Source organism: Thalia democratica, chromosome 6 (genome assembly GCF_965202585.1).
Source record: "Thalia democratica chromosome 6, ktThaDemo2.hap1.1, whole genome shotgun sequence".
In the NCBI taxonomy this organism is placed as follows: Eukaryota; Metazoa; Chordata; class Thaliacea; order Salpida; family Salpidae; genus Thalia; species Thalia democratica.
In genome coordinates this window covers 37,567,850-37,639,938 of record NC_139170.1, presented here as the reverse complement: position 1 = coordinate 37,639,938, position 72,089 = coordinate 37,567,850, and the positions used below count along the sequence as shown (strand labels likewise).

The 72,089-nt window shown below is 26.1% G+C and overlaps 4 protein-coding genes across 4 annotated transcripts; 1 reads left to right on the top strand and 3 right to left on the bottom strand.

Moving 5' to 3' along the window:
- Positions 1-19,512: 19,512 nt before the first annotated feature.
- On the bottom strand, positions 19,513-23,321 carry LOC145838597 (protein C19orf12 homolog). The gene is made up of 2 exons (XM_082946216.1): positions 23,083-23,321; positions 19,513-20,315 (listed from the first exon to the last, which is right to left on the bottom strand). Exons 1-2 carry the CDS (start codon positions 23,240-23,242, stop codon positions 20,062-20,064), a joined length of 414 nt encoding a protein of 137 aa, XP_082802342.1. The 5' UTR covers positions 23,243-23,321; the 3' UTR covers positions 19,513-20,061.
- A 593-nt stretch (positions 23,322-23,914) lies between these two features.
- LOC145838380 (transmembrane protein 41A-like) lies at positions 23,915-26,842 on the bottom strand. The gene is made up of 4 exons (XM_082945960.1): positions 26,552-26,842; positions 25,312-25,545; positions 24,972-25,075; positions 23,915-24,505 (listed from the first exon to the last, which is right to left on the bottom strand). The coding sequence occupies exons 1-4, from the start codon at positions 26,812-26,814 to the stop codon at positions 24,366-24,368; spliced, it is 741 nt and encodes a 246-aa protein (XP_082802086.1). The 5' UTR covers positions 26,815-26,842; the 3' UTR covers positions 23,915-24,365.
- A 1,235-nt stretch (positions 26,843-28,077) lies between these two features.
- On the bottom strand, positions 28,078-29,794 carry LOC145838565 (NADH dehydrogenase [ubiquinone] 1 alpha subcomplex assembly factor 2-like). Its single transcript, XM_082946183.1, has 2 exons — positions 29,586-29,794; positions 28,078-28,501 (listed from the first exon to the last, which is right to left on the bottom strand). The coding sequence occupies exons 1-2, from the start codon at positions 29,780-29,782 to the stop codon at positions 28,249-28,251; spliced, it is 450 nt and encodes a 149-aa protein (XP_082802309.1). The 5' UTR covers positions 29,783-29,794; the 3' UTR covers positions 28,078-28,248.
- A 6,335-nt stretch (positions 29,795-36,129) lies between these two features.
- On the top strand, positions 36,130-51,502 carry LOC145838646 (uncharacterized). The gene is made up of 11 exons (XM_082946270.1): positions 36,130-36,262; positions 37,397-37,527; positions 38,876-38,955; positions 40,553-40,660; positions 40,899-41,023; positions 47,761-47,834; positions 48,229-48,339; positions 48,992-49,053; positions 50,554-50,629; positions 50,695-50,788; positions 51,280-51,502. The coding sequence occupies exons 1-11, from the start codon at positions 36,140-36,142 to the stop codon at positions 51,325-51,327; spliced, it is 1,032 nt and encodes a 343-aa protein (XP_082802396.1). The 5' UTR covers positions 36,130-36,139; the 3' UTR covers positions 51,328-51,502.
- The last annotated feature ends 20,587 nt before the right edge of the window (positions 51,503-72,089 follow it).

Sequence of the window (72,089 nt, the reverse complement as noted above, 5' to 3'; positions counted from 1 at the left end):
GTGCACTAGTGCACTCTAGTGTACACGAAATTGATTTTGGGTGAACGAAATTTTTTTGGAGCACAATTATATTTTGGGGTGCATGCATCGTAACTTGCACTATATAATGGTTTATCAAAGTATGTCAAGTAGCAGTGAGGTTATAATTTGAAACTTACACTAGATATTCTTGAGTTGATAATGAACAGCAAAAAAAAAAACAAAAAAAGGTCTTAAATGCTTCTAACAGTAGTTTTGAAACTTACACTAGATATTCTTGAGTTGGTAATGAAGAGAAAAAAAAAAGGTTTAATGGGTTTTTATGGTAATCTTGTTGAAAGGGGCCATGGATTTTTTAATTTTCTTAAAGGGGGCCATTTGTAAAAAAAAATAGGGAGCCCTGCACTAGATATATTCTTTAAGCCAGTTAGTAAATAAAAAATAATATTGAGAATAGACTAACTAATCTCATTCAAAATTTTTAAAAAAATTGTTCTGAGATTATTAAAAACGCTAAAACTATGGTAAATTTGTCAAAGAAAAAACAAAGTGATCTTTGTTATAAAACTTCAACCAGTATTTATTTGGGCCATCATCACAAAGTTGAGATAATTTATGCCATCGATAATAAACAATGAACTTCACCGCACGATCAACAACAACAACATATTGTCTCATCAACAGGTTGTCTCGGATGCTGTTGTTTTTTATCGTGCGGTGAAGGTCATTGTTTATTATTGCATATATAATAAAACTTCAGGAATGATAGTATCTTTGTTTAGAACTTTTAATTTATTTGTCTACTTGTCAATCACAGAAATTTTATTGTGCAACATTGAACTCAAAAAGTCTTTTTTATTTAAATTGTAAGCTGGTGCTTTTTGTTAGTTTACTTTTAACCTCATACACTTTATAAATCAAGTTGTTCAACATTTACCTTTGCTTTTTTTTCCTCTTTTGAAAAACAAAAAATGTAATATTCCTAAAAACTGCTAATTTCTGATTGAGTCAACGCAAACACTTAAATAGAACAAAAAACAACAGACAGAAGAAAAGCTATAAATTTCCCTAAAAACTTGAAATTAATGAAGAATTGATTTAGTTGAGATTGTAACTTATTCAAACCTATATTTTCTTAAATTGGAAAACAAGCTTATTTATTATTAATAGGCTCTCAAAATTCTTTTATATACAATCCTAGAAATTATTATAAAAGTTTTGTCTGGTTTGAGATTAAAAAAAAAGACATATCAGATATCATTAAAAGTCTAAATTCAAATAAAGCAAACGGTGCTGACTGCTGAAAATATCACGGTATTTTGTTGTGTTTGAGTTTCACAAACTTAAAACTTTATACTCTTAAGTTTTTGCATTCATTTGTTTTGAAGTAAAAGGACCCTTTTATTTCTGCTTAAATATCTTCACCAATAGAATCATGTTGCTCCTCCTCCTGTGTAGCTGTGTTTGGTTCTATTTTAACCAAAGAATAGTAAGATGAAAACTTCTTTGCATCAAAATTTACAGAGTGTTGTGGTGCAATATAGAAGAATAGTCACCACCTTGATTAGCCTCGAAACAAATATGCTTTTCAGCATTTAATTTTAGCTGCTCTATTACATTATTTTTGAGGTAAGAAGGTAAAATTAATACCGTAGATCAACAGCTGGTGTGACTGACAGTATTTTGTTTTCATTCAGGCTTAAGTTGTTGTTATTGGTAAGCCTCTCCTATATTTTTGGCTAAAGTTTTACAAACATTTGATACTTCTTTTGAATTTTCACAAAAGGTAACAAACGTTTTCAGTGACTTGCATGCGGGATCGTTTTTTTATAGATTTTTTAACAAAGTTCCAGGTTTTTTTTCAAAATAACTCAAATTTCAGATTTTTCCAGGTTTTTTGGCAACCCTGTAAAAAGAATGATATAACTTCAATTATTTCAAGGCTTTGTTTTCACAACAATCCTTAGCTCCTAAATATAAAATAAAATAAAAAATATTATAATTTGTAAGCTATAGATGTTGGTAGGCCAACATCCAAAGTCCCAGTTGGATCTTGTTGACTGTCTGTGGGTAAATTGTAAACCTGAACTTTTTGCCCATAATTTTCCAGCAGACGAAGTGACTTTCTAGCACTTTTGTGCTTAGGACCCTCTGTGGGCATCTTGGTATTTGTTATATTTAAATTGGATATAATTATTATAAAGTGCTTTTATACTAACTCATTATAATGTATCAGTGAATTTTATCTATCAATACTAAAGACAATTCTAGATTACTCAATATAAACTAGGCAATATAGTTTGGGTGATGTATCTATTACACAAAAGAACCAAAAAACAATATTAAAAATTTCTTACTTATAAAATATAAGCTGGACTTATAACTTTTATAAATCACTAGGCAAAATTTGTTTGGTGAAATGCTGAATCGTTGATTTTAAGCCTTGTTTCTCATAACTGCAATTTCTCTAGACGTTCTCTTAATATTTAGAGTTCAAGAATTAATAATGCAAGTAGTTGCAGCAGTTCATTACAAACTAATTAAGATTTTATTGTAAAAAGATTTTTTTTCTTAAGAACATTGTTAAGAAATTAAAAAATAATTTTTTTTTAAGTTATATTATATATGTCATAAATTAAAGTTATCAAATAATTTAATTATAAAAATTTAACAAAAAGTGTATAGCTAAAAGTATGCAAGCATCTGCTTTAATGTTACATACTTAAGTTGCATGTTTTTTCTTTCTTAAGTTGGATTAGTTTATTACAATGAGCAAACATAAAGAACTAAACATATGATTAATAAATAAGAGCAATTATCCAAAAAGCTGAGATTAAGCGCCTTAACTATGTACTTAATTTTACTGGAGAGTCTAATAAAATAATTTATTATAGTTTTTATACTGTGTGCAAAACTCTAAATCAAAATTGATAAGGCTTTTGTAGGTGTGAAATTTTTTTTTCCACTCAAGCCTTAAGTTGTTAACTAGTTTTACGTTTAATTTAACTTTTGACAAATAATTAAGTAGAATTTAAAAAAGTTAAAATGGTCTACTGAATCCAGAATTTTGGATTTGTCCGAATCCAAGTCCAAATCTTGGATTCGGTTGATCACTATTTTTTATAGTCATACTTGTTATTTTTACATCCATACTGATCTAATACAAAAAAAAAGTTAGTAACTTCATGTATTAAACTTTAAATTGATGCGTAAATTATTTTTGAAAGTACAAAAATACGGATGCAAATGAGTGTGAAATCCAAAGAACTTTAATTAAAAATTTAAAATTTGTTTTTTATTAGTTTGTTTTTTTATAATTTATTATCAAATGTAAAGTACTGTAACATTAAAGCTTGAAGAATAATTTAGAAATTAAGTATTTTTTTATATATTTATTACTTGCAAAATATTACTTGTAAAAAGTATACGTTTTGTTTTCTTATATTTAAGCTGTTATGTTAATAAAAAATAGTATCTAGTTTTGTATTAAACTTGTTTTGTGATGTTTAGCGCCACCTATAACATTTTCTTTAAAACAAACTATTTGCATTTGTTTAGTACTTCAAAGACTAAGTAGCTCACTATTAAAAAAAAAAAGGAAAAACTCAATGCCTAATATTTCAAAAAGTATTTAGTTTAAAAAAAATGTGCATAGGCATAATGCAGATTAATTAGTTTTCTGTAGGTTATTTATAATACTTTTTTTTAGTTCAGTATCTATTGAGATATACCATTGTATCCTGAAAACAGTAAATCGCCAATTTCTCAAAAAATAATTTGTTTTAAAAAAATTGTACATATGGAGTTAGCAGAATATTATTTCATATTTATGAAAACATAAAGTAGAACGATATTTTTATATCCTAAAATTTTTCAAAAAAAACTCAAAAAAAAGACATAATGTACCACTTTCTCTATGGGCTACAGCACCATTCATACTAACCAAATATAAAAAATATATAGTTCGGAAACTAGATACTCTAAGCTAAAAGTTAAAATATAAAATATTGTTGTAGAAGTTAAAATAAGGATGAGAATTTAAACACAGATATTTTAAATTTTATCATAAATATCCTGGAATTATGTTATAGCAACAAATTTATCATATGTAGATAGTTTTTTTAGAAAAATTCAGGCTACTAATTTACAACTCTCTGTTGTTTCTATTTTTTTAATAATTTATAAATATGTTAAAACATTTAAGTTTGTTGTACTTAGAAGAACTTATGTATTTAACTTATTAAAAATGTTGATATAAAAAAAAGTTAGTAAATAAATAATGATTTTGAAATGAAGGTAAAGTTACAAAAATAATTTTTTTATACATTAATTGTTGATCTATTCTTTTCTTTATAGTTGAAAGCTAAAAAATCTATTTAGAAAAAAATTTATTCATATTATTAGCAAAAAAAAACTTTTAAGTAATAGTATCATTATAAAATGGTTTAATTTTACAAACTAAGTGTTAAAATAATAAAGTACATGGTAAACTAAAACTTATAAGTTTAATACTGAAGTAAATTTATTATAACAAAAGTAATAAAGATGACTTATGAAATTTGATAATTTGTAAAATATTAGAAAAAACAAGATTTGTAAATTGTTGCTTTAGCTTTCTAGTAATTATAGCAATAAAACAGCTATTATTAGCAGGGCTGCTACAAGGTCAGGAAAATAAGAAAAATTAAGGAAATTTGAAATATTTGAAAAAAATGTCAAATATTGTCAGTTCAAATTTAGAAAATTCCTTATTTTCCAATGCCTTCAGATAATATAAATTAATGAAAAATCCTATAAATTCAGACAAAAATTTCTAAATTTTCCTTGAAATTTTTAAAATTACTTATTTTCTAATGCTTTCATCTGTTTAATTTAATAAAATATCCTTTATAACACTGCAAAATGTTTCTATTTACATATTAAACAACTACCCTACTTGAACAAGCAGTTTTTGTATGCTTTTAGTGTTGATGATCTGTGGCAAGGACACTGATATAGTGAACTTTGACATACAAACAAACGTCTTATGTTGCAACATGTTTGAGTCATACTGTTTGTTGTATAAATAAATATTTAGTTCTTTATAATTAAGCTCTGAATTTAATAGTTTACGAAACATGTTTATGCGTATACCTTACCTCTTTATAACTCTTTCAAAGTTGTTTAATTTCGAAATATAAGTTATAAGAGGTATGCCATGCTTTAATTTAGATATTTGTTTTTTTCTGTGGATTAATTTAGTTTTTAGAGAAAGTAAGAATAAACTTATTTGTCATAAATTTTGTACTAAAAGAGTAAATATTTTATATAACAGATATATAATTTACTTTTTTTAAATATTTTTTACATTTGAGTTACGGTTGCCACTTTACTGAAAAACCTGGTATTTGACAATTAAGGCAAAAAAAGAAAACTAAAAAAATATAGAACTAGAGAAATATTGAAAAAAAAACCTGAAAAAACCTGGAAATTTAAACAATTTTAACATGTTAAGTAGCAAATTTTGATTTGACACAAAAATCTACCATTTATCTACCATTATCAAAAACTTTTTATTAATAAACACATTTGAAGTAGCTTTACAGTATCTTTTTCACTATTTATGATATCTTTTTTTATCAATGTTTTTACACTATTTAAAACAGTATTTTACTCTAAACTTAAGTTTAAAATAAAAGTAGACCCAAAAACAAGTACTTTAAAAAGTATGGATGAAATTTTGAAAACTTGGCAAAAATGTTTCAAAAGTTAGTGGTAACCCTGTTAAAAAAATATTCTTTTCTTATTGATTTTTTAATAATAATAAGTAATTCATTTTCAATGGTTTAGCATTTAGGTAGTATTTTATTAAACTAAGTGAACAATTATATACATATTTTATCTTTTAGCAATTTTATTTTTTGTTATTAGATATTATATGCTTCTAGGTTTTTCACAACTTATTTGTGTTAAGTCTGAACATATTTTGCTGATAGTTTATTGCAAATAAATCAATCATACACAGATTGTTCAAGTGATATGCTGAAAGTAAGATGATTTAATTCAGCTAAAAACTGTTATTTTAATCTGTATAAAAATTAGATTCAAAACTCTAAACGGTTTCAAACGTTTAATTGTGTATTTTAAAATAAGTTTAAATTTAGATTTTGATTTAGAGAAGTCTGAAAAATTTTAGTGAAAAGTCAGTAAATTTTCCTCAGCTTGATCTGTGGCAACCAGAATTAGTGATTTTCAAATTTTACCATGTTTTGGAAGAATATTCTACTACCCTAGTTTTATAAGAGTTTAAGTATTGTTCTTCTTTTGATAAAGGTAATGCTGTTTGTGCAGTTTTGTTAAATTTAAGCAAGGCATTTGACTGTGTAGACAAAATAATTTATTTGACAAGTTAAAACTTAATGGAGTAAGGGGAAAAACTTAAAGTGTTTGAGTCGTATCTCATTAAACGGAAAACAGTTGGTAGATTTTACATGATGTACATAAACTTGTTAAATTATAAAAGTAGGAGTGCCATAAGGCTCGGTTTTGGGATTCATTTTGTTTATGGTGTAAATCAATAACTTACAAAATGATACAAATTAAAAGACATAAATTTTGCTGATCATACACTATTATAAACAACATATAAAAAAACACCTATAAAAAAGATTATGCATACCTAAACTTTCAATTGAAAATGTGTCTAGATCTTTAATAGACAACAGGCTTGAATTAAATTTAAACAAACAAGAAACATGTTCTTCCACTCTAGCAAAATTAATTTTCAGAAAAACACAAGTTTAGATTAAAAATTGGTTATTTAACTATATCGAAGGTATATAATTTTATATACTTTGGTGTCACAACTGACATTATTTTTAATTTATCTAACCATATTGAAGTATTAAAAACAAAATTATTAAAGACATTAGGTATTTTTTACAAAACATGGTACTATTTTAATCAAAATTTATTGAAACACATTTTTATTCACTTCTGATGAGTAGAGGCAAAATGATAGACTTTATTTATTTTTAAACAAGATCTTATTACAACCTCTTTAGTCAGTATCAATTTTGTTTTAATACTTTTATTTAGCTATTTTGAAAAGCTAAAATATTTATAGTCAAAATCAAACTAAAAGATTTCGGTATAGTTAAATATATATTTTTGAATATAAAACTGCTTCAAAATCTTAAGACAATATCTGAAGATAATCAAAAGTTTGCTTAGCTCTGTATTGAAATTGTTTAATGATTTATAAAATCTATACAAAAATGAATAACATTTATTATTATTGTATTTTAGAAGTTTATAAACTTTAAAAACCTATGAAGCATGTATTTTAATAAATAATCTTCATGGATTAGGATAAATTTAACAATATCTAATTTCTACAAGATTGACTAAACTTCCTTAACCTTTAAATATTATTCACTACCAAGAGTTTGAAAACAAAATCTTTTTACTTATCTAAACTTTAAGAAGCTATCTTCAGAGTTTCCACTCCCCTAGAATTCTCTAAAAGTTTGTAATATTGAGTAAATCTCAGAAAATCCCAAAAAATAATAAATAAAGTTGTGAAAATCACTGGCTTTCCTATGAACTTACTTTTTTGGATGGTGACTGTAACTTTTATGATAATATAATTTGATAAGTGTTTTTTTTTTTTTTTAATAATTATTATTTATTCTTTCAAGTTATAGCTTTAAAAAAGTATAACTTTAGACTACAATTACTTGACTTGGACATTACTCAGTTTTTTAATAAATTTGTTTTAGTTTTTATTTATGTAAAACAAATGAAGAATAAAAGGTTAAGTTTTTAAGATGTAAAAAATAGGTAAATTTTTAATCAGTGAGTAGTTATTTATTATGATTTTTTTTTTTCATAAATGTGTTGCTTATAGGTTAAAACATGCTAGGTCTAAAGTAAGTTGTAATATAGGTTCACTTCATTTGATATAATATTTACAAAAACATCTAAATTTTACTAGACTACTTATCTAGCACGTAATTTAATAATATCCATAACAAAAAGTTTCATGATATGTCATAAACTATATAAAGTAGACTTAGAAAATGTGGAACATCAAAATTTTTTTTTTTTAGGGTAAATCATCAGTCTCAAACTCTACCCCTTGCAACGATAAACTCTATTAAATAAGAGAAAACTCTATAACTTTGATGATAAAAGTACAATAAAATTAACACAAAAATGTATATCTAGATTAATTTGAAGAAGAGTATGAACAGAAGTTAAAATAATTGCTCTTTAACAGTTATCAAACCTTTTATTCTAAAAGTTTCCCTAGGATTTTACTAAACTTCCATAAATCACCCTAGAGTTTTTTCTTATATTTTAGTGGGAATTCTGTATACCTATTTTAAAACAGATTTTTTTAACATTCTTGATCATTCAAATACTTCCAACTTATAGCATAAAACATTACACTCAACTTACAATTAATCCTAAATTATTTTTAATTTGGATTTCAAAAATTTGTATTAAAAAAATTTTTTTTTGTAACATCTATGTTTAGTTAGTTATTAATACTCTCAATATCTAATCAATGAATCGTTTTACTTTTACATGAGTAGCTTTTAAAATATAGGTAGGTTTTTTTATTGGTAGACTTTTATGGGTGTCCTAGTTGCAGCAGTTTATTTTTGATTAATGTTGCAAAATTTTTCAGTTTATATCTGTTAATGATGTCATCAAAATACTGGGAAAATGTTTAATTTTTTAACTAAAGCAAACTATGTACAATCAATCAAAATTTTCTAAATGTTTACACAATGTATCAAAAAAAATCTTTGTTAAAAGCTTATTTATGGTATATTATATTGTTAAAACTGCTGTAAAAATGTTTTAACAGATTTCGACTAGCTTAATTTAAAATTTTACATGTAGAAAAGCTTTTTTTTTTACTTAATACATGCTACTATAATTTTTAAGAGTTTTTGCCAGGTCTTTAAAATTTTAACAGAAATTGGATTTGAAAAACTTTTTTTAGATTCGCATGACAAAAATTGTTTATATATGTGTTTTTTTAGTGTTATTTTATTGGTATTTTTTATTGATATGTGTTAGCCAAGTTTTAAAGTTGATTGTTTAAGTAATAAATGTAAATACAATGTTCAAAAAATTGTGGTTCGGCCGCTTAAAATATATTATGTTCTGTATTATAAATACACATTTGTTAGTAAAACTTGTTAGTAAAAAAATATTTAAGTTAAACAGAAAAAATACATATTTCAGAATTTTGAGTGTATTTTTAATGCAGTTTTGATGTAATTTTAGTTGTATCACTTTTGAACCAAGCATTTATTTTTATTTTAAAACAATTAATAACCAAACAAAGTAAAAGTAAAATTATTGCTTTTTTTACTAAATTTATGAATAGATATTTTTGTAAAATTTATCTTCTAAAATGCCAGAGTTAAGTAAGTTATTTTTGATCAGTATATTTAATAAACTTATTACCACTAGTTTTTTTTTTTTAATTTCATTGTTTATTTAAACAAGTACAAAAAATAAATTAAATCTTGAGACAAGCACAGAATTCTTAGCTTTTGTTATAAATTAATCAGAACAGTTTATAAATAAACGACAATGAATTGCATAATAAAGTTATTTTTATTAAACTCTAGTTGTAGAGGTTTTTTTAAACTCAGCATAAAATTATATATAAAATAATTGTTACCAGCCAAGTAAGATACTAAAATTACACCTTAACAAAAGTTCTATATCATAAAATACTTAAACCTCTAAATTTAAACATTTAGAACAGTTTAATAAATATTTTAAAATTATACAACTGTAACAAAATATTTTGATCAATCTTAAAAGATACCCATAAAAAATTCGAAAGCTGTGTTTAGTCTGTTTATGGGTATCCTTTTGAATTTTAACATTTGAAACAGTTCAAACAAATTTTGAAATTATAAAAATATAATATTAATTAAAAACAATATATTAAAAAAAAAACTCAAAAGGATGGTCATAAAAAGTTTTTAAGCTGTCATTAGTCTTTTTATGGGTTTCCTTTTCAATTTTATCATTTAAAATAGTTTAAAAAAGATTTTAAAGCTATTCAAATAAAATATTAGTTTAAAACAAGATATTTTGAACAAACTTAAAAGAATTATGATTTAAAACTGTGTTTAGTCTTTATATGGGTATCATTTTGAATTTCAGCATTTAGAACAGTTAAAACAAGATTTTAAATTTATGCAAGTAAAATATAATTCTAAAACAAGATATCTGAACAAACTCTAAAGCAGGGTTTCCCAAACTTTTTTGATAATGGCCCCCTTTAAAGAGTTTGAAAAAGTAATGGCCCCCTTCAAGATATAGATTACTCATAAACTACGATAAAATACACATAAGACTTTTTTTTTTTTTTGCTCTTCATCTGAAACTCAAGAATATCTAGTGTAAGTTTCTAAACTGCCATAAAATACACAACAGACCTTTTTTTTTTTTTTGCTCTTCATCTGCAACTCAAGAATATCTAGTGTAAGTTTCAAGTTAGTTTCTCATGGCCCCCCTGTGGCTCCTTTACTGCTCATGGCCCCCCCTCTTCCCCCTTTGCTGCTCATGGCCCCCTGAGTATCTGTCATGGCCCCCTAGGGGGCCACTTGGCCCACTTTGGGAAACCCTGCTCTAAAGGATACCCATAAAATGTTTTAATACTGTGTTTAGTCTTTTTATAGGTATCCATTTAAATTTTAACATATAAAACAGTTTAAACGAGTTTTTTAAATTCTACAAGTAAATAATTACTTTAAAACATTATATTGTGAACAAATTCAAAAGAATACCCATTAAAAGTTTTAAAGTTGTGTTTAGTCTTTTTATGGGTATCATTTAAAGTTTTAACATTAGAACAGTTTCAACAAAATTTTTAAGTTATACAACTGAAATTAAAGTTTACAACAAGATAGTTTGAACAAACTCAAAAGGATACCCATAACAAGTTTTAAAGCTGTGCTCAGTCTTTTTACGGGTATCCTTTTAAAATTTCGAATTCTAAACAAATTAAACAAGATTTTAAAGTCATTTTAATAAAATTTAAGTTTTAAGAAATTAACAAATTTTATAAAAAAATCCATATTAAAAAAATTTTAAAAAAAAAAGTAATTGTACAAAAAAGTTGAAAAACTTGTCATATCGATAAAAAATTATATAATTTTTTAAAAGGACACCTATAAAAGACCGACCCATGCGACCTTTAAACAAAAAAAACTTTTGTACGGGTTGAAAAACTTTTTTTAATTAGTTTTATTACTTTTTACTATTTTATTATTATTTATTTACTGTTGTTAATCCTAACCATAACTCTCGGTCCTTACCTCTTTTCTTCTTATTATTAATTCTATTATTTTTAACTATCATTTTTACCCCCATATTTTTCTTAACCGATAGCGTTTTGTACATCATATTATTGTTTTTTTTTATCATTTTTAATTAATATTATTACTATTTATAATTTTGTCTTACTTTCGTGTAAAAGTGACTCTTTTTGCAAAATTGACCAAAAATTGAAAAAAAAATTGCAAGTGTTATCGTGGATATTTGACCTGTCCCGTAAAATATATATTCAGTTAAAAACACTAAGTAATTTCGACCATTGAAAAATTTAACAACAATAATATTTTTCGGTTACAAGTAAACCATAATTAAAAAGAAAACATTTGTAGTATTTATTTTAAACAAACCACTAAAACGTAAATTAAACAGGTATTATTAAAAGATGGAGCCACATCCAAAATTAAAAATGAATCACAAATTCAAAAGATTCATTAATAGACAAAAAAGAAAAGCTTATTCTAAACACTTAAGGAATGGATCACAAAAGAGTATGAAAAAATTTGAATACTTTTTATCAGAACCCAGTAAGTTATTTTTTTGATTTCATATAATATCAACAAAAATAAATTATTAGAAGTCAGCTTTTAATTATGCGTGTTTAAATTTATATCGTTTTTTAAACTTACTGAAAAAAAATAAATAAAAGGAATTTGATTTTACAAAATTTTTTTAAACAAATTTAAATATATACATATAATTACGAAACTAAATTAAGTACACATTATAAAACTGTAATACTGTGATAAATAAAGCATACATTAGTCAGTGTAAATTCTAAAAATTAAACAAGTTGACCAAAAAAAATCTAATAGTGTGCACAGAAAATCAGAGTATTTCACTAAAACGTTTGAAAGCACCAATTTTTTTCTGTTGCATTTTTTACAGTTAAATTCTAAATGAACTTATTCTATTCAGTTTCAACAAAAACAAATCTCTTTATTTGTCATCTGTGAAAAAAACAAATGTATATCGTAACTATATTTCGTTTGTAATTTATTGAGCAGAAATATAAAATGAGATGGTGTTTATGAAAACTAACTTAAATAATGACAACAGTTTAAAATTGGCTTCAAAAAGTTTCAAGGAGGATTTTTTTTTTACTTTTTAATTTAATGTTAATTACAAGTTTTGTTGAAAAAAAATTAAAAGAGCCTCTGTGAGTTTTTTCAATCAGATGAAAATCCACACAAAATGTGTTTGTAATTATTGCTACATGTAAAACAATTATCGGCTAAAATTTCTAAAATCGCATTAAATGGTTCCCTCACAGACTTTTTTTTCACAAAATCAAAAATTGCCACTTTGTTGGGTTTTCAATAAGGTCTGATTTTAAAGCAAAGGTATTTTCCCTAATATTTGCTGAATCATCAACTGTTATTATTATTTTTTAATATTTATACACTAAACCCTAACCAACCTTACCCAAACATATCAAAAACTAATAAAAAGATAAAATTTTCATAATTTTATGCTGACTCGGCAAATATTGGGGGATTTCCGTCACATCAACAAAAGGACTCTTTTCAAAATCACATAAACTTTTGTACAAGATGTTTTTGTGATAGATATCTCGTAAATGTAAAATATTTTATAGCTGAAAACTAAAAAATCATATTTTTAAAATGCTCCAAAATGATGTACTGTAAACTGAATTACCAATGTAAAAATGTGAGCTACATAAATTAGTATCAGCTTAATCTATACCGTTGATTTATCAACAACATTAGTTTACTTTAAGAGATTTAAAAAAAAAGTAATTTATATAAAATAATTAAAGGTAAAGTACAAAGTAACTCGACATTTTAGTTTTATTACTTAACCTAAAAACACAATAATCTTTATTGGTTTAGAATATTAGTTTTAAACTATTATTTTAAGTTGAATACTTTTTAAACAGGTGAACTAATAGCTGAAAAAGAAGGTCTAATCCCCTTTATAAAGAAAGCAAAACTTTTACACTTAGATGAAAAGAAATGCTATAAGGAAATAAATGAATTCATTAACAAGGAAAACATTTTCTGTCTTTTGGAGTTTTCTCAACTTTTTACTTTGAAACTATTAAAGAGGTATTTGATGTCTGTTGTTGAAAACAACTTTGTGGGCTTTTCAAAAGCTTTAGGGTTTAAAGATATAAATTACAAAACTTTAAAAGCTATTGTTTGTAGATCAACGATACATATTAGTTCGGAAATTGAAGTTTTTCAAGCTATTGTTAACTGGATTAAACACGATCGAAAATATCGAAAACATTTTATGTGTGACCTTTTACAGTTGGTCAGATTACCCTTGCTATCTTGTGAAGTTATAGAATATCTTATTAAAAACAACAAGTTTTGCAAGTCTTGTCAAAACTGCTGCAAATGTATAGAAAATGTCATAGCAATTAAGCAAAATTCAGATAAATATTTTGCCCATAATTTACAACATCGTTGTTGCCTTAACAACTTCACTCATTTAGACTTTACTTATTTAGACTCGACTAATCAAGACTTTACTTCATACATAGCTTGCATAAGTTCAGACAATTGGTTTGAAAACTTAGATCAGGAAACTAGTGATGTTGAAATGAAAAGTTATGAGTTTCGTTATCATGCATCTAATCAACTTATACTGTACTCAAGCGAGACATTTAGCTGTGACGAAATTAAGCCTGTAATTAACAATAAGTATGTATATAGGTTTGCTGCCTGCATTTTCATGGAACAGTTGTACGCGACAGGAGGCTTGGGTCATGATGGTAATAAAACACCTTTTTGTTTTGTGTATGACCCCGAAGTTAGTAATTGGACACGATCACGAGGAATGCAAAGGGCAAGAAGTGATCACTCTTGCGTTGTTTTCGCAGGTAATGTTGTCGTCACTGGGGGTTTGCCTTGGAAGGTAACAAGAGGTTCAGTTGAGGCTTATGACCATTTTGAAAATAAATGGTCATATATGCCTGATTTAATAGAAGGAAGAATCGGTCATGGGTCAGTGGCTATGGGCAACAAACTTTATGTTATGGGTGGATTGGATACTCTAAGCTGTGAAGTATTTGATTACGTATCTAGGAACTTCACTCTAATCAAACCTATGCAACTGACATGTTCCTTTGACAACAAAAGTGTTTCATTTTTTAGAGTAAAACAAAAAATTGTCATGATGTTGAATTATCATGATAGGTTTAATTATGATGTTGAAGACGATAAGGAAAACAATGTTTACATTTACGATACAATTGAAGATAAATGGAGTTCAATGCTTGTTAAACACTTGAAACACTATGTAGGTAAATTAATGTATTATTAGCAGCCTACAAATGTACTTATAAATTAAGTAAATAAAAACTGTATAAGTTTAGTTTTACGCTTTTTGCTCATGGAAAGTTATCTAGGCTTCAAAAACTTTTGACCGTGATTTTTTACAAATATTTTATAATAAAGTTTTATTATTTAAACAAGCTTAGTTTTGTTAATGTTTTTGTATAGTGATTTTTTTTATTTTGGAAACTTTTTATCAATTTTTTGTTTTTAAAACCCAAACTAAAAGATGTTGTTTTTTTTTTGTTTAGCTAGACTAGTTTTCAATAACTTAGCTATAATATATATAAAAATTCTACTAAGTAATGTATTTATTAATTAGAGCTTTTTTCTAGTTGACGTAATCTACACAAAAGTAAGTTAAACAGAACCATACAAAGAAAACTAATAAATAAATTAAGAAACACTAAAGTTTTTTATACATATTACAAATATTTACAATCTAACTTATACAGAGTTGGTTTTAAAAGTGGTATATCAAAGACTTCACTTATTATGGTAAAAAAAATTATAATAACTTTAGAACAAATAAACGTATAAAGAAGTAAGTTCAAAGTTTTTTGTTTAATATTAAACATTGTTAAACATTAAAACAACCAAGTTGTATAAATTAATTTTGAGATAGACTTGTTGCAAAAAAGTATTAACGATGACAAGTGTAAGTTAGCGTTTGTTTTATCCAACATAAAAAATATTTTAGGTATAAATCTTCATTGTATAAGTCACAATTTTTAAAAGATGACAATAAAACTTATAAAAATTTTAATATTTTGAGTTATCATTTTATTAATTTGTTTAAGTTGATTATGTCATTTTAATTATACATAGGTTTAAAACTTCAATGCAAAAGGTCAGTTTTAGTGCCAATGAACTAGCCTGATTTACACCAAAGTTTTATGAGTCAACCTGAAGCACTTGAAATGAAATGACAATTAATAACAAGTAAAAAAAACTTTTATTTAGTCTTGACTACATATCAAAATGCCAATAATCACATCAGAAGCTAATAAATAAAAACACATTTTCAAATTAAAATAATTGTTTTTACAATAACAAAAGCTAGCCTTAGATTTCGAAAAAAAATGCCGGAATAATTTGAGGTTTGCTAAAAACTGCAGTTAAGTATTCTGTTTTGATTAAAAGTTTTTAAGTAATCAATAAGATTTACACATTTCATTTTTACACATATAATAAAAAAAACAGTTATTTTTTGAAGTATTTGAAATCGTTGGACATCAAAGTTATTTTTTTTTTGTTGTTACTTGAATGGTCTAAATCTCGAGTTTTTAAATAGTGTCATATCAACATCAGTTTATCATCTTAATAATTTTTTAAAAAAAAAAAAAAAAATTATTTTAAAGACATTGTTTCGAACATATAATAACAAACTTTAGTTGACGCATTTCACTTAGTTCCATGTAGAAGTCATCTATAAATCATCTAGAAAAGGGTATTAATCACGCCATTTGTAAGACGGATTATGCGATGATCGAAAGTAATAAATGTTATGCAATTTAGATGCAAACAACCAGCCGGCGCACGAGAGAGTAAATCATTTTTCGTGCAAACTAAAAAGCAGCTCCACAGTCCACGTTACTTTGCGCTTTGAGCGTAAGCAGCCATCTAGCAAGGCTAGCTGAATCTCCGACATAAACTTTTTGTTCAAGTATTCGTTTGTTTTACCTAAAACACTTAATTTTCACTATTTTCTTTCCTTTATAAACTCTTAGTTTTTATTTATATAGTTTCATATACGTTTTACACGTCTACTTTAGCAACGTCGACGGGGCGTACAACACGATATGAGTTTCTAACGCGCAGTAAAGTATACAGGTTATGAAAGTCTAAATTTCTCGTACAACTCGATACTCATTCAAACTTTTATCTTCTATTTCTCTACTTCAACATCGTAACTTTTCATCTTGCGTGCTCTACAACCGGTATCAACGATGAAGCATAATTTCAAACATCCTGAAACAGTAAACTGTACGAGCTGCCGTCTGTTACAGCTAGAATCGTGAACTGAAAAAACTCTTCTAAAGCTACTAAACGATTTTTGTTTGTGTCTCCATTTTTTTCTGTATAATCAAGCATACAGATATTCATATAAACTATCATAATTGTTTGAATAAAATGAAAAGGGTATTCGCTCTCAAACAACCTCGAACTCGGCAATTTTTATTCTTTGCATTTTTTAAATATGGACCAATCATTACTTCGAATACTTTTATTCTCGAGTTCTGAAATATTTTCTTACAATGTAGTACAATTGTTAAAAGTTTACAAGCTTAGAGGAGTTATATTTTTAATGAACTAGTAGACTTGTGCGTTCATTAAGTACCCTGTTTAACTTTAAACTTTGATCTGATATAGTTATAAAGTTATAGTGCTTTATTGAAGAAAAACGAAAACGAATTACTCAAAATTTTTTGGTTAAAAGACCTGGATACGCAAAAAGACCTCTCGGTCATCGAGTTGCATACCCAATTTTAATCCATATATTTAGAATCTGTGCCAGCTAAATTAACCGTGTATAATTAAGTGTAGCTGTTATAAAACTTTCTTACAGCTCTTGTAGTGACCAATAATTTTTTATAACCGAAAATCAGATCAGTTTTGCAATAATAAGTTTATGCAATTTATTACAAGCTTTTTGCAGGGTTCGTGTGCGAAATTTTTTTTTTATTTAGCCTGACTGAGACCAATTTAGTCTGACATTTTTTCAAAGTAAGGAAAATCCTCTTTAGAAGTCATTTTAGGTATTGGGGGGTCTTGATTAGTACTATTGTAGTCTTTGACTTCAACCAGCTTTATATTAAAAATATTTTGAACTTTTTAAATCTGCAAAAAGCAACTCATAGCTTAGTTACAACTTAATAAAATAAGACTAAATTGTGAAAACGATGATTGAGCCTCCTATGCCCTTAACATGACAAATTCAGTGATATGTTTCAAAATAAGTGTTATATCTAATCTATTACTAGTGTAAAAATTATATATATATATATTATTAAACACAGTTGTTCAATTTAATTAAGCACGAAGTAAAAGCATTATGACCAGAAGATTCAAAATAAAACAACGTGTAAAATATATAAAATTTAAAATGAAACGCTTGCACGAGTATTGAAACAATTAAAAAATGTTTACTATAGTATTTTGACTAACAATTAAATTGATACATAACTATAAATCTTAAACTATAAATAAATATATTGATTGTTGATGTCGTATCAGATTTAAAAAGCTTACACTTAGATTAAAAAAAAACCTTTAATATTTTGTTCTTGTAAAGAAAAATGAATTGTACCTAAAATTTGTACTCCAACAAAATTTAGTACTTATATCTTAGGCTAAGTTTTAGTGCTGTGGATATCTCTTATAACTTTAAATAAACAGTAAAATATATGAATATACTGCTAATAGTTTTAATCTAAAATGTATTTGGTATAAAGCCTTTAATTTAGAAATTGAAACAGTACAACTAACTAAGCTCTGAAAAACATAGCTGATGTAAACAAACAGCTAAGTTGTTGAACTAATCTGTTATGTTTAAACTGTTTTTTTTTTGTTTTGGTCTTAAAATGGTTTTTCAAATATTTTTAATCAGTAATTTTTAAGCATTTGAACTGAAAAAAATTTATATTCTCAAATTTAAAAAAAAAAAACTGATTTAGCCTCACGCGCACGAACCTGAGTCTTTGACAGAAAGAGCTCATTTTGAATGTAATCTTTTATTTTCACTTGTTTTAGTAACATATAGGAAATTAAAGATATAGAAACCGATTACACCTTTTAACTTATTTACTTCGTAATGAATATAATAATTGACCTATAACAATAAAACTACTGAGCTATAACATAAGAGCCAAATAATTTGTTGTTATACAAAAAAGGTCGTTCACTTAAGATTTTTTTTTTTTAATTTGTTAAACTTGTACTAAGGATTGTATAATTAAAGCAATCTTGTTGAAAAAGATTAGTGTCCTTTGTTTGCGTCCTATAAGAAATTTTCAAAATATAAAATAAATTTTTTACTAGAAACTTTTCTACATTATTAAATAGCCTATATTGTATATAGTTAAGTAAACAAATTTTAAGTTAAAATTAAATACTTATGTAAAAATAAACAATATTCGCTTAATACTGAATTCAGGAATTTTCTTGCAACAATTTAATTTTATGTTTTAAACCATAAAAGTGGAAATAAAAGACACTAATCTATTTTTAAGATAAGAAATTATTGCTGCAAAAATTAAAAACTTTGTAAAATAGCTGAAATTACTGCTATAAAAGTAAAATTTTACTACAGATAACATAATTTTCATTATTTACTTTTTGCAACTAATTATGCTAGCACTATTCTGTACATTTAACTAGCAATAGATCACATAAACTTCAACAAGCTTATATTCATCTAGCAAACTTAAAAACCATTTGCTGTAAACAGTTTATAATTATTTCTGAAAAAATAATCTTGGTGTAAGTATTTTTGCTTGGCTAAAAATTTAAAAAGGTAGGCTAAAGACATATAAATGGTTGTTTTATAGCTTAGATTATTACATTCGGTTTTATTTTACGAACACGACTTCCAACAACACATAATGTTTAATATATCGATTTTGTAAGGGATATAATAACAAAAGTGCATAAATTACATAAATTGTTTACTAAAATATTAAACAAGACCAGTATTTCAAAACTTATTATTTTAAAAGTATTATTTTAAAACAAACAACTTAAGTAGTCTTGAATGATTTTTAAAAACTTACTTTTAAACATATAAACATTATACAACGGTTATTAATAAAGTGAATAAAGTTCAATTAAAATGAATATATGACAGATGAAGGCTAATAAAAGGTATATCGTGGTATAAATGTGGTGGTCAAAAAAGAAATTGTTAATTAAATTTTAGAACTTATACTCATAATTTTTGAAGCAATACACTATCAAAAGAAAAAAATGCATATTTAATGCACTTTACAAAAAAAAAGCAATTGGCAATTTTAAAGCACCTTTTAAAATAATTAAAAAAGATAAGTTCTAGAGATACCAAAAACATATTGAACAAAATTTTAATCGTAAAAAAACACAATCTAATAATAAGAGTAAACAATAATTTAATTTGTTGAGTCTTGATCTTTAAAATTGTTTTAGTACAAACTTGACTCGTAATTATCAAATCTACAGCTTTGCGGCTTCAAAAATACGTTAAAAAAAAATGCTTATTAAACCTTACTACGCCTTGCTTCTCTACGGTTTGGAAAAAGAACCTTGAAAACAAAACCTGTGTCTAAACGAAACAGGATCACGCAAAATATACATTTCAAAAAATAATAAACAGAAAATTTTGCTTAGTTAATCTTACTACGCCTTGCTACTCTACAGCTTTGAAAAAGGACCTTTGCGTCTAAACAGAACATGATCAGGCGATTTTCAGATTGAGGTCGTTGGTGGCGAAGTGTTGTAGCGCGGTCAGCATCTTTCCCCGCAACAACTCGTTTTGGCTGAACAAAACCACCAGCTTCACCCCGTCCTCCAGCTGGAACGAGTTGATGATGGTCAGCATCTTGTAGTACAGCTGCTCCCTGGTGTCATGTGGCAGCTGCTTTATGACGTCATAAAGAGGCTTCGCCTCGCCCATCTGTTTCGCCCCCAATGCTGAACCCACAGCTCCCCCTGGTGATGAAATTAATTATTTTTTAATATTTTTTCATTTAATTTATTATTTAGTTTTAGACATTAATGTTATAAGGTTGTTAAAAGTTTTTTGAAAATTAAATTTTTTATAGGTTTTCTAAAGACAAGTTTTTTGGTACATTTTTAGTAAAAATTTAAATTTTAAGTTAAGGGCGTAGGGAGGATAAAACACTTCTTATGTTTTACACAATTAGAAAAGCTATATGTTACTTTTTAAAGCTTGTTAAAATTCAAAGTAACTTTTGATATATAAGCGATCAAAGTTAGAGCCTTCAATAGGTTCTTAATGAGAGGCGCAAACTAAAAGGGCAAAAATAGACTATTTCACTAAAAATCTATCTCCCCCTTTAGTATTTGGGCAATTCTTAATTAACTTTTTCGAGTAAATTTTAATAAAATTTAAACAACTTGTAAAAGCAGACTTTTTCATTTAAAAAAAAATTAAAATAAGCAAAAAAAAAAAGATTTTATTTACATTTTGGTCATAAAATTCTTTAATGACTTTTTTTTTGGTCCGCTCCCTATAAGTTGTTTGTAATATTGAAAACTACACTTACTGAAAATTTGAATTAAATTGCTAAAAAAGAAGGAAATAAATTTTTAGTAAACTTTTCAAAATTCCAAAAAAGTTGGCCTTGAAAATTTTTGATTCCATACTGTTGTATCGGAATTCTTTTACAAAACTTGTTATGTCTCAAAAGTTAATTGAAATTTTTCCGTTATATGAAAAGTATCTTATGATTACATACTCTTAAGCTTTGCGCTAATGATGATTGTTGTAAAAAAAATGTTAGACCCCAATATGCCCTTAAAAAACTGTCCTAAATAATTTAACAACATTGAAATGATACTGTACAGCTACTTTAAGTTTGTATCTTAATATAAGAATTTCTTTTCTATATGATAGAATATTCGTATATAATCTAAATTTAATTATTTAAAATTCAAAATTTCTTTAAAAATCTAAGTTTTTTCCTCAAATTTTTCATATTACATGTTTTTCCAGGTTCTTTTACCTATATTAGCAAATTCCAGGTTTTTCTAGGATTCCAGGTTTTTTAATCACCCAGTTGTAAGTAAACATTTTCAAGTTAATAAAAGGGTTTCACATTTTTTTCAGTAAGTATCTAAAAAAGAAGTGTAGTAAAATTTTACTTTGTAAAAAACTAATACAGCTAAAACATTATACTAAACTTCGAGACACATGGACATTGTAATTTAAACCACTTCAAACACTATTGTATCTCAGTATTTATTTTGAAATATTTGAGCAGTTTAATAAGTTTTTGAACTTGCATATGAAAGAAAACAAAACAATTACACATAAGATATTTGATATCGTATAGTTATGTTCTACTGCACGTGTTAGATAGATATTATTACATAGTAAGCTTAAAATACTGAAAACAGTTTTAATTTTTTTTATGGTTTATAGTAAAAACATAGAAAAATTAAAGCTTTTATATTTATACCTAAAAATATTTAAAGTTTTTACAAGTAAGTTTTTATAAATATATTTAGAAATCTGTAGCTATACCTATTTTTTATCTAATTTACCAATTAGTGCTATATTTTTTATACAATATTTGTTTACTATTTCTTAAACATTATTGAATTTTTGTACATTTACAATAGACAAAATATAAACACATAATTTTATATACGTCTTAACCACAAAAAAAAAATTAAGTTGATTTTACAAACTAGGATTTTTTTATTGGTTGATTTGTTTGAGAAGTTCAAAATTTTTAACTTATTAAAATGTTTTTCTTGTAAAAGCATGTGGTGTACGACTCGATAACCGAAAGGTTCCTTCGTACACCAGGTCCTTAGACCAAACTTTTTGAGCACTTTTTGGTCATTCAATAAACAATAGCATAAAAAATCAACTAACTGCAAATTAAAAACTTAACTAGCTGTTTTTATAATTTAATACCTACACTAAAGAATAAAAATGTTTTAGAAATTGCTTTACAGCTTTCACAGCTTTTTTTAACAAACTGAATCTTTTACATTAGAGTGAATTTCGACTAAATTTAATTTAAGGAACAAAAAGAGACCAAAGCTTGTTTAATTATGATAATTGCAACCAGATGTTCGAATGTATACAAGAAACAACATATCAAAAATGACATATTTATCCTTTTTACACCTTATAAAAAACCATTCTCTCCACACCTTTATTACCACAATCACAAACCCCTAGTTTTCATATGCATAATATGGCTATTTCAACAACCAATGCATTTTTTAGCGTTAATATTTAGTATACTTGAAGTTAATCAGTACATCAACACAAATCAAACAATTAAGTAACTTTTAAACACTCAACCAACCAACAAACATGCCTAGAAACAAATAAGAGCAAGCTTCAATGAATAAATTTAACATTTTTATTTTGTACATTTAAGTCAAGCGATGTTTCATATTGGGCGAACTTTTTAGAATTTGAAAACTATTTGGTCAAACAGACTTACATATAATCAATCAGAACATTCAATTAACCAACAAAACACTTTAAACTAATTTAGTAAACCAATTCAAACAAACAATTAAGCTACCAATAAATTTATACCTAACGACAAACAGACCGTTATTTTATAAATTTGGTAGGCCTTTAAATTTTAAACTGAACAAATAGACTTTTTCGAAAAAAATACATCAGCACATATAACTTAAGCAACATTCTAAGCCCACACCTTTTGTTAAGCTTAAATAAACAATACATAATAAACATGCAACCAACCAACAAACAGTCCGGGTCCGCCGCCCAACAACCCGCCGACAAACGCCCCGCCTGCAGCGTACAACGAACCAATCAGCGACTTGTTGACGGTGACCTTTATCTCCTCCTGCTGCGAAATCGTCATCACCAGGTCCATGACGTCGTTCATGCTTGGCGCCATTTTTACGTTAAAAATTTGTAGTGACACTTTTAAATGTTATAAGTTATTTGGTCACTGTATGTACGGCGGTGACTTAAAGGTCAACAAGATTTTCAATTTTAATTGCTTCAAAAGTTATAGTTGGTACCTTATGTATTATATTTATTAAATATAACAGTAAGCTCAACAGAAATTTAATTAGAGTTTTTTGAAAGGAATGAATAACGTTTGAAAACACATATTTATTTCTAACATAGCACAGCTTAATTTTAAACAATAACTTTGAATTTATATAAGAGATGGCATAAAATAAAATAAATTGAAATCAAAATACAAAGTTAGTTTAAATAGAAGCTTTTTATAAGTTATGCGTAATTTGCTAGGAAAAAACTTTTGTGTAACATACAATAAGTTAAACGAATAAACATATCGATTGCCAAAATAAAAGCACAACTTATAAATAGGAATGATTTGCTTTTAAACTTAGTAATATAAAACCTTAACTTAACTTAATGTCATGTGATACATAAAACTAAGTAGTTAAACAAAATTCAAAAAAAGGCCAATCTTCACATAAAATTGTAAAAAGAAATGTAACATGGAAAATAAAACAGCTACCACAGTGAACTAAACTTGGAAGCTAGTAATCTAAAAAAGTATAATTAATGAGAACAGTAGTTATTTTATAAAATCGTGTAATAGGTAGCTTAGAAATCATGAAATTTTATAAAACAAAAAGATGTAACTTCTTCAACCTGTTTTAAAATATTACAAACAAAACTAAGTAAAACAAATAGCAAAACGAGTAGGCAAAATTTTTAAAACAATAAAGGTTAAAACAAGTACTATTAAATAAGGGTGTTTTATTTTAGCAAGATAAATAAGTCTAGAATTTTTTTAAATTGTATACTAAACACTGGAAAAAGTTATACAAAGTATGTTAAGAAACTAATACATTAAAGTTCTTCGCTCAAAAGCAACATATTTATTAAACAATCTTACGTTACAAATATATTGTACTGCAACTTAGGTTACAGAAAAATACACAAAACTATCTTTAGAACTTTAAAAACATTAACACAAGCATATTCAATATGTGTCTTTGCAAGAGTTTCCAACATGAAAAAACCCTAAAACAGAGAAACTAGTTCTGTTTGGGCTGGGCCGCCCTTCTCTTAAGCAAAACGCCGGGAACAATTGCGACGAATGCGATGCCGAGCATGCAGGCCAGAGTTTGGTAGGAGAACATGTCGTTGACAGACTTCAGTGTTACCAAGATGCTGCCTGTTGGAATGTTGATAGGTCTTGTACTTTTTACCATAAACTTTAATGTACAGTATTGTACTTAGAGATAGCTTTTAAGTAGATAATTGTAATACGAACATAAGTACTGTATAAAACGGAAACGGTTACTTATTAACCTATATGCTACTTAAATATTCTGACTTATTTGTTCTTAAAAATTATTTAAAAACTAAGTCAATTTTGTTCCTAGTTTTAGCTTAATATAGAATTTAAAAAAAAAGAATAGTGTTTAACAGTGATACATAAGATATTTAAAAGATATAAAAAAAGTATACATCATATCCTTGATCAAAAATAGATTTGCTCACAATTTTTGAAAAAAATTTGTAAATAATAAAATACTTAAGTGAAAATTATTTCTCCAACCAAATAAAGGTTACTTTAAAATGATAAAAACAAAATAAAAATATTCTTAGATAAAATATAATTCAAAAAATATTCTTACCAGTTTGCACACAAATAAAGTTGTAAGGCATCAATCCAAACAGCACAGATAAAAAGAAGGGAACAATTTTGATACCAATGACTGGAAATGTTACATTCATCAGCCTGCAATTAGAATATTTATACCAATTTAATTGCGTGTGATACCTGTCTTTCATAAACTTTTTAAAGTGGTAAACAAATTTGAGTTAACAGGAGAATGTTCCATTGTAAAGGAAAAATTCATGCTCAAGTCTAAATTAAGTTCAAATACTTAGTTAACTGATGTATGGTTAAAAATCACAAGAAAAACTTGAACTTTTTTTCATTTATTTTTTACGTAGAAAAAAATCCACACAAACCAGTTGGGAGTCATGGGGAACAGCCTGGCGCTCAGCAGAAAAAAGAACAGGTTGTCCTCATTCTCCCGCACCCTCTGCTCAACACTCAACAGTTTGGACGGGAAGAAGTGCTTCAGTATGCTCCTGCCGAATATTTTTGACAGGAGGTAACACAGGGTGGCGCCGCACGCTGTCAGCAGAGAGCAGATGGGGAAGGCCACCTTTACACCGAACAGCGCACCTCCCAACAAGTTCCTGTGAAAATATATATTATAAGTTTTATAAATTTTATTATAAGTTAAGAATTTGTTCCTGACAAAAAATGGTGTGTAATTTGTTTGTGTACTGCTTTATTGTTTTAAACAAAAACATATTATTTTGTAACCAACATTTTTTCAAGGAATAAAATAAAACAAAAGCTTAACAACACTAGTGAGAATAAGATGATGAAACTGTAATCATTTACAAGCTTTTTTACTTAAATTGCTCAGTTTAATACAGACGTAAACACTTTTTTTTTTCTTATAATAGTACTTTTAAAACTAATTAACAGATCAACACAGTACATTAAATTTTCCCAACCAACAATACTAACAAAACTTTTGACATAATACATCCTGGAATACAATGAAAAAAAAAAAAGTTTTTTAGACAGTTCTTAATTCAACTTAGATAAACTTTTAGAATTTCTTTTAGATAGTTATTTAATCCGTTTAAATTTTGACTGTTATGTTAACTTAACACAAATTAGATTTTGAAATCTTCAGCGACTTTGAGTTTTAATGTTTTGTTGACTCTTGGCTTAAAACCACAATTTTAGACAATTCTTAATTTCATTTAGATAAATTTCAAGGTATAAATATTTTATTATCATTATTTTTTTAAAGAAAAGGTATAAATATTTTATTATTATTTTTTTTTTTAAAGAAAAGCTCTGGATTCAGTTTTTTTTTTTATTTGACTCATTATATTAATATTAATTCAATCCTTTTTTTAAAAACTAGTACCAATTTTACCTAAATATACTCTGATATGCTTGAATTTTCGAATATGCAACATTTTTGTTTTTGTTTATATTCTTCACGCATGAATAAGTTTTTAAACAACAGTATAATTAACTAACATTGTCATATGCAGTTTCATATTTTATTTTTGCTTGAAAAGGTCGCAATCTCTTGCCACCGAAACCGGTCGCGAATAAAATATAAAATTTGCATAAATCTATCTAATTGACATAATACACCAAAATATTAACACTAACATGAACACTGAACCGGGTATGGCGAAGGTCTGCTTGTACAAGTAAGCCGAGCAGAACAGCACGAGCAACAGTGACATGTGAGAGTTCTTCACCTCATCAAGTTCACTCGACAGCTGCTTCAGCTGCTCCAAGTTGCCGGGGAAGGTGATCTTCACCCCTGCCTGCCCCTTGAACAACGTTGTCAGGTAGACGAGCCACCCCGTTGCCATGGAGAATACAAGTAGTAGTCCGAATATGTTCTTAGCAACCCTCAAAAACGCCATTTTAACACAGATACACTTAGTTACAATACAATCTGTTTGTGTGGTTTTTTTTAGCATAAATTTTGTTTGTTTTAATTGGTGTATACTAGCATAAAAAGTCGATAAAAATATTTTGAAACTTTACAAGTAAAAAATATGAGCGCTTAAAAGAATCAACTCTCAATAAGTTCCTTAAATTTAATTTGTGAAACTTCAAAATAAAATAAATTTCTATGAAAAATGAATAAATTGAATTTTAAAAGGGAAAATATTCAAACATGCATACTTCTTTAGTTTTTTACATTGTTATAGTTTGAACCAAAAGTTAAATATCTGAAATAATTTCAAACTTTACACTTTTAAACTAAATTTAAACATACAAAAAAAGTTTAAATATACAAACAGCTTATCTTTTTATAAAAAAACTATTTATATACCCTTTACTTCAACTGTGCACTAAATTTAAAAAATATATTTATCAAAATGTATAATATCCTAATTGTAAACAATATCTGGATTTAAGACAAGAGCTTTTTTACAGTTACATTTTTAAAAACTTAACAAATATGATTGAGTAGGGATGTCATGCTACCAAAAAATCTACAAGCATTTCAAAACAAATTTAAAATTTTAAAAAAAGCTCTTGGGTTTTCCTACCAGGTTTTGGAATATACTAACATTTTATAATTTAAAGTTAAAGAGAATAAAATATTTTTTTTTTTTAAATCTTTAAAAAAAGTTCTACTTGAAAAAATTTTTTAGTATGCAATTTAATTGGAACTGCCTACTACTGAAAATTTAATATTTCTTTTACTTAGACCAAATGATGAAAGTAAAGAATGTGGTCAGTTAATAATTTGAAATGTTTTAATAAATCCACAATGATGCTTTAATATATATTTCTTTGTTTATAACTGACCGCGTTTATTCTTTACTTTCACCATTTGGTCAAGTTAAAAAGTTATTAAATTTTCAGTTACAGATTTAAAAGTATGTTGATAATGATAATGTTATTGTTAAACTAATTATTGCCAACTATCAACATTTTTCAGACTCTTTGTCTTTAAGTATTGTAAGCTTAAAAATTTGAAATGTTTTGAAAAATCCACAATGATGCTGTAAAAAAATATTCCTTTCATTATAAGCTTACAATACTTAAAGACAATGAGTCTGAAAAATGTTGATAGTTGGAAATAACTAGTTTAACAATAACATTATCATTACTTTTTTACTTATAAAGGTTAACAAATAAGCATTACAAAAGTTCCTATTACAAAAGTGAAAATATTCTATTTCATTATAGTATTCAGATATACTAATAAACTATTTTTTTAATTAGTTTTTTTAGTCATTATTTACTTTTTAAACTAAGCTTTTATATTTAAATAAGTGTCTCAAAATTTTTATAAAATATTTTAAAGTCTTTAAATTTTTTTTTTTTTATTTCAAACACTATCAAGGCACCCAGGAATCAACATTTTGTGATTCTTCCACCCCACTCTTCTTCTCCTTCTCCTTTTCTTTCTGCTCCTTCATTCTCTTCGCATCCTCACTGAACTTCATCACCTTCTTGCTGTTCACCTCCTCCCTGTCCACCTCCCTGCTGGTGGTGTGATTCCTGTTCAGGTTGCTATGGAGTTCTAACATTGTGGGAGGAGTTTCTCTGGTGAAGCGCAGCCAAGAATCCCATTCATTTGGTACTTGTGACCTGTGGAATGGTTGCATTTTTTTAGCTTAAAGTTTTGTTATTATAGGTTACAAAATTCTTTCATAACAAGTTGTATAACTTTTCAGAACTTCTTTTTCAACAATAAGCAAAAAAATATTTTTTCATGTTTTTTATTGATACCACTTTTCTAAATATTGCAAGGGACATTACCAAGAAATTTGAGGTTCTAATCTTAAAAACTCCTAAAAGGAGATAGATTTTTATTGACTTTTATTTCATTCATAACTTAGAAGTTTCCTCCCATAAGGAGCCTACTGTACTCTCCAACTTTTACCGACTATTTCTTAAAAACTAGTTTGAACATTAAAAAGTAGCACGTGGCTTAGTTAAAACAGCACAAAATATAACAGAACTGAGAATAACTAACTAGCTTATGACATTAAAACAATTAATTCTTTATTAAAACCTTCAAAAAAATGTTTAACAATATGCTTATTTTTTAATAATAAATCTAAAAACAGGTCCTAAATGGCAAAATCATTAGGAATGCTTATAAATTGATTAAATATCACATGTGCTTTTAAATTGTTTAAAACACTTCCTAATTATTTTTTTAATTACATAGAAAATAGTAACAGGCATTTATTTTAACTGTGTGATGTATAAAAATACAAATAAAATATCTAAACCAAGTACACTAAAAGAAGTAAGCAAAACCTAGCATATTATTTTTTGTTACTAAACCCTTAAAAGAAATAAATAATAATCTATTTGAACAAAATAAATTACTTTATCATAATATAGTCTTAAGTTGTATTACATAAATAGAAGTAATTATACAACCTTAAAATACTTAAGTATTTAAAACCGATACTATATTGAATGAAATGTTAAAAAGTCAAATAAAAAAAAAACAGCATTTACTAGCTTTTGTATCAAGTTAAAGAGTTTATGTTTTTAAAGCAACTTAATTTGAGAGAGAATAAATATATGTATTTAATGATTCATTTAGTTAAATTATGTATTATATATTTCAAAATAACTTATGAATATTAATTCTGGAGCAAGTAACAGTTATTAAGGATTAAAAAAATTATTTACTTTATATAAATATTATTATTACCTGTAAACTATTTTATCATTTGCATTAATACTATCTTGAAACTCCACTAATCTTTTAGGCTTGTCAACACTGGTCATTCCAAGTGCATACTTTTGAACTGGTATTTCGTAATATTTGTTACCAGACAGATCCTTACCAGCATAAACTCTGCTTGGCTTCAGTTTGAGAAAGTTTGTTACCAAGTTTCTGAAATTCATAGTAAAATACGTTTAATTAAATCTGTAAACAAATATTATAGTTGCATACAAAATTTATGAGCTAATTTTTAAATATTTTTTAATATTAATTAGAATAAATGCTGATGTTATGTTTTGAATATGTTTTTAGATATTTATTTAGTTTAAACTATTTACTCAAAAACAGTTTTCAAGCTATGAAAAAAGCCAAAAAAAATAATTTACTTGAAGTTCACAGAAGTGTAGCTAAAATTTACACACCTTTATTTAATAATATGTAAACATTGCTCTAAAATAAACTTTTAATTATAATTTTACACAATGGTAGCGCTTTGATCTTAAATATATTTTTTGAAATATTATTCAGTATAATTACAAACAGTGATAAATTTTAACTTTTTACTGAAATTAAAAATATTATTTATAAACAAACTATAGCATGTAAGACATAAAAAAAATTGATAAAAACAAAACATGCCTAGTTTTAAAACCTTGAATTGCACTTTTTAAGGAAATATTATATTTTTTTTTAATCTGTATTTTTATTTTTGGCCTAGGTCAAATAACAGGCATACTAAGAAAGTAACAAAACTTTTATTTAGATTTTTTTTTCTGAAATTGCATCAAATTAGATCTTGAACAATTTTGATTCATTTTGAACAGTTTTAATCTCATGAGAAGCTTAAATTTGACTTGAAAAAATTTAACTTGTTTTTGTAAAAACATACTTATAGAAATCTAAGAATACTTATTTAGAAAATATAAAAACTAGCTATTTTTATGCTTGTCTAAAACATTTTGTTTATATTAAGAATAAATTATTTTATCAAAAAAGCAAGTTCTTAGTTATCTTTAAACACATAGGAGATTTAAGACAAAAATAAGCTTAATAAGATACTAAAAGACTTGTTATATTATAATCAGCAAAAAGATTTATACTAAGATATTTTAAAAAACAGAATTAATTAAAAACTTAAAATGTTTTTAGACCAAAATTTAAATTATAAACCTTAATGTTATATTATAAGTTAAATTAGTATTGTAGAACATACTAATTTGGTGCAGTTTGTTAAGTAAATGTTTAAGAATTTTCTAATATAATAAAAACAACTTTATAAACTAAATTATTTTGCTATTGCAGTAGTCTGCATTTTTTAGATTGCATACAAAAAAAAAAACAAAAACAGCAGCTTCAGCATAGGGTTAGTTTAGATTAAAAAAAAAAATAAAAATTCAAATCTTAGCAGTTGATGTAGATGTAAACATTTATATTTATGTTTTTTTACACTACAATAATTAAAGTATAAAAACTTTTTAATTAAGTAATTTCATCACATAAAAGTCATTAACGGTTTTTATTTTAATTCGCCACTTGTATGGTATTTTAACACAAGAAAAAACTTTTTTAAAGATGTTGGATTATTACCATATTTTTTTTATAATTTTTACTTTTAAAATCTTTTCAATAACTTTAAATTAAATAGCTAAACAACTTAATGAAAAAAATGAAAATATTAGATCTCTCAAATGTCAGTTTACTTTTAAAGGGTATTTAATACAATTTGTTCTAAATGTACTTAGGCTTTGCTTCTGTTTACTTTAGTTAAGGAAATTAAATTACATTTTTAAAATACATTTCTCAGTTGAAATTAAATAAATTTAAATGTATTTATCTTTACAAATGAAAAAAAATAGCATAAAGTTTTTAAATTATGGTAAAGTTTTTTAAAAAACAGCCTTTGAACTGTATTTAAAAAAGACTAAAACTTATAATCAATTTACAATACCAAAACGTATACTTTTTGTTAAATACCTTTAATTTACAACTACATTTACAAGCTGTTATAAAATACATCTACAAGCTATTATTTAATTGAAATATAACTTCAAACTGGCTATGTACAAAACAACTTTTCAAGTAGAAAAAAAGCAAAGAGCTAAATAAAATCATAAACTCTATTATCTTTTGCTAAAATCAGGGTTGCTAAATGATTTTGACAAATTTTCTCCACAATATTAAAAGTACACATTTTTTAGTCTATTTTCAGTTTTAAGTTAAGTTTAAGATGAAAAACTTTGTTAAATAGTATAAAAACATTGAAAAGATACCATTAAGCTACTTTAAATGTAATTTAAAACAAAAATTTTGTAGACAAACAAATTTAATCAATAGGATAAATTTTTTGTGCCAAATCAGAATTTTGCTACTTAAGATGTTACAATTGTTAAAAAATCCAGGTTTTTTTAGTGAATTTTGTTCAAAATTCTAACTTTTTTTCAAAACTTCTTAAGTTACAGGTTTTTTAGCCTAAATTGTCAAATTCCAGGTTATTCCAAGTTTTTTAGCAACCCTGTACAATGGAAGTTTTACTATTTAGGTTGAAAATTTATTAAAATATAATCATAGGCTACCTAAAAAATTACAAATTCAGAATGTATATTACAAAAGTCAATTTTTACTAAGTTTACTTATACCAGTTCAGTGAAATTTGGATACATTAGAAAGAAAACAGATAAGATTTTTAATTTAATTTTTGAAATTGCTTTCAAAGCATGGCCTACAGGGCAGATCTTGCTAACCAATAAAAATTTCTGGCCCACAAATTAACTATTAGGTTATAAAAAGGTATGCAAAATAAAATTGAGCCTTTTATAGCATTTAAGTTACAATGCACTCCAATTGTAATTACCAATTTAAGTAGACAGTAGTGTTAATTTGTAATGAAATTTGTAATGATTACTTCATTACAATTTAACAGATCCCAAGTAACAACTAAACATTTAAAAGTCTATTTTATTAATAAGCAAACATACTTATTAAAAAATAAATTCAAAGTGTTAAAAAACACACATATTTACAACTAAAAATTAATATATGCTTTCTCATTTAATGTTTGAGGGCATAGGAGGGTTCAACTTTTTTTTTTTTAATTAACATTTTCTATTATATGAATGTTTAAATATGAACTACAAGATGTGTATCATTTAAGCAACCAACATAAACAAAAATTGATCAACTTAAGTAAAACCTACGTGACTTAAACTTTAAATTTTCATGAAAAAATCATTTTATAATGATCTACAAAGATCAAAGAATAACGTAAAAACTTCTTTAATCTTTGATGTCGTTTTGAATTTTTCTTAGAAACGTTTTAACATTTAAACTAAAACTTGTCCAAAAAGGATTAACCTGGTAACCAAAATTGAGCAATCTTAAATTAGCAATTTATATTATATGGATCTATTTATATTTTGAAGATATATAATTGTATAAAATAAAATTTTGTTAAAATTCGTTCAAAAAAATATCGGATTTGAACCTGTGACCTTCTGATAACTATCAACAATAAATACTGATCAACAATTGTAAGACAATATTTATTATTTGCAATAGTTATACTTAATTTACATTCAAAAAAATATCTTAGAAGACTGTTAAAAGTTATCAACTTTAAATCATAAATTGTTTACTATTTAAATTTTAATATCATTATTTTTTGAATGTCTTTTATTGTGTGTATAAATTATATTTACTGGAGTAAAGCAACTCTGGTCAACCTCAAGTCCTCTCAATGTATTCAGCAACAACTTACAAACTTTCAAATTAAACACCTCATTAAATTTCAGGATACCAGTTTTCAAAAACAAGTAAAATCTGCAAACTATGACCAAACTGAAAAAAAAAACTATTACACTCCTATAGCCTATTGTAGTGTTTAAATTTCTGATGATGTTAATTATGAAAAAATAAAAACGTTTTTCTAGTAGTGTTTGGGTTTGTTAATCAGTAAATTCATTGCTATTGAATTAGTTAATTAAGAATGATATTTGTTATGCTTTGCTTGCATTAGTGGATGACAAAAACTTTGGACAGAACAATTTTCATGCACTTTAGGTAATTTCCCATAACATTACAGAAAGTAAAACTATATCTTTTTTGACTCTACTCTGATCTATAAAAAAATATTAAAAACACAACTTTTAAGCTAAAATAATTCTTTTTGAGTTATCTAATTGAGTCTAAAGTAATTAAATAATTCAGATTAAATTGGCATATCTATTTTTACTAGAAGATTTTTTGATTCAACTTGATAGTGTAAGACTTTCAGAATGTATATTAGGGTGTATCTGTTGCTCCATCCAACATTAGAATTTCGCGTAGTCCATTTTTGTAGGTGGAATATCACAAAAATAGTAAAAAAAAAACTCTTTTAACTTTTACCACGTTCACGCTATTTACATTTTTCTGGAAACAAACCCTATGTAAATTGTATGGGACCCTAAAACTTCCACCTTTGATTTTTTGGCTTAAATTTTTTCTACATGCACCAATCATCACAAAAACATAATCTACACATTTTCAGACAATTTAAAAAATTTCAATTGTGGTATTTTTGTAATATTTGTATTTTTTTATTATTTTTCGTTACTTTTAAGTTGTTTTGGAAGAAACCAAGAAATTCCTCCAAGAAACTTTCTTCAAACTGTATTATTACACCTATAATAAATTTTTGAGATGATTGCTACATGTAAAAAAATTCAGCTAAAACTCGGAGGTAAAAATTTTAAAGTCCCATACAATTTATATAGGAGTTTTAAAAAAAAAAACGTAAATAGGGTGACGGTATAACATCAAAATCTTCCTGCGTTCAAAATCCACTGATTTTTATTTATAATTACTTTATTTATTAATTTAAATAAAGATCAGTAAGCGGTTCTCGAGTTTGACTGGGTGGATTTTGAACGTGTCCCAACGTGATGGTGGTAAATACTAGAAAGCAATTTTTTTTGTATTGTTTATTTATGTGTATTGCCACACAGAAAAAGCTAAACTAAGCTCTTCTACCAAATCTTTATTTTTTAGGGGCAACAGATGCAACCTAATGTATATAACATTCAGCTAGTTAATTAAGTGTTTATTAAAAAAATACTTTTTAAAAATAAAACATTAAAGAAAATCTGAATAAAACCTATTTAGACTTAATCTAACTATAAAAAAATTAATAAACTAAAACCAAATAAGCAAATCAGCTTAACGTTAACTAAATTAATTTTACTTAGATTTAGTTTTAGTTTCATAATCGTTTCACAAACTAAAAACACAGCACAGCACTTATTATATGAATTTTTCAAATCTTAAGCATTTTTAAGTTAAAAAATCTAATGATAATATATGAGTCAAGCTAAGTTTAGTCATGCTAATTTTATTTTACAACTTTATTCAAAAGCTAAAATACAATGGATTTTAGTTTATAAGTGTTTTGATTTTCGTATAGTGAAAAGGTTTACTAATAACAAAAAACCATTATTTAAATAATACTGAAAAAATCTTTATATTTAAAAATGTTATTGTATTTACATTTAAAGTCCATTTAATTTTTAAATAAAGTGTTATTGCAAAATTTTTAATAAGATGACGAACTTTGGATTATATAAAAAATCTATCATAAACATAATAAAACTTTTTCAGAATGAGATAGATTTTTTTCATTAGAACATATTAAAATCAAACACAATATTTTAGATATTTTTATACTATTTAAGAATTTTTTTTAACTTAAATTCATTTTTATAAAAAAGAACGACAAAAAGAAGTATACTTTTAAAAACCTGAAAGAAGTTAAGAAAACCTTAAAAAAGTTTTTGAAAACTTTAGGCAACACTAAGTATATTAAAAAAGATACAAGAAATTTAAAATAAATGTCACTGAAACTGGTAGTTTAAAAAGAATTTTTTATTTGTTTTCACTTTTGTATTAATAAACACAACATTTACTCTAAAGTTTAAAGAAATATGTCCAAACAGTTATTTAAAATGACCTAAGTTAACATAATTTACTATACATTGATATTTTATAAAATTAAGATTTGCATTTGATATGAACTTTTTATATTCGCTCTTATACTGTCGTTGTCGGTATTTTGTATAAATTAAACTTTTGTGACGTCTCGTTAAAAGAAAAGCTTGTTTTTACATCCTTAATTTTGTTCAAAATTTTTCAGAAAAACATTATAATGACTATCATGTTGTATGACTATTTAAAGTTTCTATATGATATGATTTTTTTTCTTGTTTGTACATATTTAGTATTAAAAATTTACTAGACTTCTTTTAATAAAAAAAAAATTAATAAAAAAAAAAAAAATTATTGTACCGTTGTTTCCATGATTTTTTTTTCAAAACCTTTATTGTATAAATTAATAAGTTCTGTTTTCTTTAAATTCAAGTCTGCTCAGTGAGTTATATTATAAATCAAATCGTAAGAGCAAATACCGAAGGTTGAATTTTATTAGAAGTTGTTGTTAAGTGGATAAAGCTGCTGTTAATGAACCATCAAAATTAAATTCATTATCATTATGAAAGTAATTTTCAATTTTAATGTCAACAAAAAGTAATATTATAGATGAAACTGACTTTTATCAAGGTAACAATTGCTTGGATTTAAGTTACAAAAAGCTGGTCTGTATTCCTAGTGAAGTACTTGTGCTATCTAGCTTAAAAGTAAGATACTTTTTAGAATTTTGTCCAGGTTTAGTTTTATTTTTTTTGATATAATTTTATCTTATTTTATTATATAAGTTAGTTTATAAAATCTTTAAAGTATTATGTAATACAGTTGACTAAAGTTTTTAAAACTAACCTTACTTTTAGAAAATTATTTATAAGTAAGTCAGGTATAAAATTATAATTGAGTAACTCAGTTACTGTTTTGAATGATTTAAAAATATTTATTATTTATTGATTACTATTAATTAATTATTGAACAACTAGTACCAAAGAACCTAACTGTTCATTTGTACACATGTGACAAGGAGCTATTATAAATATTGTTTTTGTTTTTTAACTTGTTTTGTATGATTAAGCTAAAGTTTATTTATTCATAGAGATATACAATTAAAATTTTTAGTTAAGATTTTTTTATATGTGTCAAAAACAAACAAAAGGCCACTTTTTATTGTCAACTTTTTTGAAGATTCAAAACTTGCTTAAATTTATCTTCTTTTTATTTTGTAAGCAATTGCCCTCAAATTTACAGGAAATGCTTTAAGTATTAAAATAAATAATTACTGCAACAAAAAAAAGTTAACTATGAACAGAAAGTTATATTTTTACAATAAAGTCATATTTTTGCTTAAAACTTAAAAAAATATCTTACAGTATAATTATTTATTATTAATCTAGATTTTACTGAGAAATTTCGAAAATGATTGCTTAAAAACTGTAGTAGAAAATAAATTTTTAATAAAACATATTTTACATTTATTTTCTAACTTTAAACTTCCGTTAGAGTCTATTAAACTTTCTGACTTTCTGCCCTTGTGTCTCAAAAACTTAATGGTTAAAAGCAACAGTTTGCTTTAGTAAAGATCTTTAAAGTAAGACCAATATTTAAGAAAAAAGGCCTTATTACCCTTTTCCCATAATCTTAAATAAGTTATGAAGTTACTAATTTGGACAATAATTAAAAAAAAACAGCAAAAAATGTTTTGAATAAACTTTTTAAAAAATCTGTGACCAAATAAAGTTATCATTACTTTTTTTTTTTGTTTTTTGTCAAAAAATTAAATTACAATGAAGTAAATTGTTTTCAAAGATTTTACGAAACTACAAATTTTATATTGTTATATTAACCAGGAGCTCTACCTAGCAAACAACCAGATTGATAAGCTAAATGATGAATTGTTTGTCAAGTTGCCATCATTACAATGGTTGGATCTTCGTAACAACTGTATAACAAAAGTACCATGCAGTGTGGGAAAACACAAGTAAGTCTACAAAATGTTTTATTTCTTATTTATAACTTGAAATACAGTTCTTAGTTATTTTGCTAAAAAAACTTCTTAAAAGTTTAAATTTACTTTTGTAAAATGTTATAATCTTAAGTAGAAATTTTACACATTTATTTTATTTAAAGAGAAACAATTAGAATTATTAATATTTAAGTTTTCAACCTTTTCAAGTTCTTACCTTATGAAAAATATTTTTTTCAGTTTAAATTATAGTTCAGTACATAAAAAAAAATACTTGTAAGTTTTTATTAAGTTTTTCTGCTTTTATTAAATAGACTCTCTGATTATTTTATCAATCATTTTTAAATATTGATACATATTGCTTACGTTATTTATATTTTAACAAGAATTCAAACCTTTGATATAACTTATTAACAAATTACTTTTATAGTTTTATCCTAAACAATTTAAAGTTTTTACTAGCTTTTTCTTACTTTTAACAGGGTTGCCAAAAATCTGGAATCCTTGAAAAACCTTGAGTTTAGAACATTTGAAAAAACCTGGAATTTTGAACAGAAACCACTATAAAACCTAGAATTTTGAACAAATATCACTAAAAAACCTGGAATTTTGAACAACTTTTACATGTTAAGTAATAACATTACAATTTGACACAAAAAATATATTGATAGATATTATTTTATTCATCTAATTTTTTTTTTACAAAAAACACATTTAAAGTAGCTTAACAGTATAATTTTTTTAATTTACATAAACTAATTGAAAATCAAAACCTTTACTGGGCAAAACTTTGTTTTACAAAAGAATTTTTGAAACAATAAGTTTTAATTAAAAATTAATAAAATATTTCATTTCATTGCTAACTCCTTTTTAGTACCCGCCATGTTTTATTACATACTTATACTTTTAATACAAAAAAAGTAAGTGTTTTTTATTTTTACTAATATACAAAAAAAATATTTTCTGTTTTAAACAGGGTTGCTAGGTCAAAAAATGAACATGTTTAATCTGCTTTTTTTTCTTGTGAAATTATATTTCTACTCAACAAAATTAAAGTATTTAAATATTTTTTAAAAGAAAAAAAATTGTTAAAATGTTTGTAACAAGTTTAAAGTACAAAAGCTAGTCCCTGTCTCAGCAGTGCTTGACATATAGTTAAATCATTCCTTTTAAACTTATACTGTTTTTAATATGACCGCACAGAACTTCTATTTAAGATTCTCCAAAGTATTTTGTTAGAATCAACCATAATAAAGAGCTTGCGCTGTGTTTATTGTAATACTGATTGTTATTAACTCTTTACTAGCTTGTTTTGGTAAATACTTTGTTTCAGTAAAATTTGATAAGTTTTATTAATTGTCAGGTTTCTTCAGAATCTGTTGTTGGAATGCAACAATGTAAAAGAGTTACCAGCTGAACTAGGAATGGTTGAAAGTTTATCAGGTACGTTTTAGACAATTAGTTTTTGTTTTATTCAGAACACACATACTAGATTTTAGCTAAACTAATCAAATAGTTTCGTTTAATTTTGCAGTCAGTAATTTTATAAAAGTACTTTATTTATGGTATCAAGACATTTATCAACAAAATTACCTCTGACTCTTGTTTTAAAGCTTTGATCTTTAAGTAATTTTTAAAAGGATATTAGAAATTTAAGTACATTTTGAGATAAATTTGTTTTGTAATATTTTCTACTACAAATGCCCATAATTTTTTCACTGAAAATCTTCTAGATACTTTAAAGTTTACTCAAAGTTACTTACTAAGCTTAAATTGTTTAAATTTTTTTCTAAACTATTTGATTAAGAGATTTGCAGTGTTTAAATATCCAAAACATAAAAATGAATCTTCATTATTAAAAAGACAAAAAAAAAACATTTTTTCAAAAAAAAAACAAATTGAATAAAATATTTTGCTTAAATAATTAAGATATTAGTAATTAAATTCAACTTGTAAAGTAAAACAGTTTTTTTTAAAGAAATAATCTATTTTTACCTTTTTAGTTTGCATATCCATTATGAATTTATTGGATTTATCAACTTTGATTTTTTCTCTCTCAAAATTTACTTTAAGTTTTGTTAAATTAAAAAAAGTTCTTTGATATTTTAGATCAGTGTTGGGTAAGTTTTCTAATCTGTGGCCTAGATTTACGAGACAAAATTACTCACGACTGGACATTATATAAATTAAAATTAGTTAAAAAAAATTTTGGGAGCCTGGTAGTTTATAAAGTTAGAATTATATAAAACCTTTAACTCAATAAATAATTACTGTACTATAAACCATATTAAGAGCACATTTCAAAATATTTCTTCTAAGAAAGCAATATGCATTTGTTTTGTCAAAGTTATTTTTAAATTGAAATATACATAGCCAGCTAGATTTCTTGGCAGGCCTGAGATTTACATCCCTAGCTTAAACAAGTTTTTTATTACAGTGGTGTACCAAAATGTATGAATTTATAAAAATAAAAATTACTTTTTAAGGAAAAAGCTGGCAAGTTAACTGTAAAAACGTATTTAAAACTGATCACTAGATAATTGAGATTATTTTATAAATATACACCAAAATATAGTTTTAGATTAACATAAAATAAACTAATAAATAGGCTAGAAGTTATAACAACTACAATACCAACTTATTATAAATAGTGTAATTAAAAAGATCTGTATTGGATCTACATTAGTTTTATGTTAATGATTATTTGTTTTTATATTTAAATGTAGAAATAAAATTATTTTAGTGGTATAGCCCAAAAAACACTTTGAAGTAAAATTATAATTTATTAGAAAAATGATATCCTTATATTTTTTCAGGTTGACAAAACCTAGTTTTTTGGAAACTTATAATATTTTTAACAAGTAGTATTAACTAAGGTTAGTAAAAAAGAATGTTTGATAAGCATTTTCTATTAGTGGTTATTCGACAGTAAGCTTCTAGGAGATTTTTTTTCATTTTATAAACACCTCTTATCTTATTTATTAGATTAAACTGACATTTTTTTATTTTAGAACGTTTTATTGATTTAAATTTATCTTAGGATTAAGCTTGAGAGGTAATCCATTGTCCTATCCACCTCCAAATATAGTTAATAAAGGTGTATTGGAAATAAAGAATTTTCTGAAAACTGAATATTTAAAATCAAAAGGTAGTTTTGCATATATTTTGATTAGATTTAGTTTTATTTTTTTTCCATTAGGTTTATGTTTGTATAATGATTTCACAAAGTTGTTTTTACTTAAAATATGTTTTTTGTTTTATTTATCAGGTATTTTTGTTTGATTATTTTACAAAAAGTATTTTTTTTTATTTAAATACTTTTAGATACTTTTACTTTTATAACTTATTATTACTTATCATTTCTGTATTTCAATGTGAATTTACAGAGAGTGTTACTACTCCAGCAAATGATACGAATGTTTTAAATGGAAATGAAGAAAAGTTTGACATTCCTAGCAATAATGTCAATTGTGCTGTAATACGACCAGTTGAAGATCAATCTTTCTTTCTTGTTAGTTTATAGTTTGTCTTGATTATTCATTTGTTTTGTGATAAGAGTGAGCTTAATATGTGTTTAAATGTTTTTCAAAATTTCAAGAAAAAAAAAGTGTAAATAGTAAATAAATTCAAAACTAATAAGTTTTATTTTAAAAGTTAACGAACTTGCTATCAGTAGTTATTTAAAAATGAACTTTAAATTACAATTACAAACCTAAATAAATAAACTTGTTAAAAAAGTCAGTCGTTATTTACTAAGTTTTAACTATTTTCGAAAGTTCCTAGCTTTTTTTTGTGCAGTCCACTAGATTTTATATCAAAACTTAGAGCATGAACTACATTTTACTATTTATAGAATAATTTTTAATGCTTTTCAAATATTAGACTGCTATGCTTAAAATTAAAAAAATATATATGTCAAAAAAATATGTACAAAGAGTGAAAAATCCTTTTTTTTTTTGGAAACATTCTTTTTCTAAAATTCAAATTGAAGTCTGATAATATTTTACATATTTTTATAAATGAAAAATTACATTCAAATATTGATTAACTAGTAAAAAATTATATTATGTTTTAAAAAGTGTTTTTTATAAAGATTCTAATAAAATATTTACAATTTTTGTCTAATGTTGCTTAATTATACTTGAATAAATTAACCTGTTGAAGTATCTCGTCTCTAAGAAAAAAATTAGGGAAACATTGATTCCTGAATAAATTTTGAACTTTAAAAAGAATACTAGGATTTAAAAAAGTTTTGACATGTCAAATAATGAAAGTTTTGTTAGATATTATATTATATGTATGTTATATCTGTTATATACAATAGTTTATTTTGGTATCATTTATAATTTAGTTTATTAAAAAAAATTCAAGACAGCAATACTTTATCTTTTCTAACTTAATATTTATCTAGTAATTATTTATTACTATTTAAAACAGTTTTACTTTAAGTTAAGTATTATACAAATAATTGACATTGAAACCTGTACTTTGAAAAACCTGGAAGAAATTGAGAAAACCTGAAAAAAGAACTTTAGCTTCTTAAATTTTACAGCCTAAAAAGCAAGTTTGACTCCAATTTTGGCCTTTACTCTATGTTATAATTATTTTTAACACCTTTTTTTTTATTCCAATAACTTGCTTACAATTGCTTATTTTGATAAAAATGAAGTATTTTATGTTTTCAATAGTACTTTTTTAGTATTTTTTATCTATATTTTTCATTTATCAATTTTCTTTTAGTTTTTGTTTGTGTTACTCTTATTAACTTAATGTTACCTCACAATTAATAAGTTTTTTTTTAAACTTAAATTATATGATAGCTTGATATATTAACTGCTTCCTATATTTAATACTTCTATAAGTATGGACTTCAGTTTACAAAAATGGTTTAAAAGTAATTTTATCTTTTATTAATTTATTCATGCTGTGATAGAAATTTTACATATAATTTAAAAACTGTAGGATAATTAGACTAAAGCTCATTTTAGTGTTGTTGTTATACTTGTTTTCGTTTCAGATTTTTCATTGTTAATAAATTATTAAACTAAATTGACAAGAAGTTATTCTTCATGTAAAATCTCATCAACAATCTGAGAAAAGTAAATTGGTTGTAGTAAAGTGCCCAATCCGTGGATGCGAGTTCCAGACACCAGATCTATCCGGTGATGTTGTGAGTAGCCTTCTCAACCTCCACAAAGTGGAGCATCAGCAAAATTCTGAGTTATCCAATAATGGAGTAATGCCAAATGCACTTCGATTCGACCAAGGGTTGACCGGGGGATCAGCCAAGAGACATGGCTTGCTTTCATTCGGAGGTGGGAGGCATTCAAGATAGGTTCGAATATAAGCAACAAAAATGCAAGCATACAGCTTTTTTAGTGTGCGCAGGATAAGCTTGGCCAAATCAGAAAGTTACTTTGCTAAACTGATGGAGTCGATTGCAGTCATAAAAGTTGCTACTGGTGTAAAGAGAGCAGAACTTATGAACCTACATCAGGACCATGATGAACCATTTAGAACGTTTGCAGCACGTGTACGAAGCAAAGCAGAAACCTGCAATTTCACTACAGTCAGTGAGTGTGACTGTGGGAAAAGCAATGTGACGAGCTACACAGAAGAAGCAATAAAAGATGTGATGCTCGCTGACGTTGGGGATGATGACATAAGAAGAGAAGTTCTCAGTACTGAAGATATCTTATCCAGGTCATCATTTGATAAAATTTCCTTTATTGAAAGTAAAGAAATGGGACGCCATGCAACTGAGAATTCGCGGACCATATCTGCAGTCTCTTCCTTTCAACGTAAGAAGAAGGGACTGGTCAATATAGGAGATAAGTCCCAACATGTTCCGTGCCAGAACTGTAAAAGGCTTTTCTATCCTTTCAACGAAAAAGGTAACCAAAATAAAAAACCTTTCAGATATTGTCTATCTTGTTGGCGTAGTTGATCAAAAAGGGTTAATGCTGTTCAAATCCAAGCTGATCGTTCTGATTTTATGCAACAAGATACCCAAATAATGTCACTACACGCAAGTAAAAGAATCATGTTGAATAACACCATATTCAGCAAGAAGTCCTTGCGTAAAGCCAAGGCAACGACTGATCATCCTCGTGCATCAGTCAAGATTGCTATACATGGCACAAACAAGTTTGCATGGGTAAGTGCTTTAGCTGATACTGGAGCACAGTCGAACCTTTGGGGGTAGAAAAACTTTCAGGAGGCTGGTTTTTGTAAGAAGGATTTAAGGCCTGTATCCATCACAATTCGGGCTGCCAATAAAACTCCTATTAACATTCTAGGGGCTTTTAAAGCGACTTTCACCGGAATGTCTCCAAAGAAGGAGGTTATCAGATGTGATGGAATTGTTTATGTAAGCGATTCAGTGACCGGATTCTTTCTCTCCTATGAAACCATAGTTGACCTCCTGATTATTAATAAGGATTTTCCCACCATCTCAACTGCCTCATCAGCATTCTGAAGTTGCTGTAAGTTCAAATGAAAATGAATTGAATAGACTGGTCTCGCATAAAGATGTGACCTGTGATTGCCCGCCAAGGAGTAGAGTGCCAGACCGACTAAACAAACTTCCGTTTGAGGCATCAAATACAAATGTGAGCAAAATGCGTGATTGGCTCTTACAAAGGTACACAGCTTCAACGTTTAATGTATGTCCACATAAATTACTCCAGCAAATGAGTGGGCCTCCACTTGAGATACATTTGGAGAATGATGCTAAACCACGTGCTTATCATACACCAGCTCACATGCCAATTCATTAGCGGAAACAGGTTGAAGCAGATCTCATTCGAGATGTGAGGTTGGGTGTCTTAGAACGTGTCCTATTTGGTGAACCTGTAAGCTGGTGTCACCGCATGGTGGTCACCAGGAAACAGGATGGTTCACCTAGGATGACAGTAGATCTCTCACCACTTAACAAGTATTGCAAGAGGGAGACGTGCGCTACAGATACTCCGTTTAAACTAGCGCGCAGAATTCCAAAGGGAAGGTTCAAGACTGTAACAGATGCATGGAACGGGTATCATGGAGTTCCACTGAGAGAAAGTGATAAACACCTCACTACATTTATCACTCCGTTTGGCAGGTTCCAATATACTAGAGCACCTCAAGGCTTTGTATCATCTGGTGATGGTTACAATCGACGATTTGCAGCTATTTTATCTGATTTTGAAAAAAAAGGAGAGGGGTGTTGATGACACCATATTTTTTGATTCAGAATTAGAGTGTCACTGGTGGCGAACAATAGATTTTCTGTCAAAAGTTAACAATGCAGGCATTATTCTAAATCCCAAGAAGTTCCAGTTTTGTCAAAAGTCCGTTGATTTTGCTGGATTCAGAATTTCTGATCAACGTATAGAACCTTTGCCCAAATATCTGGATTCCATTCGCATTTTCCCAACCCCAAAGTCTGCCACAGGTATACGCAGCTGGTTTGGTCTGATAAATCAAGTCGCAAATTATGCCAAACTTTGTAAAGTCATGGCACCGTTTAGAGATTTTCTCAGTCCAAAATGTAAGTTTATGTGGACAGAAAAATTAAACCAATCATTTAATGAATCAAAAGAGATAATGATTGACGCAATAAAGAGCGGTGTTCAAATTTTTTATCTTGGGAAACTGACTTGTCTTAGACCAGACTGGTCAAAGCAAGGATTGGGCTACTTCCTAATGCAGAAACACTGCAAATGCAATTGCCGGTTACCAGATTGCTGCACCACCGGCTGGAAAGTGACGCTTGCAGGTTCAAGGTTTCTGAATGGAGCAGAAAAGAATTATGCTGCCATAAAAGGGGAGTCGCTTGCTATTGCTTGGTCATTAGAACAGACAAAGTATTTCACTAAGGGCTGCAAAGATCTTGTGGTTGTTACGGATCATAAACCACTGGTAAAGATTTTTTGTGATCGCACCTTAAACGAAATTCACAACACGCGCATTTTTAGGCTCAAACAACGTACTTTGCCATGGCTTTTTCAAGTGCATTACATGCCAGGTAAAACTAATCTTGCGGCAGATGCTGCATCGCGTTATCCAAGCTTGATTAATGAAGTTAATTCACATGATGGTGATTTGACTGACGAATCACTTCTAATTGCTTCATTGAGTAATGAAGTATGCCATTCAATGACAATCATTTGGGAGGAAATTGTAGAAGAGACACTAAATGACAAAGTTCTTTCAAGAGTATCCAGGTGTATTGAGGAAGGTCGAAGCTTGAAACATAATGAATCTTTGTCAGCGTATTTTAGATACGATGATGCATTGTACTTAAGTGATGGGGCTATACTTTACAAGGACAGAGTAATAATCCCCGTCAGTCTACGATATCGGGTCCTCAACAAGTTACACTCGGCGCACCAAGGAGTCACATCAATGCATAGTCGTGCCCAACAGTTTGTCTTCTGGCCTGTTATTACACAAGACATTGAAGCAATTCGGGCCAATTGTCAAAGCTGCAACCGCAATTCACCTTCTCAACCATCATTGCCACAAGAAGCATCTGATCCTCCTACAAACCCTTTTGAAAAAATATTGGCAGATTTTTTCCAGTTTGCCGGAAACAATTTTTTTGTAGTCGGTGACAGGTTGTTGGGTTGGTCGGAAATATTTTCCACACCCAGCGGAACCTCTCAGGCAGGTTCGCGTGGGTTGATTAAGTGCCTCGGAGTTTTGTTTTCCAGGTTTGGAGTACCCGAGGAAATATCAAGTGATGGTGGACCGGAATTTACGTCCAGTGCAACAAAGGAATTCCTTAAAACCTGGGATGTCACGCACCGAATATCTTCAGCTTACTCTCCAAGATCAAACGGCAGAGCGGAAGTAGCCGTCAAACAGGTAAAAAGGTTGCTAAGATCAAATGTTGACGCTTCAGGAAGTCTGGACAATGACAAGTTTTTAAGTGCGTTGCTCCATCTGAGAAATACTCCTGATAGCGATTGTCAAGTGTCTCCAGCCGAGATCATATATGGACGTCAGCTGCGAGATAGTTTCTCATTTTTGAACATACTTGACAAATTCTCCAATCCTAATGTGCGACCCATGTGGAGAAAAGCATGGAAGCTTAAAGAAGAGGCGCTCCGTACAAGATTTGTTAGAATTCTGAAGTACTTAACCAAAGAGCCAAGGATTTGCGACCTCTCTATGTTGGCAGTAGGTGTCTACTACAGAACCAGAGTGGCACTCATCTACGTAAATGGGACAGAAGCGGAGTGATAATGGAGGTGCTTCCACATAATCAGTATGTAGTCAGAGTTGATGGTTCACGGAGACTTACTCGGAGGAACAGAAAATTTTTAAGGATGTATAACCCAGCCTCAACAAGCATTGAAGCAAAAACTTCCCATGGTTGGAGCAGTAATCTACCAAGCTCACATGAGTGCAATGTTGGTCCTCAACGTCCTGATTCTTCTGTAAAGATTACAGAGGATTCCAACAGTGCCAATAGTGGTAAAACCAGTGAGGTTGAAGCGGATCATGAAGAGGTTGAGGAAGAGTACATTCCTGCTCCTATAGTTCCCAAAAAAAAATAAGGTGCCGCTTGCTTTGCGTAGGTTGAAAGACTTCAATGCGCCAGGAAGGCTTGAGAGTGGAGTACTCCAAAGTAGAAATCACCGTAAGTGAAGTCAGTTTGTTCCTGTTAATACAAAAGTTGGTGCTGAGTGTTCAATTGATGCTGATAGTGATGATTGCTGAGCCAGGAAGGATTCAGCGTGGAATTGCATGAATTTGAACTGTTTTGGATTTATTTAGTGCGTTTTATTGCAGTTTTGTTTTTCTTCAAATAAATCCCTTGTTTAAAGATTTTTATTTAAGTAAATTTAGCTTTTTTTTAATGCATAAAATTTAATTTCATCTTAGTAAAATATTTTTGTTTTTGTTTAAATCCCCTCTTGACGAGCTATGTCATTGCCTTAAACTTGTTATTATCTTTAATGAGCTGGAGGGGATGTAGGATAATTGGACTATAGCTCATTTTAGTGTTTATGTTTATACTTGTTTTCGTTTCAGATTTTACATTGTTAATAAATTATTAAACTAAATTGACAAGGAGTTATTCTTCAAAAACAATAACAAAATATTACAATTAGCATTAAAAAAAGGTATTATATTAAATTTTATATCTAGTTTATTTGTTTGAGTTAAACTTTAAACTTTCGATTTTTTACAGATTAAAAAAAAAAAAAAGTTAAACTGTTTTTGTATCTTTTGTCTAAAATTTACAATACTTTTAAGGAAGAAAAGCCGTTTTTACAAGTTACAAATAAAGTACCTGAAAGAAGCTCTGTTTTCTCTAAAAAGACCAACAAGTAGGAATTATTAGACTTTTGTATTTAGAATGTGCAGAATTAAAAACGAAAATTTGTTAATAATTTTTTTACAAATTAAAAAAGACATTTTTTAACCATTTTTTAACAAATTTAAAAATATTTTTTATTCCTCATAAAAACCTACACAGATATTAATGTTTTATTGTTTATTTACCACTAAAGTGTAATGCACTAACAATCAATTTTAAATTTTTTCAATTGATTAAATATAAGAAAGACTTAATTTTTAAAAATATTAATTGCTGCATTAAGATTAATTGTTTTAAGTATTGTTGAAAATATTAAAAAAAGTTTTTTCAGTATGTATTTACTAAAAACTTCGATTAAGTTTATCTTAGAAAAAGATACAAGGGTTTTAAACTATTATTTACAGATGTGTTTCTCTTCCAGCCAAAAGTAGAGTAAACAAAATAGGAACAAAGCCCAAAATTCAATTACCTGTTGAGAAAGACAACAATTCAGCTTTACCTAATGTAATTTTAAAGTTAGTTTTGTCAGTTTTTTGATTTTAGACTAATTCTTTTTGAGCCTGACTCGTGCATTTTATCAATTGCTTAATAATGTATGTTATGCTGAAATATCGTCAGAATGATAAAGTGATTGATTATTAGAGTTTTAGTATTTGTTTGTTACATGGTTTGGCATCTTTTTTTTTTTGGTAGACAGGACTTGTTAAACAAGGGCTTTATGTTTTTTTAAATGTACTATGAAAACTTTAAAAACTCTTAGTAAGCAAAGTTGTAATAAAGCAGTAATTAAATTATCGCTACTATGCAAAAAATAAAACCAAGTTAAGAGTACTTTTTAAGAAACTCATTATAAAAACTAGATTTGCATCTTCTGAATAAGTAGTTTTAAAAAAATATTTACTACAAAATTTAGACAGTTACTAGTTTAAATTAAGTTGTTTTTATCCAAAAAAGATTACTGATGGATTATTATTTTAACAAACTCTTTTCTTTTTATACCATAGAATTAAATAATTTAGTAAATAGTCATTAGAATTATAAAAATCCCATACAAAATCTTTTAGTTTTTCGAAATCTCTTTCACTACTTAAAAAAATAAGAACAAACATAACTCATTTTGCTCTCTGTTAATTTTTTTTTTGTTTTATAAATTTAGATCATTTTTAGTGAAAGAAAAAAGGAAGTCGATAAGAAAAAAGTCGTAAAACGTTCTATTGGCAATAATAAAGGTAAATGTTTTCATAAAGTAAGGTAAAACTTAGCTTGGTGTGGTTTAAAATACAAATTTGTAACTAAATATGTTTAGAACTTAATTATTCATTTAATGTGATCCCTAAGCTCTCTTAAATATTAATAAAAGTTTATTTATTTAATTAAAGAACTTAACTATACTTTTTATTCTTTGAAGCATGCTTGAGCATTTTCTTGTAATAATATGTTAGTGTCCTTTTGAAAATCTTTAAAATGATAAAAAAAATTATAGTTTTATCATAGTTGTTAAATAAGCTCAACATGAAGTTTGCAAATTGTTATTTTAAGCTATTTAAAAAAAGTTTATTAAGCTATGCGTTTTATCATTGATATGCATATTTTCTCTCTTCAGTTAAAGATTATTTAAGATTGTTTAAAAAAGCTTATGATATATGTTTTAATAAAATAAAATACAATCAAAAATATAACCAACTCGACTAAACTTAAAGTTTAAACTAATAGTTAAACTTAAACTAAAAGTTAAATTTAAACTAAAAGTTTTTAACTTTACTAAGCATTTTGGTTGTTATTTTAATGTAACTTACAAATTAAAGTAAAAAAAAGAAAGTTAGCTTTTATGTGTTACTAAATTAATGAAATTACTTATTGTTTTTTTTTTCTTTTATTAAACTTAAAACTTAGCGAATTCCTTCTATATTCGATGTTTAGTTTTTTCAAACTTTATTAGAGCGTTGTTTTTTTTTATCAACAGAAGTATAAAGTATAACTAAACTATTCAAAAATATTGAGAAATAATTTTAATTTTAAAGACTTTATTTACACCAGCGGTTCTTAACCTGTTTTTCATGTTTTACCCCTTTTTGGAAAGTAATTACAAATTTACCCCCAATATATAGGATAGTGTTTAGTTTTGAAGATTTCTTTTAACCTTAAGCTTATCAAATATAAAAAAAAAACGTAAAGTTTAATGAGTTTATTTATATAAAAAAATAGTTAAATACAAACTTATGAATTAAAAAGACAATTTATAAACATTAATTTACATCTTTGTATTCAAGAAAACTTACACCCTACAGCAAAGGAATATGCCTCCCCAAGTTAAGAATCGCTGATCTAGACCATATGGTGTTACTTAAGTAAATAGTTTAAAGTATTTAAAAATTTAATAAGTTAATTTAAAATTTAAACCTTCTTGTTTAAGCTGTGGTTTTAATTTAAAAGTTGTAAATTATTTTTCATTTAAAAATTACTTAATAAAACCTGAAATCTTTAAATAAATCTATATATCTGTAGATAGTTTTTTAAGTTGTATTAATAATTTCCATCTTAAAACTAGTCCTCTGTTTAAAAAGTATCTTATTCGTACGGAAGCTATGAATTATTTGTTAATGTGAATACTAGAAAGATAACTTTTTGAATTTATGATACTATCACGAAAACACACTTTTTATACACTAATTATTATTCAAGTATTTATATTAAAAGCAAGTAGTTTAAGTCATATACAAACGTTTCAGTCTCTAAAGAAGACAAAATAACTTTTGAAAGAAGAAAGAGAATAAAAAACTACTTGGAAAGCATCAACACACCCAGGTTAAATTTTTAATTGTCAATTTATTTGCTGAAATTGTACTAACTTTTGTATTTAATTTAATTAGAAGCGGGTTTGAAGAGGTAATTGTTCAAAGGAAAAAATCACACGTTGATTTGATGCGGACTTCCATGAAAAATATTGAAGAAATTAACTTGCAAGTAAGTTTGAAATTGATCAATGATTTTACATTCAGATTTTAAGATAGAATTGTTCGTTTTACTATACTAAAAAGTTTATTAAAGTTTCTTTGTTTTTTATGTAGTCATTTGTTTGCGCTACTGTAATGATATTTCATGATAATTATTATATGATTGTATGTAGAACTTAATAATGCAGTACGTATGAAATTTTATTTTTAAATAAAGTGCTAGCAAAACATAGCTACGTCCTTTAAAAAAATATTATTATTCAATATATTTTTAGTATTGTATTACAATAAACTTTATTAACGTAAAATATAAAGGTTTTTAACTTTATTTTTTTAAGCATAAACATTACTTTATAAATTATTTAATTCACTTCAAAAGTCAAAGACACAGTTTTAAAGAATTTAAAGTGATGAAAACTCTTGAAATGTTTAAACATTTTTTTGTAGCTATAACAGTTTTTATGTGTTATTTCTTATGCGTCAAAACTGTTTTTTTTTCAGAAATTGGAAAAAGTTTCAATTTCCGATGATGATACATATGATGATTGAGAATATTTTGAAATATTTGTTATTTTAGAATGAATGTTGACGTTTAAATAAATTTTAGAATGAATGTTAAAACTTTTATCATGCTGTGAAAGATAAAAGACTTACAAAAACTACATAAACTGTTTATTTTTTTGTTTATTTTTCAAATCATTCTTAAAAAATTTTTCAGCATTCTATTAGTAATCACTGTTTTTATGAAAAAAAAAATTTGAAGTATAATTAGCTCGTATTTCATATATCCGATTTTTATTTATTTTAGTGTATGTTTCAATTAAAAAGTTTCTTTTGCATAATTTTGATAAAGCTAAATTAAAAAAAAAAACTAAAGTTTTTTTAACTAATATGTTACAAATTTCTGCCTAATACTCTCTTTTAAATGTTCAAAAACTTTATTTATACTTTTAATGATGCATAACAACATGTTTGAATTCAAAACATTTTGTTTACTTAAATTACCTACATTAACTTTTTTTTAATTTTAAATTTTTATTGGGTATTATGCAAAAAAAAAAAAAATTGAAATCATTTTAACATTACTAAAATTTTAATCTTTGTTCATAAATATCACGTTTTTCTTGTTATTGATCACTGTAGTAAATTGTCACTGTACGCCTTAAATAAACTTTCATCAAAATAATTCATTCTTTGTATCGTTTTATTGTACTGTGCTATTTATTATTTTTAAAATAAATTATTTGAAAAGCATTATAACTACAGTTTCCTTATACTCATACGTTTATTGTGTAAACTTTTCATGCATAAAAATATTAAACGTAGTTTTATAGACTAAAAAATATATTGTTTGACATAGATGACTATTTAGAACCAAAAAGTCTAATATTAATATAAATTAAATCGTTGTGGACTTCTTAAATTTAATTTTAAAAAAATGTGATTATCAAAACTGTGAACACGGTGAACATTAAACGAAGTACTGATTAGAAAAAACACTATGATTTGAAAACTTTTATAAATAGGAAAGTATCGAAATTTATGCTTTTAAAACGCTCTATATATTTTGATTAAAAAATTTATAACACTCAGTGATAAAGTAAAACTTTTTTTTATTATACCCTTACATGAAAAACTGAAGAAATAAACAGGTACCCATTTTCAGTTATAATCTAATCTCTGCATTGTTTATTTTTAATTAGATTAAGTAATATTTTTAGTCATATCTAGGCCGTTTTCAAGCTCTATAAATAAGGCGTGTCTTGGATTAAAAAAAAAGTTGGAACTATTTTTTGTTAAATAATAAAGTACTTTCTTAGGACCTTACTACAACAGCACTTCTAAAAATAATTCATGTTGGTACTCAAACGTTAAAAAAATGCTTATTGTAGCTTTATTTTTCTCAGTTTTTTTATGCGCAGTTTCATATGTATATGCATATTTCCTTAAGCACCTAGCATCACTTTGCTTTTGGTCAGGGGTCGGCAGGCAATTGGTCTTTACGGACTAAATTTTCAAAGGTAGCAGTGTTAATCAGTTTTTCTTTTAATAAGTTTTAGCAACACATTATTAAAACGAAAACAAAAAGCGCTCAAAATAATTATTCCTGAGACCTGGTATACGAAGCTCTGGTTCAATCTACGAAAAAATATTTCAGTTATCGAGTTGTACACCACTTGGATATAGTTTAACGTCCTGTCCAGGACGTATTAGTAAATAATAATAATATATAGATATATATTATCTATTTTCTCAAAATACACATCAAAAAAAATATATTTTGTTACGAATAAATATTTTTGTTTTAAAACTATCTATTTTACTAAAGTTGTTTGTAAGACTTTAGATTTTCGTTTTAAATTATTTTAACTTTGTTTGTTTTTTGATCAAGTACAGTAAAGAACGTTTACTATCCATTTTTGTAATTTGTAATTTATCAACGACAACTTGATTTAAAGTTATTTTAAAATACTTTTCAACTTGTCTTAATTTTTTAATTTAGTTTATAACTTTAGTGGTTAAAACTAGATTAAAAAAAATCAAAAGTGTTTCATTTCAAACGCACTTCCTACATAGTAATAACATTTAAAATAGATACTAAATTATGGTTAAAATGTACTCATGCTTAAACATATGTTTTATTTGATTGAACTTTTTTTTTTCTCAACCAAACTGTTTAATTATATATTTTAATTTTGTTTTTATTCACATTATGTTTGTTTTTGTTTTGACGTACATAACAACTTATTTTTGAAGTTTAGAATTTAGAATTCAGTATTCATATTTTTACTTTAAGTTGTATAAAAAAATTCTTTGTTGATAGTCATCTCTAACAACTGTAAAAAAAAGAAATTAATTAATATTTTAAAAAACAAAACAATTATGTATGTTTACTTAAAGCTTGTAAAAAAACATTTATTAACTTTTCATATCAATTTTGCTTTTTTTATACTTTTTAATATTATATGTTTTGTTTTTTAGAAAACAAATAGGGAGATCTCAACTACTAGAGGAGAAATAATGAATTTTTTCTTTCAAGACTTTATTTTACTGACGATGTCTTTGACCGAAACTTTGTGTGTAAAATAAATTCTTGAAAGAATAAATTCTTTATTTACTCTATAATATATTATATAAGAAGTTTTTTTTTAGTTCTTTAGTTGTTTAAAACTAAAAGAGCTTTAAAAGAGCATGTATAAGCTTATTTTGAATAATATTCATTTAAATTCTCAACTTTTAGTTTTAATGTTTTACAAACTATTGAATGTCTCAGAAAAATGCTTCAAATTTAATTTAATGTAGTAAAAAAATCTTAGTTTAAGGATGATTTAAACTAAAACTAGTTTTTTTTCTAAACTGTATATGGTAAAAAGTATTTTGATAAACAGTTGGTAGAAAATTTAAAACTTAAGTTTTTTCATACTAAGTATTATCAAAAATTTTTAAGCGTTTGGGGTAAAAGTTTTTCAAGTCGCTAAAATTGTTCAACTTTCATATTCCATAATTCAAAACTGTTTTGCACTTTTAGCAAACCATATACGTCTTTCTTCAATATGTGAGTAAAAAATGTTTTTATTCAAGTATAGTTGTATTTAATAATGTACACAAAAATATTAATTTAAACTTTATTATCTGATACTAGCTAGTTTACAGTGGCATTAGTTAGTTTCTGTCAACTCGAGGTTAACGATGTAGCATTACTTTTGTTAATAAAACTAAACTTTTTACAATTTTTACATCAGTAATTTCATATAACAAGTGAACTTAAAATTACCTTTTTTTTTATTTAAAATTTACTGAAGCTAGAATTAAATATACTCATAAAGATTCTTTTGTTAAAAAAATTAATATTTAAGTAAGTCTTATTACTTCCTTACTTTTGTTTAAGTATTTTTTGTACTAACAAACAAAAACTCTTTTGTACTAAACAAAAAAAAACTTCCTTAAAACAAAAAAAAAAAATTTCCTTGTTTACTCGTTGTTGGCTTATATACTTCTTTGTTGTTTTTTAAACAAAATAATATATATAAACCATCGGTTGCAGTTTAATGACAACTTGTTCAAATTTTAAACAGAATTATAAGTTAAAACATAAGTTGCAAATGATTTTCATATTATTTTAAGTTAAACTAACATTTATTTTAAAAGAAAAGCAAGTACTGTAAAGTGTAAAGTAACAAGTAAAAAGTAGATTGATAAGTTTTGAAAAATGTGTTTAAAGTGTTTTTAGTGTGTAGAACATTTCTTTTACTAAAAAAATAAGGTAAAAAGAAACAATTTTTTAATTAAAAAACGTTTTAACTAGTTTTTGAAATAATTTAATTAAATTAATTTGAGAACCGTTTTACAAAGTGTGAATTGTACTTTAGAAAATTGTTATTCAACCTTAACAACTTTGAATGAAGTTGTTTATAGTTTTTTATATAAAGAATTAAATAAAAAATAAACAAATGAGTTTCAAATTGTAACATAAAAAAACTGTGATAATCGTTATTAACAATATAAAACTTTTTCAAGAAATTATTCGGTAAAAACATGAAATTGTCAACGAAATTCGCGTTGTACTTGCTAGTAGCCGCTGCACTGATGGTCAACCTGTCAGAAGCTTGCAGAGGCAGGTCTTTCTGGGCTTGCATCAAGCGAGGCTGTGTGGAAGATGGCAGCATTTGTACATAATCGACTGAATAGTTTCACTCTTTGAATGTTTTTGAAAAACAATAAAGTTAAATGTATTATGTTGTTATTTTTTATTTTAAGTGCAAACATTTTTACTAAAACAGACAAAGTGATGAAAAAACCTTTGCCATGAGATATTATAAACTTACTCTAACCTATATTAAATTAAAAGTTTAATGGAATATTTTAAATTAATTAAATGTATATAAATTACACAAGTTATATGTAAAAGTTTTTGTAAACAGAAATATCAAAACAATTAAAATTAACTTTGCATCGTTTTACATAAACTAATATTCTCACTAAGATAAAAATTTTCATTAAGTTTTATAGAAAAGAAACCCAAGGTTAATTAAGTATTGAAAGTAAACTTTTAAAAAAAGTCATCTAAGTTATAAAAACATTTCTTTATAAAAGTTTATATTAGTTTTTAATATTTAATAAGTTTTAGTTAACCTAGTAAATAAGTATTACAGTAACCTTTCATCTTTACGCACTCATGACGTTACAAACTCTCGTTTAGTTACGCATTTTAGAATTCTAAAAAATTAAAACTTTTAATTTTTTAATGTTGCGCAAATAAGGTTTGTTGTATATTTTTAAATTAAAATATGTTTTTATATGCTTAGTTACCTTTCTATATCTTTAGACTAAGTAAACTTATGTTCCTTGACTAGTTGATTTTATTTTATTAAACATTTTTCTTATATTTTATATACTTTTGTTCAAATGAAGAAATCAATTATAGCACCAAACGCATATTTTTGTAAAAGGCTATAGAAAAAAATTTTAATATAGATACCACACCATTTCTTAATTGTAAACAAATGCTTAATTATAAATTGAATTTGTAAACAGAATAGAATATAAATGTTAAGTATCGAAAAGTCACATATAATTAAAGATAAAAATAAAATCTAGATATTATTAAAGTTGCTAAAATCTTTCTACTAATATTATTATTTTATACAAATTTAAATCATTTTTTTAATATATGTGTAGCTTTATCTTTTGTTTTCATATTTATAAACAAATTGTTAAATGTGGGAAAGTCCCCAGTCTACTTTTAACTAGAAGCAATTTAAAAAAACAGCCATTATAGTAAGTATACTTGGTACCTCTCGTATCTTTACGATCTCTCGTATCTTTACGCATTTTTCTGTGGACACAATGTGCGTAAATAAGCGAGAGGTTACTGTATATTATTGCAACGCAATGGTTGTACAGATATAATGAAAGCAGCTGGAAAAAATATACCTTAAATTATTATTTTTTTTTTAAAGCTTAAACAAAATCGTTTTTAAAACTTTAATGCTTTTATATTGCTTAATTTAAATAGGTGAATTAGTTAAAATAACTATATCTTCGTTTATTAAGAAGTTTATTAAAGAATAAATTTAATATTGTTGATTAAGTATATAACAAGCAATATAAGTTTTTTAGCGAAAAATGTTACAAAAAAAAAAGGCAAACTGTAAGTATTTACATAAAATAATAACGTCAAAAATATTGTATTTTGTATAAAATTTCCCTTATTTTTGATACATTTTTTAGTTTTCAATGTTTTGAGTCGTTAACGATGTGTACGTAGTACAACATTATTATCTAAATAAAATCAGATAAACCATTTTTATATAGGTGCATTAAAACTTTAAACTTAGGTGCATTAAAACTCACTTCTTTACACTTTTATATACATTATTTTATAACGAATATTAAACATTTTTTGCGCTAAATCAGCGTAAACGAAAACTATTAGCAAAATTACTTAGTTTTTTTTTCTCATTACTTTTTGGAGTTTATCATGCTACTATAGTATGTTTTCAAACCAGTACTATTCATGTATTATGTATTGGATACGTAACAAATATGTATTGTACGTAACAAAGGTTTCATAGAAAGTTTGCAATTTGATGCATTAAAATTTAGAAGATAAAATGAAAAACAATTTACTGTGAAAAAGTATTTAAGCTAAGGTGTTATTAGTTGCAGTTAAAATTCTATTTAGATACAAAAAGAAATTTATATTATTAAGTTTATTAAAACACGTAACTAACAAAATCCAGTTTAAATGTGTTACGTTACAATTCTAAAGTAAACTATTTATTTTATTGTTTCACTTTACTTCAAAAACAAGAAATAACTTTGTGTGATTTTAGATCAGAAAAGGACTTTATCGCTTTCATCAGCAATATTACTTCTGAAGGAATCGCTGCTTAAAAAACTTCCATCACTGTTTTTTTCCAACAGCCTTGTTAGATAGTTTTCTTTGTCACGTTGATGCTTGTTACGCTTACGAATGTGAGTTGAGTCAGTTTGTTTTCAACCTTGCAGTGGCTTAATCTCTTGGAAATTTCAGTTTTAAAACTATGTGTGATATGCAGCAGATACACATGGCTGGTTTGTAGAAAATCATCAACTTCATCCGATTTTGTTCTATATAGGAACAGTTCCCTGTTTTGCGTTTCAGACTCATTGCTTTTATGGATTGCATTTACCTTGAACATGTAAAGAACTTTCAGATTGTTGTCACTGTTTTCACTTGTGATAACAGTGAGAATAAACTATAAATCTTCATCTTCTAACTGCAAAACTTCTAAATTGTATTTATCAATCTGTTTTGCTTCAAAAGGCTATTAAGGTTAAATAAAAGTTGATGAATCAGATATGTTATTTTCTTACTAAAATTGCTTTTTATGTAATTAATATCGGTTTTGTGTTTATTAACCTGCTCTTTGTCATCTTCAGCTATTAAAGTTTCTACAATTAACCTCTTATCTTTAATTTAAAATCTCAAGCGATCTTTTTTTACTACAGAACAATTTCCCTGTTCCAAACAACGTGTTACTTTATTTTTGTTTGTCAAGCACTTTTTGTAAAACTCCATTAAGACTTTGTCTTAGTTGAAGTTGAATTTCATTTAAATAATTAGGAGTTACTTATGATGAGTCAAAAGTACTTCCTAAGATTTAGTTGATTTTACTTGTTGTGTCATACTTGTTGTGTAAAGAATCCTCCGCGACAACTGTCTGTTTTCGCTTCAGCTAAGTAAACGTTCTTACAAAGGAAGGCTCACTTCCAAGCAAGAAAAAGGGAAAGTTCTTCGGCTATTTAGGCTGAGAGGTTTTCCTTTTAAACTTTCCCGGTTTTACCTTATGTTGAAATATGTTTTTTTAAAGGTTTATCAACAACTTAAAGTATAACTAAACAAGTATATATTTAACTTGTAAGTTTATATGAAATACAGATAATCTTGTTTGTTTTTATTTTATCTTTACTTTTCCTGAAACATTTGTTGAATATATTTCAATACTTTAGTAAAATATTTAAGTAACTAGTTGTTTTTACTTTATTCATGATTTTATATAGTTATTTTTTGTGATTAAGAATATTTTTATACTACCTTTTAATTTTAGTTGTAAAGTAGGTGTTAATCAAGGAGAACAAAATACTATCATTTTATCAATTAGTACATTTAAAATATAATTGTTTTGTTTAATTTTAAAATAAATTTAACGATTTGCTTAACACAGAACTTCCAATTTAAATGCATTTTCAAATAAATAAAATAATAAATTGCAGAACTTTTTATATGAAAAACTTTTTATAAATACTCTAAATTCTTTATTTTACATATCAAAATATTTGTTTGAAAGTTAAATAACATCTTTTATTTCTCTTTCTTTAAAATAAATTTTACATTTTTTAACTTATGTATGAAGCCCTTATCTTATAGTTCTCAAACTATGAAACTAAACAATATACTCAAACATTTCTGACTAGTAATTAAGTAGTAAAACACAAAAAACTTCGATAAAAAGGTATATTTAAAGCTATATTAATGATTTACATATTGATTAAAATCTAATTACGCGCTATTTTTACATGTTGAAAAATGTAAAAGGATAGCTTAATATATTATTTCTAGAAAAATATATCTTATCTAACCTGAACAAAGTTGAATTTTTGTTAGTTTTCCCTTACTTGATACTGTCCTAATAAATTTTGAGGGCCTTATTGTATGTGTAAGCGACCACCTTGGTTGTGACGTAGACATGGAAATTCCAACTCTCCAAACGTCAGTCTTCGCGGTGTACTTTGAGTGGTGTCACTTCAAAGAATTTTAGGTACCATGTACATTGAAAATGAGCTTAAGTAAAACAGAATAACTTAAACAAAGTTTATGTTTCATAAATTTAGCTTTTAGTTCGAAGAGTTTTTTAAAATTAAAAGTATATAATATCCAGTTAAGATGTTAAGTATATAGTGAAGTAGTTTTTATTGATGCACGTTAAAAAAAAAGACAAATACAGTGATCTTTTAAATGTGTTTCGCATATCAAATACAGCTTAAAAGTAAACATTAACATATGAAAATACATTTACCTGTAAGAGTTGCAATTTTTAAAATTTATTTATTATAGTCTGCTTGAAACTTTTGTTATTGAAATAGTAAAATTAATAAAGTTCACGTAAAATAAGGCACTGCTAGATTTACGACAGTCCAGTTTTGTAATGAAACATCATTTAGCCACAGTTAGAACTAAGATACTAATTAAACCTTTCTATTTATTTGATTCAAAATTTTACTTTCCGGTAGTTGTGTTTTTACTTTATATATGAAAATGGCAAATTATATAACTTATAAAACTATTTTCAAAAGAATAAGTAAAACCAGAGTAGCCGTTATTAATTAACATGATTTCGAAAAAAACTTTATTTAATGAAACTCTGTTATACAGACAAATTGATATTGTTGGTTTGCTGCCTATAAGTATGATAAAAATCAAATAAAAACGACCATTTTATATGTTACTTGTACCTTTAAAAACAAATAATTTTATTAAAAAAAAGCTGTTAAATTCAATTTGTTTAGTAGTTTAAAAGCTCATATATAGGAAAACTCTAGAAAAATTTATATAAATAATAATGTTTTTTTAAAGTAAACATAATAATAACGGTTTCTCAAACGATATATTGTTTATTTGTTCAGTATTTATATCTTTTAAATCATAAAAACCACTACAGTTTCAACTTAACTAATATTAGTTGTGTTTTATTTAACATTTGGTTTTTATATAGTTGTTGCCTTTTCATAGTAAAGAAGTGTATTTGTTAAAAGCTACCCTATTTAGATATGACATATGAATTTAAGGTCAAAGTTATAGTATCAAATGTAGCTTCTTTATTGTATCTGATCAACCTTTTATAATCAAGAAAAAGTAGCATTTATAGTTAATTTTTGTATAGTAAATAAAATTTATAGAATAGTAAAACCTTTTTTTTTTTAATAAACTAGTGTTTTCTAAGAGTGAGAGTAATATTTGTTGTGTAAAATAGAATCGATCTGAGTGATTCACTGTATGAAAAAGATTATTATTTAAGTAAGAACTTTGATTTTAAAATAGTATAAGAATGTGTTAAACTAAGTTTTAAGTAAACCTTTTTAATAAAGAAAACTGTTTTTTTAGTTCAATTGAAATTTTTATAGTTTATTTTGACGTTTTTATAACTATATATAATTTGATGTTTTTTTTAATATAAAGTATAAAAGTGTTGTACAGCTTAATCAAATAATAAGGTTTTATGGATCTATCTGGTACACTTGTGACTAGTGCATAGCAAATTACCATAATTACAAAAAATAAATATATCTGAATTTGATTAAATGTTTGTGTATATTTAGATCAAAATTTAATGCCCTAGTGATAGTTTTTAAACTTTATCATATAATATTGCAACTATGATAAGTTTTCGGACAATGTTAAACAGTCTACAATATATCACAGTTGCCTTTTTTAATCAATTTGATTTATTAAAATGCTCTAGCATGAATTTTAAGTAAATAACAAACTTTTTTTTCAATTTTGTTATAAAGGTTAAATTAAGTTGTAGATATTCAAATTATAAAATAACGAAGATCAAATGAAAAGGACCATTTTAGAACATTACTTGTACCTTTGAAAGCATAAAATTAATATTGCATGTAAAGACAGTTCAAGTTTAAATGTGTAGTTGTTCATAAAACGTGTCGACGGGAAAATTCTCTAAAAAACAAGTTTTATAGCATTTTTTTATTTGTTTTTTTTTTGCAGGTATATAAACCAACTAAAGTTTACAAATACTTTGTTGCTCAGTTTATTTATCATTTGTCTCTTTTAAATGATTAAATTATCATGTCTCTACTTAATAGTTATTAGTAGTATTATTTTTTGTTCCTAGAGAATACCACAAGTGTAAATTTTTTTAGCATATTATTTATTTGCTTTAGTTACGTAATTATCTTTTTTATAATACACATTCCAAATAAAGTTTCTTTTTAGTAACCATTTCCCTCTTTTGATAGGACACTTATACTTACATACATACATACTTACATTTATATGTACATTTCGAATAATTATTTGTACAAAAATAGATTATGTTGTTTTATTTATAATCATTTAAGATGTACTATTTAAATGTAAGATGTTTAATTTAGTACTGCTCATAAGTTTTTGAAATATAAGTTATATTGTTCAACATTTAGTTTTTAAAACATTTTTATTTGCAAATATACTAATAATTATAATGAAATTAGGGAACAAAATATTCAGTTTGTCTTAAATATAGTTTGTTGTTAATCCTATTTTGTAGGTTTATACTGATAACTGTTAAATACTCCAGTGGCTAATTGAAAGCTGAGTCATCACAATGTAAAAGTTAAACAGTTTTGAATACTTAAAACAGCGTTTGTTTATTTTACTTAAAACTTAATGCTCCAGCAACTATATGGTAGTTTTACTCATAGATATTTAATTTTATATTTATATCTAATGTGTAGGAGTGTAATATGTAAGAAGGGAAACTTTTGCACGAAGGGCCAAATATGCACAAAGACGCTTTTGCACGGGCTGTAACTTCTTTTTTTATCAATAAACAATGAACTTTACCGCAAAATCAACAACAACAACAGCATTCGAGACAACCCTACGACCGGTTTTGTCCTTATTAGGACTCATTAGGCAGGAATAGTCGCGAGAAACCGCTATTGTGATCTTAAACAAGCGAGCTTCAGTACTTTGTACTTAATAATTGTTATGATACTAAAATATAAAAAACGGTCTAATGTTAATCTGTCTTATTTATATTTTTAAGCTAAAGCAGAAAAGTCTTTTATTTGTTTTTAATTTTTATACTGTGACTTAAAACGAAACTAACCAAATTAAACCAAGTCACCAAAAATGATTTCATTTGAAAAATATTTTTGCTCAGCTTGCCACATATTATTGCTCGCCGGCCGCAGAATTTTCTTTCGCGGGCCGCAGTTTGCCGACCCCTGTTTTAAGCACAAACTGCATGTTATTGTTCCTGGTTTAGATTTTCTCCTTTTTTAGTATTTTCGTTGTTAGTTTATAATTCTTGTTTTCTTTTTAAAACTTATGTGTTAGTTTTGAAAGTTCAGTTGTTTGTTTATACTTGAGGTAAGTTTTGTCATTTGATTTGCTATTAATTGTGGTATTGTGTGTTGCTATACGTTTTTTTAGCTGATTAGCACTTAGTCCAGTGTATATTTTTAATGAGTTGTCTGTTTTTATTGTGCTTTGTAAATTATATTTTCTAACCTACATTCTCCTTCTTCCAGGAGGCATGTTTGTTTCTTTCTGCAGTTACATGATTCATCTTTGTTTATCATTTTGTTGTTGTGGTTTTTTATTATTGTTTTTTGTTTGTCATGCAGCTGTAGCTTAATTTTATATTGTTTTTGTTTAAATATTTTTTTTTAAACTTACTATTTTCTCCAAAAGGTTTGCTTATTATTTTCAGAAACTTTTTACCTATCTTTGTTTTTACAAATCTACAAAATGGGAGAGTAAATCATATAGTCTTTCTTTTCAATTTATTTTCATTATTTTTGCATTCTTCTGTATAGTTAATTTCATAACTGTATCCGTTTATCTTTAAAGCATCATTGTAGTCATCATTGTTGAACAGGTTTTTGTTACTTGAATTATTAGAAAGTTTGGCCTCTATAATTTTTAGGGTTTGTTTGAGTATGGTTGCTGGGTGGTTTGATTTTGAAATTAAACAATTTATTTTGTTTTTGTATTTTCTTTATGGGTAGAACGTATGATTCAAGAGGTTGAAATTTAAATCTAAGTAGTCAATCTTCTAAGAAGGGCTTTTCTATAGTTTTATTTATGGCTATGCTTTTAGTAAAGTTGTGCATTTTTTATAAATTTTCTTTATTTCTACATTGCTTAATTTCTTCTCTACAGCTAAAAGTTTATCGATTTAGTCCTAATATTAAGTTTGGTAAGATATTTTTTAATATCTGTAAAATTTATAGCCCAATTAATTCACATACTTCTACCACGTGTTTTCCATCATTGTAATGTCAAAAAGTTGGTCTTCATTTTTGTTATTTTTTTTTTATCCATACTTATTCTAGGTTACACAAAACAGATTTTGTTGTGTTAAGGATTATCTTTTATTCTTACATTTTTACTTGTGTGGTTTTGTTGGTAAAATTTAGAGCACCTTTAAGTAATATTTATCTTATGGATTGATAAAAGTTTTTTATGTCAAATTTAATTAGTTTGTTGTTGTGCCTTTTTATACTTTTGATTTAGATTTCTAGAAATGCACAAATACAAACTAATTCATAATTAAACAAGTTTGTGCAAACTTATTAATTTTATTAGCAAGATACAAATTTAGTTAGTTTAATGACAATAGTAATAGCAATTGTATTATTATTATAAAAATGATAAAAAATAAACAATTTACAACAGGTATTACTAAATAAGTTTCCTTTTTTTTTCTTGACAGTTTTCTATATACCTAAAGCTTAACTTTAGTTTTACCTAATATACTTAAACATTATACGGCTTTTTTTGTCATTTATAGCATTCGGTTTGTAGTTTTAATAAAACTGTAAGTTTCAGTAAGTTAAGTAAAATAAAAGATGTTTATTACATAGAAAGACAGTCTTTTGAGTGAGATAAATTTGATAAGAGTTATAAAATAAACGTAGATTAATGCTTTTTCTAATAACAAAGAATTAAAAATTTCTATTAAAATCATATGATTATTTTTTTTATTAACTTAAAACCAATATTTAAAAATGGTACTAAACACATAACTAATGCATTTCAAGATAAACGTTTGTATGATCTAACAGTAGCGACATTCAACATTTTTGTAAGGGGTGTGGTAAGTACTTAAAAACTTTATTATTGTTGAATAAAAATATATTGCCGTATTGAGTTTTATTTTCTTTTTTAGGAGAAGAATTTGCTGTAATGCAACTACTAGGCACTCTGTCTTAATTAGAAGAGCATATTATTTAAAGTTTGCTTTATTAAGTTGTATCGTAGCAAAATTAAAAACTTGGTAAGTTTTTAATCATCGAAGCATGATAATTAAAACTAGCAAATTCGACCCACGAGCATGAATTTGTTTTATAATTACTGCGACCCATGAATGGTTAAACTGCGGCCGGCAAGCGAGCAAATTTAGTTCAACAATTAAGTTTTTAAACTTTACAATGGGTATACCGGGGTTTCAATTGGTTATAAAAAAGGTCTAAGGTAAAAGTTACGATAAATTTTAAAGTCGTACAAAATATTTCGGAATTGTAATAACGAATAAAACTTATAACAATGGACCGCGAGTAAATTTATTACCAATATTTGACTCGTGACCATCAAATGTCTGCTGCCCCCTTAGCTAGTAGTTTGCATTAAAAATCAACTTCTTTAAGATATCTCTTAGGAACTAAATGTAGCAAATCTTAAACAGAAAATAGCTGTTATTGATTTAAAATTCATCAGCACAACTGACAGCTTTTTGTTAATTCTGTACATTGTTAAAACTTTTTCAGAAAGTCTGAATAGCTAAAACGTATAGTCAAGTTTTCTCATTAGTTTTTGTATAATGCCAAAATGCTCAAACAATTTAACTTTGCTAGAAACGTCTTTTTATTTTAAAATATTGTTACAGTTTGTGACACAAGTAACGTTTACCAAGTATTACATGGAAAACTGAATTTAATTTAAAAGAAACACCTGTGTAGTTCGTTTTTTAAGACTAGTATAACACACACTGTTACAATAAGTGTTTCATCGTTACTTTGAATATATAAAATAAATGACAACAAATTAAAATTATTGCAACTTATTTTAAATTTGCAACAAATTTAAGTAATACTTAAACTTTTTATAATCTGAAAAAAAAAAAATTAAGAACTGTTAAATTAAGGTTTTAGTATTTAAATATAAGTAAACTGGCTTACAATTTTATTAAGGACTTGAACAAACTTTTAGTTTAAAAATGTTTACAGATAGGTTTCAAAACACCTTGAAGCTAATCTATGTTTAAATTTTCAATATCAGTTTTATAAATGAGTGTATCGTAAAAATAACTTTTATTATCGTACTAATTAGTTTTAATTTAGAAAAACACTATTATAACGAAAACTTTCATTTAAATAGTTTCAGCTAAATTTGTTGTTTTTCAGCTAATAAACTAACAACTTTTATTTTAAAGCATAAAAACTAAACTTTTAGCTTATTAAGTTATTAACTTTATATAAGAAAACAAGTGTCGAAAATCATTAGATAAAAACTTTTAAAGGCATAGGAAATTAACAATGAGAAGAAAGGATAAAATTAATTTTAGTCATTTTATTTATAAGTACACAGTTAAATATGTATTACTTGACCATCATTTCTTTTAAGGTATTCAACACACATTGAACTCCATTTATCTTCTTTCGTATCGTAAATATAAATATTATCTTCTTCGTTGTCTTCTGTATCATACTTTACTAAAACTTTGTCTTTTAGACGGAAAAAAGAAATTTTAAGTTCATCAAGTTCTTCATATTCATAACTCAGTGGCAATGGTTTGATGAGGGTAAACTTGTTCGATATGCAATCGAATACTTCACTGTTTTTAGTGTTTATTCCACCTAGTTCTATTCCACCTCCACCAATGACATAAAGTTTGTTGCCCATAGCTACTGACCCATGACCTACTCTTCTCTCTAATAGATTAGGCATGTAAGACCATTTGTTTTCAAAATGGTCGTACGCCTCGACTGAACCCTCTACGAAATGTTCAAAGTCGATACCCCCGGTGACTACAATTTTACCTGCGTAAGCAACGCAAGAATGGCCACTTCTTGCCATTTGCATGTCTTTAGTCGTGTCAACTTTGCAGTTTGAGGATCGTACGTCACAAAATATTGCGTATTACGAAGATGACAATGACCAAGACCTCCTGTCACGTACAAACTATCCATAAATATGCATGCTGCAAAAAGACAAGCTTTTTCACAAAAACCGAATTTCCTATAAACGTTGTGCTTGGCTATAAATTGGTGAAATGGGTCGCTGGAGAAAAGTACAAGTTCGCTAGTGTGCTTTGAATAACGGAAATCTAACTGACAAAAGTTTTTTTCTAACTTTTCAAACCCGTTAACTAAACTAAAAGAAGCCAAGTGTTAATAAAATGTAAAGTTAGTATAATTATCAATGCAACAACGGTGTTGTAACTTGTTCGAATGAAAATCACTTAGATTTTGCTTATCTGCTAACACTGAATCAATATAAACGCAGCATTTTTGGCAAGACTGGCAAAACTTGTTGCTTTTAACGAGGTTTTGTATAACTTCGCAAGTCAACAAGGGTGACCTAACCAACTTCAATAGATCGCACATCAAATGTTCTCGTGAGTTTTTGTCCTGCTCAATCCAGTTAACAATAGCTTGAAAAACTTCAATTTCCGAACTCACAGCTATTGTTGATCTAGACACGAAAGCTTTTAAAGTTTTGTAGTCAATGTTTTTAAAACCGAGTGTTTTTGAAAAGCTAACAAAGTAGTTTTCAACAACAGAAATTACATATTTTTTTAATACTTTCAATGTAAATACTTCAGAAAGGGCTAAGAAACAAAAAACGTTGTCTTTGTTCATGGATTTTCTTAAAAAATTCATGAAAGCTTTTTCATCTTTTTGTAATAGTTTTGCTTCTTGTAAAAAAATAATGAGACCTTTGCTAATAGTTGTTCCTGTTAGAAATGTTTTACTAAGTAGAATAATTAAAAGATAACAAAAAATATCGATTTAAAGTTGCTCGTTTAAATAAAGATTTTTCTTTTATTATTATCCAAACTTTTTTAGGTATTTTGTAAACGTTTACTTTAAAAAAAATAATTCTTTAAGTAAATTTATCTTTTTAATTTACTAAGTACTCTCTTCGTTTAACAACTTTGTTTAAATGTTTATTCTGTATAGTAAATTTTGACTTTAATATTTTTGTAAACATTCTTATTTTTGAACAGATTTAATTTTTAAAATTAATTAACAAAAACAAAAAACTACTTTGTTAAAAGTGTTTAATTTATCTTTACTTGATGTAAATATAATAACTTACTGGATTCTGACAAAATTTGCTCAAAATCTTCACTATTTGTTTGTAATCCTTTCCCTACGTGTCTATTAAAAGCTAACTCCTTGACTGTTTTCAGATAGTTGTTAACGTCTGGTTTCATTTTCTTTTTTCTTGCAGTCCTTTTTATGCTTGTTTGTATCTTAAATTATATCTGCTAAAACATATGCTGTTAAATAGATTATCAACACTAAATAACTTTTAAATTCATTTGGTTACTAAATAAATTTTGATAGTTATAAATTTTGTTGAGTTACACAATTATCAGTGTCCTTGGTATTTTGAACTTAGTATGCATTATATCATAATTTTATTAGCTACTTATAATGAAATAAGTACTTTACTGATTACAGATATTCATAAAAAATTAGCATAGAGTAGTTTTAACACCAAAAACCAAAATAAACATAAAAATTACATAAAAAAATCTTCAAAAGTACTTGATTGAATAAGTTTTAATTAATAACTTCTAAATAATAATTTCTAGTTAAAAGACATTATATTATTAAAAGGAGCACCACTATTTAGAATTGTCAGCATAAACTTTAATAAACGTGCCTAAGTCAGCCTGAATGTATGATGAAATAGAAAAAAAAAACATCAAAACCTGATAATTATTACTGTAATTAGAGCTTGTATGTAGTTAATTTTTAACCTTTTTATTATTATTATAACGTAAAAAAAATTTAAGTAAAAAATGGTCTTAATGTCATAAAAATAGTATATAAAAAGGTTAACTGAACTGAGTTTTGTTTAAATTGTTGTATACCAGGGATGTTAGTATACTTATTTTTTTTTGGGACTACCAGTCATAATTAGAAACTACCTTATTTAGTCATTATCTTATAAATACATAACCTTTTTTTCAGACTATTTTATATAAATTAGACCAGTGGATTTCAAGCTAATGAATTTCTGTGTACACCAGGCTACTAAAAATAAAATCGGTACACCCCAAGACCTAATTTAAATAAGTGCCGCTAGTCGTGGGTATCAGAAACTTTTATTAGTTCATTTTTCCTTAAAACTTAGTTTACATTTACATGCACATTCGAAGCTGATATTTATTATTTGATACTCGTTTTAATTGACCTTTCTATTTGGTTTACTTTATTTATTTCCACAATGACATTTTAGATATTTGGATTTGTCTTACATAATTATTAATTGAACACATCTCAACAATCACTACAAAATCTCCAGTTCAGTATTCTTTAAATATTTATTAAATATTAACTGCATACTTAAACTAACTCTATGTCTTTAACTTAGTGAGTTTTATCTGCATTTACAAATGATGTTGAAGAAACAGAAACAACAAAAAAAAAAACAAGTTAAAAACAGCAGCTAAATTCAAAATTATGTATGTTTTGTCGCTCTCCGTATAATTGATGCTGTCATTGTTCCTTTCCTACACCGACTTTTTGCACTTCACGAAGTTCAAGGTTGTAACTGATTGTCAATTCTTTCTGTTGAACAAAATAAAAACTGAAAACTAAACTATGATAAATTAATTATACATCAAGAACTGTTATGCAATTTGTTACATATAACTACTATATTTTAAGTTTTTAACTGAACATAGTAATTTAATTTTCAGTTTGTAACTCTTTTAAGTATAAAAGCAAGCCTGATTAACCAAAAACCAGTTTATAGTTCTTCAAGTTAGTTATAATCAAAATTATATATTTACGTTCATCAAAAACTAAATAACAAATTAATAAAGGCTTAGTAGTAAAAACATAAATTAACTTAACAAATAGTTAGTTAAAAAAATAGACCAAGATTCACAAACAATATTAAACTAGTTGAACTAAATAAAAAAATCAAACAACCATCTGTCAGTATGAGTTTCTCCGAAAAGTTTTACTTTTCCGAACTTTTCCAAAATTCTAAAACAGCCTTAAAGTTATCATGAATAGAGTGTGTGACAATCTTGTTTTTTAAAGTTTTAAACAACTAAATACCATTACTTACTTGTAATCTAGTTAAATTAAAAAAGTACTACTAAGTGTTAGTAAATAAATTGTGCTGACCTTAAATTAATTTATAATTTTTTTTGAAAGTTTTATATATATCTCATATATAATATATAACTAAAAAACACAAAATAAACTTTTACGAGGGACATCTGTTTTTGCGTTGAATACGCGTCCTCAAAGTTTTATATAATAAAAAGCAAGTTTGTAAGTACAGCAATTAAATTATACAAAATTAGTTATTACGCAATAATAGAATGGCTGGTTGATTTTAGACAAAATTATTAACAAAGTTTTTAAATAAATTATTTCCGATAATGAATACAGCCAGTTTGTAATTCGTTTCTTTTGTTTAGAGATTAAGATTTTTTAACTTTTAAGATTTCAGTTTTTTCAGCATTGCACAATTTACATCCGTTTTTTAAATTATATTTATTTTTCGTTCTTGTTAATATTTCCCACTGAATTCTAAAATTAACTTTGTTAATTTTTAGTTTCCAAATGTACTGCGATAAAGTTGTCGTATTTCTATGTTTTTCGTGTTTGAAGCTGTACTTGTGCTTTGTGTAGCGATTCTTGAACGATAGTCCAGTAAAATCAACAAAAAGCTTGGTATGATTTTCAGTTATGACTGTCGCTTTATATATAATACTTTCTGTTAGGCAACTTCTATTTACCGGGCATTATTCCAAAGTGCTTGTTATTCATACTTTAACAACTTCTACAAAGACCACCTGAAGGACTTTTAAATACAGTGCTTATTTACTTATCCGGACACGTTGGGCAAGATTTTTCTGTAATCATGTCCGGATAACTAAAATTCCGGATAAGTACAAAAAATTATTTTTTTTCTATAGAAATATAATTGCTGCATATAATGCAATGCATAAAAAAAGTGTTAAGATAGAAACAAATACATACTAATTGTGAGTAATATATAATAAATAGATAAATAATAAAAGCTAAAATTGAGGTCAACTAAGTTATATTTTTAAGGTAGAATAACATCAGACTTACTCACCCTCTGCAACTATATACGTTTTTTGAGAGTCAAGCAAGTAAAATTCGTCATTTGTAACTCCACTTGCCCTGAATATTATTTAAAAAAAAAGTTAGTTTTTGTTTAAGAGAAATTATATACTAAATTTATCTTTAAAAACAAAACAGTAAGTAAACCTATCTGTCTAAATGAAAAGAAAAACTTTTAAACAAAGAAAAAAACAGACATAAAGACTTAAATAAACTTTGACTAAGTTTAAAGTCAATTTAATGGAAACATATCACTCCTAACAAACTAGTTTTTATTGGAAGTTTTATTAAAATAAGAAAGAATAGACGTTTGAAGAATTTTTAAAATTTCAGTTAAAATATTCTTACAACATGAAAGCTTAAATACTTGTATCATACAAAAAAAGTTAGTGTTTGTTACATTACAATTTTTTTATAAAATTCCTTCTGCCCAAAACTGTCCGGATAAGTGAATAAGCACTGTAGTTTAATTATAAAAATAAACACTTTAATCATCAGCAAGTTAAATTTAAGATAAGAAACACTTTACTAAACAGAGATGCAATAGCTATACAAAAAACAGTATAAAGTAATATTGCGCATTACAAAAATTCAGTACAAAAATTAATCTTTTCATCTAACTAATCAAACAACTAAAAATTCACAAAAACAACATGGGGTTACTAAATGTTATATAACAAGTTCTAAGTAAAACAAAATAAATTAAATTAATATATCACAGACACTAAATTTTTAATTGTTAATATAAATTTGTTTATTCACAAATACAAAACAAACTTATTGAGTCAATTTTTAACATTTATTGGAATTACAATTAGTTTTTTAATATCAAAAGATATAAATATTCTAATAAAAATGTTAAAGTTGCTGCCTTTATATATTTCACAAAAAAAAAAAATTGAGATCCCTAGTTGGTGGTTCAGTAATAATTTACAATTTTGATTTTTTTGGAAACTAAAAACAAAATCAGCCTGTGTAACTCGAACAAGCATAAGCAGGGTTGTTACTCTTTGAGTCAAAAAGCTATCCTGAGCCTTAATTTTGAAGTACTTTTAAAAACCATAAATAAATATGTGAAATAAATGAACTTGAAAAAAAAACCAAGTTATTCAATAAATTGTCTAAAAAAAATAGAAAACTGAAACTACAACAAAGAAACGTCATTTAATATCTAGAAAAAACATTGGAATAAG

Coding starts and splice junctions, on each gene's coding strand:
- LOC145838597 (XM_082946216.1), bottom strand. CDS start 23,242: ATGGCGCCAAGCATGAACGACGTCATGGACCTGGTGATGACGATTTCG. Junction 20,316..23,082: donor CGGACCCGGACTGTTTGTTG/GTTGGTTGCATG, acceptor TTTCATCACCAG/GGGGAGCTGTGGGTTCAGCA.
- LOC145838646 (XM_082946270.1), top strand. CDS start 36,140: ATGTCAACAAAAAGTAATATTATAGATGAAACTGACTTTTATCAAGGT. Junction 36,263..37,396: donor TTGTGCTATCTAGCTTAAAA/GTAAGATACTTT, acceptor TATATTAACCAG/GAGCTCTACCTAGCAAACAA. Junction 50,630..50,694: donor GAAAGCATCAACACACCCAG/GTTAAATTTTTA, acceptor TAATTTAATTAG/AAGCGGGTTTGAAGAGGTAA.
- LOC145838380 (XM_082945960.1), bottom strand. CDS start 26,814: ATGGCGTTTTTGAGGGTTGCTAAGAACATATTCGGACTACTACTTGTA. Junction 25,546..26,551: donor ATACCCGGTTCAGTGTTCAT/GTTAGTGTTAAT, acceptor ATATTTTCACAG/GAACTTGTTGGGAGGTGCGC. Junction 25,076..25,311: donor TTCCCCATGACTCCCAACTG/GTTTGTGTGGAT, acceptor TTCTAATTGCAG/GCTGATGAATGTAACATTTC.
- LOC145838565 (XM_082946183.1), bottom strand. CDS start 29,782: ATGAATTTCAGAAACTTGGTAACAAACTTTCTCAAACTGAAGCCAAGC. Junction 28,502..29,585: donor AATGATAAAATAGTTTACAG/GTAATAATAATA, acceptor ACCATTCCACAG/GTCACAAGTACCAAATGAAT.